General features: G+C 46.0%; 3 protein-coding genes across 3 annotated transcripts in view; 2 read left to right on the top strand and 1 right to left on the bottom strand.

The window, feature by feature from the left end:
- The window catches only part of LOC123402602, a 1,073-nt gene extending 581 nt beyond the window's left edge, over positions 1 to 492 (top strand). Inside the window, exon 1 of the mRNA XM_045096534.1 lies at positions 1 to 492. This exon is cut by the window's left edge and continues 581 nt beyond it. Within this exon, the coding sequence (XP_044952469.1) occupies positions 1 to 179 (179 nt within the window). The 3' untranslated portion in view covers positions 180 to 492.
- Positions 493 to 24,284: 23,792 nt separating this feature from the next.
- LOC123401043 (probable cyclic nucleotide-gated ion channel 20, chloroplastic) lies at positions 24,285 to 35,993 on the bottom strand. The gene is made up of 13 exons (XM_045094758.1): positions 35,674 to 35,993; positions 34,654 to 35,106; positions 34,169 to 34,354; positions 33,194 to 33,292; positions 29,547 to 29,684; positions 28,759 to 29,013; positions 28,113 to 28,379; positions 27,731 to 27,876; positions 27,420 to 27,497; positions 26,216 to 26,345; positions 25,390 to 25,636; positions 25,144 to 25,306; positions 24,285 to 24,849 (listed from the first exon to the last, which is right to left on the bottom strand). The coding sequence occupies exons 2-13, from the start codon at positions 35,095 to 35,097 to the stop codon at positions 24,681 to 24,683; spliced, it is 2,322 nt and encodes a 773-aa protein (XP_044950693.1). The 5' UTR covers positions 35,098 to 35,106; positions 35,674 to 35,993; the 3' UTR covers positions 24,285 to 24,680.
- Positions 35,994 to 69,310: 33,317 nt separating this feature from the next.
- Positions 69,311 to 72,089, top strand: part of LOC123401831 (putative D-cysteine desulfhydrase 1, mitochondrial) — a 3,681-nt gene continuing 902 nt past the window's right edge. Inside the window, exons 1-8 of the mRNA XM_045095685.1 lie at positions 69,311 to 69,628; positions 69,813 to 69,878; positions 69,990 to 70,184; positions 70,272 to 70,382; positions 70,772 to 70,863; positions 71,558 to 71,647; positions 71,785 to 71,842; positions 71,913 to 72,026. Coding sequence (XP_044951620.1) covers positions 69,389 to 69,628; positions 69,813 to 69,878; positions 69,990 to 70,184; positions 70,272 to 70,382; positions 70,772 to 70,863; positions 71,558 to 71,647; positions 71,785 to 71,842; positions 71,913 to 72,026 — 966 coding nt within the window. The 5' untranslated portion in view covers positions 69,311 to 69,388. The remainder of the gene's footprint in view (positions 69,629 to 69,812; positions 69,879 to 69,989; positions 70,185 to 70,271; positions 70,383 to 70,771; positions 70,864 to 71,557; positions 71,648 to 71,784; positions 71,843 to 71,912; positions 72,027 to 72,089) is intronic.

Raw genomic sequence — 72,089 nt, forward strand, 5'->3', positions numbered from 1 at the left:
TCTTCTCCTCGAGGTGGGACGCGGCGGAGACGGGGTCCATGATGGGGTGGGAGCTCGCCGTCCGGCACTGGAACGCGCTGTCCATGGCCAGGGGTTCGTCCATGGAAGAAGAAGATGAGGAGGACGACGAGGAGTGGGAGTGGGTGTACGAGGATGACGACGAAGAAACTGAAGATTAATTATGTGTAGAAGAATACAGTCAGTCATAGCAGGTAATTGGTTTGGTTAAACCTTGTGAAATGCATGCAACAGTGCTCGGTTTTGTTAGACCATGCAGTAAATACTGAAGAATGGTTACAGGTAGGCTTAGAAGTAGCACTTCTTTTTCCTGTCATTTCTGTATCGGCTCCTGTGAATAGTCACTATACTTTTCAATTGGTGCCTACAATAGAGTGAAATTCAACGGACTCGAGTATGTTCAATTTGACACTCTGTAAAAGGAACCGATTCTAACACTCTCCTTAAAAGTTTAAACTGCAGACATTTCTAACATCTTGCAGTCTCCGCTCTGCTGAAACACACCAACACTGACGATCTTTTCTTCTTAATGCATCGACTCGCATATAGTGAATCTAAAGGTATCTTCAATGATAATTTATAAAATTTTCTCCGCATTCATTCACGGACAGAGGACCAATTCACAAACACGAATGCGGGAGGACACCAATCCGATCCAATCTTTACAGTGTGTCGGATTGCATGCCCGTTCACAATAAAAAGAGGCAATCATGCTTTGTTTTTACGTACCCGATTTCAAAAGAAAACCAGTCCAACAGTTCCGGTATTTTTGTCATGTCGGACCGGTAATCTTAGTCAGTTGTTCTCCGATCAAGGAGGTGCCATCGTAGCCGTATAGGTAGCCTCCTAGTCCGCCTCCGTCACGTTCTCATGCATAGTCCGCCGCCGCCTTCGTGCTGGTGTTTGATGCTACAAAAGCGCGGGCTTCGTCTTCTTTTTTGATGGGCCCGGGGATAGATAGTGATATTTATCGTGTTTGGACTTCCGCAAACATTTTCATGTTTGTCTTCGGTTTGTGAAAGAAATTGTGTTAAGAACGTACCGCAGGCCGATACAGGACCGTGTTGGATGGCTTCCGCGATCCGAACAGCACGACTACCCCCTTGGATATGCCCTAATAGAAAAAATCTGAACCGAACTGTGTTGCCTACGTGTAATCCCGACAGGCGACACGGGTGGCTTTCCATTCGTCCTTCCAGCGCCCCCTCATCCGATTTCTTGAGCAAGCATGGCAAGCATGAGAGGCATCCACTTCGGTCCACAGAGTCCACAACTAGCTTACTGTCCGCCGCCTAAGACGAACCCTAGCCGTTGCTGGCATTATGGGCTTCTTCAGCAAGCGTGCCAAGCATGATCACGAGGCCAGCTCGTCGCACCAGCCGACCAATTTCATGTTAGCGTTGCAGGCTGCTCGAAGGAGGCAGGCACACAAGCGCGACCGGATGTACATCCCTGTCCACGAATGCTCTACCATTGGGAGCATCGCGTGCCTCTACCGTGGCCGGATGTGAACCTCCCGCACGACTCTTTGACATTTGGAATCATAACAATAATCATATCATTGACAGTTTCTGGTATAATCCCAGTAGCAAAAAACTTCTTTACCGCTACATTTACCTCAAGTTTCAAAATGGCCCAATCTCTTTGGTAGAAACACGTCAGGAACCCATCCAGTCTCGGAGCTTTCGAAGGCCTGATTTGAAAAAGGGCATTGAAAATCTCCTTGTTGAGTAAATAGGCAATTTTCCGAGTGTATTAATCCACGAGATAATAACTAGCATGGCATTGACTAGACTATTGATGTACTGATCTTAAACTAACCTAGCACATACTACGCATATAGTTGATACATCTATGCATGCAAGTAGTACTGCTAGGATAAATACAAACATGAGGATAAACGAGTCATACCCTCCAACAGGCCAGTTGGTCGTAGCAGCAGCGTTGGCGTTGGACGCGGCCGTAGCAGCAGCAGCATCCTCTCCCCTCTTCTTCTCAGCTTCAAGGGCGAGACGATCGGGTTCGGATGGTGAAGGCATGGCGATGACGAGGACGACGCGGATGTAGACGAAGCAGATGGACGGAGGCGAGCAGTCGCGTGATCGCTCCCCAAAAACCTAATCGCCCCTCTCCCGTACAGGAACCAGAGAGGCGGGGTTTCGGAGGCCTGCTCTCCCGTCGACCATGTACGCGGTAAACGGGATGGAGTCGCCGACGGCAGCAGCAGCAAAAGGAACGAACGCGTGAGGCAGATGTGATCTGATTCTCGTGACGGCTAGGGTAGGCGTTAGCCTGCTTATAAAGGCGGTTGGGCGGAGAGACGTGGGCCGAACCCACGTCCGAGTCGGTAACAGCCCACAATCTGTTACGTATTCTCCGTTCCTGACCGACAAAAATAAGCGCGTAGGTATGAGCTCGGCTCGGCTCATTCCCGCAACCCGCAGCGCGTCGTGACGAGGCAGGCGGCGGAGGAGGAGTGCGCGAGGGCACCTTCTCTTCTCACTCTCCAATAGCATGTGGAAGAGAGACCCTTATAAAGGGGTCCAATTTCTTCTTCACTAGCGGGGTGGGACTAAACTTCCCACCACCACCTTGTCATGCCACCACCTACATGCATGGGCCCTTGGAGATTTTCTGAAATTCTCTTATGGGCCTAAGGCCCATTACTAATTTCAACAATCCCCTACCAGATCTCAAGGGCACATCGTGTTCCCTCGTTCCAATCACTGTTTTAATATACCAGCATTTCAGTGAAGACCTGTTAAGGTTGAGCTTCACCTAGAGCAAGTAGCTACACCCCTTTACAACTGAACAATGGACTATGCCTTGAATTGTCAGTTTGGCGTAAAGAAGCTTCACCACAAGTCTTACTAGTACTAGGCTACCGAAGGCTGACCCCTCGGGTGGAGCATATTAGTCACACTCCTGGCCTATTCATGAGTTTACTAGAGATCACCCAAATCTCATAGACTGTGACCAGCAGTCAAGCTCATATAGGTGTGTTCCTCCAAAGATCGCTCTGTAGGACAACATCTTGCTTACACATAAGCTTTAGAACACATTAAGACAGTAGTCATCCTACCATACAGTATCCGAGAGCATTGCATCTCCAACGGAGTGAGTTAGTAAAGTTACTCTCCTCGGTTCACCACTGGCTTGTTTTCCCAGGTCCTACTTCACGGGATCTCCGATCATATAGGTTGGGTTACTGCCATGGCAACTCATGTGGGTCTCATACCCATCTCCCTCGATGCACTATCTATCACAACACGTGATAGCCCTTTAGTAAAGGGATCTGCCAGATTCTTAGCCGTTTGGATGTAATCCAACGCTATCACTCCGGAGTTTCTCAAACGTCTCACAGACTTCAATCTCATTCTTATATGTTTGTTGGACTTCATATTGTCCTTTGAACTCTTCACTTTGACAATAACCGTCTGATTATCGCAGTTCATAAGGATAGCCGGAACCGGCTTCTCAACCACAGGTAAGTCCATCAAGAGATCTTGAAGAAATTCTGCTTCGACACCAGATGTGTCTAATGTTGTTAATTCTACTTCCATTGTCGATCTCGTTAAGATCGTTTGCTTGCAAGACTTCCAGGAAACAGCACCACCCCCAAGAGTAAACATATACCCAGTAGTGGCCTTCATCTCATCAGCATCAGAGATCCAATTCGCATCACTATACCCTTCAAGTACCGATGGGTATCCCGTATAGTGAAGTCCGTGGTTGACAGTACCTTTCAAGTAGCGCATAATTCTTTCAACAGCACGCCAATGAACATCGCCCGGGTTTGCAACAAACCGGCTAATTTGCTCACACCAAACGCGATGTCAGGCCTCGTTGCGCTAGGTAGGTACATAAGCGAACCGCTAATTTGAGAGAATCTCAATTACTCTATAGTTGTGCCTTTAAACTTTCGAATAAGCACACTAGGATCATATGGTGTTTGAGAAATTTTGCAGTCTGAATATCCAAAGCGACTCAAAATCTTATCAACATAGTGGGATTGCAGAAGTGTAATCCCACCCTCATCATCTCTCAAAAGCTTGATGTTCAAGATAACATCAGCCACCCCAAGGTCCTTCATCTCAAAGTTTTGAGACAGAAAAGACTTAACCTCCTCAATTACTTTGAGGTTGGTTCCAAATATCAGTATGTCATCAACATACAAGCACAATATAACTCCTTCGCCCCCACCATGGCGATAGTATACGCATTTGTCAGCTTCATTAACAACGAAGCCAACAGATGTCAAAGTTGTATTAAACTTCTCATGCCATTGCTTAGGTGCTTGTCTCAGACCATATAAAGATTTTAGCAACTTACACACCTTTCCTTCCTGACCTTCTATCACAAAGCCATCTGGCTGTTGCATATAGATTTCCTCATTTAGCTCTCCATTCAGGAAAGCCGTCTTAACGTCCATTTGATGAACGAGAAGACCATGAGAGGCCGCCAATGAGAGTAGTACTCGAATGGTGGTCAGTCTAGCCACAGGTGAGTAAGTATCAAAGAAATCTTCTTCTTCTTCTTTCTGGGCATAGCCCTTGGCCACAAGCCTAGCCTTGTACTTTTCAATCGTACCATCGAGCCTAAGCTTCTTTTTGAACACCCACTTGCATCCCAATGGTTTGCAACCATAGGGACGATCAGTGATTTCCCATGTCCCGTTAGCCATGATGGAATCCATCTCGCTACAGACCGCGGCTTTCCAGTAATCAGCATGTGGAGAAGCATACGCTTCTGAAATAGAAGTGAGATTATCATCCACGAGGTATACGAAGAAGTCATCACCAAAGGTCTTTGCAGTCCTTTGTCTCTTGCCCCTACCAAGGATTTCCTCGTCATCCTCCTTGGGATTATCATCATGTGTTTGTTCATAATATTCCATAGGAATGGCAGGCTCGGGAGTTATCTCAGATTCTTGTCTAGAAGTGCTTTGCATATCTCTCATGGGAAATATATCCTCAAAGAATGTAGCATCCCTCGACTCCATTATTGTACCGACCTTCACGTCAGGTACCTCAGATTTCACTACTAGAAATCTATAGCCTACGCTATTCTTAGCGCATCCCAAATTAACGCAGTCCACGGTCTTTGGTCCAAGCTTACGCTTCTTGGGGATCGGTACATTGACTTTCGCCAAGCAGCCCCAAGTACGTAAGTACGAGAGCGTCGTCCTTCTCTTCGACCACTCCTCATAAGGAGTGACTTCATTATCTTTTATAGGAACCTTATTCAGGACATGACACGCAGTCAATATAGCCTCCCCCCACCATGCCTTGGATAAACCCGATGTATCTAACATGGCGTTAACCAAATGAGTTAGAATACGGTTTTTCCGCTCGGCAACCCCATTTGACTCGGATGAATAGGGAGGCATCCTCTCATGAATAATGTCGTATTCCGCACAAAAGGAATCAAACTCATTTGAGAAGTACTCTCCACCACGGTCAGACCGGACTCGTTTAATTTTCTTTTCAAGTTGATTCTGAACTTCTGCCTTATAGATTTTAAAGTAGTGTAGAGCCTCATCTTTAGTATTTAACAGATACACATAGCAATATCTAGTGGAATCATCTATCAATGTCATGAAGTATTTCTTTCCACCTTTAGTCAACACACCATTCATCTCACAAAGATCAGAATGTATGAGTTCTAATGGTGCCAAGTGTCTCTCCTCTGCAGCCTTGTGAGGCTTGCGAGGTTGCTTTGCTTGCACACACCAATGGCACTTAGAACCTTTGGCTAAAGTGAACGTCGGGATTAAATTCAGTTTTGCTAGCCGCGACATAACACCGAAACTTATGTGACAAAGACGTGAATGCCAAACTTCAGATTCATTAACACTCGAATGAATATTGTTCACGACTTTATTACAAAAATCTGCAAGGGAAAGGCGGAACAGACCTCCGTATTCATAAACTTTTCCAACGAAAAGTCCATATTTCGTAACAACTACTTTATTAGACTCGAAGACCAACTTAAACCCTTCTCTACACAAAAGGGAGCCACTAACGAGATTCTTCTTGATGGCGGGGACATGCTGCACGTTCTTCAGCTGCACGATCCTTCCCGAAGTAAACTTCAGATCGACCGTGCCAACACCAAGAACAGAAGCACTCGCGCCATTCCCCGTCAATACGGACCCGCGACCGGTGGCCTGATAAGAAGAAAACAATGATATGTCAACACACACATGAATATTTGCACCCGTGTCCACCCACCAATCGGTGGACTGACAAATTGAAAATACAGTAAGTATATTACCGTATCCAGATGCACCACTTTCATTGTTGCCCACAATCATATTGGCAGACTAGGAGTCCTGCGCCGGCTTCTTGTACTTGTTTGGGCATTTGTTCGCCCAATGTTCCTCTGAACCACAAGTATAGCAGCCATCTCCCTTCTTATTATTCTTGAAGGTCTTCTTTCCCTTCTTCTTGAAGTCGGTATTCTGTTGGACAAAATTCTTTCCCTTGGGCTTGTGGGAATTGAAGTTCCTCTGATGTACCATATTGGCAGCAGAAGAGCTTTCCATCGCTTTTCCATTGGAGTCCTTTGCTCTCGAGTTCTGCTCAACACTCAGATGGCCGATGATGTCCTCTACTGAGAACTCACGCCTCTGATGTTTCAGAGTAGTAGCAAAGTTCCTCCAGGAATTAGGGAGCTTAGCAATTATACAGCCCGCGACAAACATGCCCGACAAATTGCACTTAAGAACCTCAAGTTCTTTAGCTATGCATATTATCTCATGAGCCTGTTCCAATACAGAACGGTTGTCAACCATCTTGTAATCGTGGAACTGCTCCACAACATATATCTCACTCCCAGCATCGGTGGCCCCGAATTTAGATTCGAGCGCCTCCCACGGGTCTTTGGCAACATGCATATGTAAGTATGCATCAACCAGCTTATCTCCGATCACACTTATGACTGCTCCAAGGAATAGGACGGTGGCCTCCGCGAACATCTTCTCCTGTTCAGGAGATATCGTTTCCGTTGGAGTGACACCGGCTACACGGGACACGTTCATAGCCGTGAGCCATAAGGTGGTTCTCGTTTGCCAACGCTTGAAATAAGTACCGATAAACTTGTCCGGTTTCAGTGCAGCAGCAAAACCATTACTCGAAAAATTCCTACACACATTAGGTTTTTGGATTGTTGAGCAAATAGGCAATTTTCCGAGTGTATTAATCCACGAGATAATAACTAGCATGGCATTGACTAGACTAATGATGTACTGATCTTGAACTAACCTAGCACATACTACGCATATAGTTGATACATCTATGCATGCAAGTAGTACTGCTAGGATAAATACGAACATGAGGATAAACGATTCATACCCTCCAATAGTCCAGTTGGTCGTAGCAGCAGCGTTGGCGTTGGACGCGGCCGTAGCAGCAGCAGCAGCATCCTCTGCCCTCTTCTTCTCAGCTTCAAGGGCGAGATGATCGGGCTCGGATGGTGAAGACATGACGATGAGGAGGACGACGCGGATGTAGACGAAGCAGACGGACGGAGGCGAGCAGTCGCGTGATCGCTCCCCAAAAACCTAATCGCCCCTCTCCCGTACAGGAACCGGAGAGGCGGGGTTTCGGAGGCCTGCTCTCCCGTCGACCGTGTACGCGGTAAACAGGGCGGAGTCGCCGACGGCAGCAGCAGCAAAAGGAACGAACGCGTGAGGCAGACGTGATCTAATTCTCGTGACGGCTAGGGTAGGCGTAAGCCAGCTCGGCTCATTCCCGCAACCCGTGGCGGGCGGAGGAGGAGGAGTGCGCGAGGACACTTTCTCTTCTCACTCTCCAATAGCATGTGGAAGAGAGACCCTTATAAAGGGGTCCAATTTCTTCTCCACTAACGGGGTGGGACTAAACTTCCCACCACCACCTTGTCATGCCACCACCTACATGGGCCCTTGAAGATTTTCTGAAATTCTCTTATGGGCCTAAGGCCCATTACTAATTTCAACACTCCTCATAAGTGAAATCAACACATCACAATTGGTTTGTGTGGTCGCCAACCCGAGCAAGAAAAATGATTAAGGACGGGTTCCCCACAGCGAAAATTGTCAGTCTGGAACAAATTCTCAAAATAGGACGTGGTTGCAGCACCCATATCCTTCGGTCAGTATGTTCATTGCCATCTAGATCGATTAATTTCTTTTATTTTTATTTTTCCATGCTCTCCGCACACCTTCAGCCATGCAATTCTTGATCTATGCTTCCGTATCATTTCATCTCCTATATAGCAGCTCGTTCAGTAGTTTACCCTCTTCCTCTCACAATTCCATCCTATATGCAATGATAATTTTCCAGTTATCCTTAATAACCTTTTTAAGGGCTTCGTGTATATCACCCAATGATAATTTCTGGCCAGCACGTTCCCAAGAACTTACAATTACCTCGGGGAGAGAATACCCAGCTCCCACGTTAGCTCGTGACTTCAGGACTTCATCACCAGTCTTTCTGCTTCAGGTTCACCATCGGTCAACAGAGGACAGTGATCAGAGCATGACGTAGTGAAGTGTTTAACCATGGCTGCACCAAAAGTGCTTCTCCAATCAGTTGTTGTAGTATCCCTATCCAAATGTTCTTTTACATTAGCATTTGCTCCTCCTTTATTTCATACGTTTATGGGTAGCCACAAAAGCAAGATCGGCATGTTCATAAATTTCCAGCGTTTCATCAAAATCAAGCATTTGTTGGAGAGGTCATGTGGTATTGGAAAGATACTCAATCACACAAAAGTGTTCCCATCGCAGCAAGATAAATATTGGATTGATCAGGCCTCAAAGCAATGACCTAAAATAATAGAGTGCATTGATCTTATTCAAACCTAATGAAATGTACTCCATCCGTCCCAAAATAAATGTTTCGAGCTTAATACAACTTTGTACAAAGTTGAGACACTTATTTTAGAAATGAGAGAGTACTATATAATGTCATGAAAGTAATTTTCAAGACAACATATGGAAACCTCATCCAAAACAGTTCTTCATATTCGATTCACCAAAAGCCATGTGCATGATTATAGACATAATTGAAGTGAACGGGTCAATTTTCATACCACAATGCATACAACTTTTGGCTAAAACCACTCACCATTATTTGTTTCTTGCGAAGGGTCAATAACTTCTACCCTTTAGCGTGCGGATGGTCAAATAATGTTAATAGTATCCATAGAAAATAATTTTTGATAAAAGACGCTTTATTACTTAAAAAGTTTAAGTATTACACTCGGTCTCTACATAACTAAGTTGCACACTGTCATAATTGAGTCCAGGTTCCAAAAGGGAAAAAAAGAAAAGAAAGCAAAATACAAGTAATCGTGTGGGCATTGTATAACGCCTAAGCCGTATGAGGGCCGATCCGAAGATCATGTTGTCATCCATGACAGAAGTATCCATCGCCGTGGCACGTCTGTAAACAGTTTTTGAATCTCCACACGTTGTAGAGATGACCCTAAATGAAGCATAGCGGTACATCGGTGTATAACCTGCATAAGAGAAATACTTTTATCGTTAAAACCCTTATCATTTTTACATAGTCAAAGTGACCAAATAACGGCAAGCGAACCCATCCCAAGAAGAAATTTGAACATGTATTCTATCTTATGTAACCAGTTGTCGAATATATTAACAACACTACATGGAGGATATAGGTCAGAAACTACTTAGATGACTGACCATATAGAACAAGCCAATTTGCATGGGAAGAACAAGTGTTTTATTGTTTCTTCCTGATGAAAAAACATACATTGTGTACTTCCATATCAATTCCTCTTAATAAGGTTGTCCTTGGTAAGAATGACTCCCCGATGAAGATATCACACAAAGATTTTATTCTTAAGTAGTATCTTCATTCTCAAAATCTTCTTATTATTATCATCTGGCGCATCTGACTGGATGAGTGCACTATACATAGAGTCCATCGTGATTTTACCACTCACTTGTATGCTTTAATGAAATTCAGCGGCTCCTTGTGACAGTTGTAACATGGATAGTCTCAGTAATAGAGTGTACCATGATACAAGTGTCATACCAATTAAATCTCTCATGAACATCACATTCGGCGGAAAGGATTCCAGAACCGTGGCGATAATATGACCCTTGTGACGAACAATATTGTATAGAGCCAGATGTTGTTTTCGGAGTGTAGCATTGCCTAGCCGCGTAACCTTCCATAATTTAATTTTTTATTTGTCTTTAATAGTGAAGGATCCATAACGCAAGAAATATTTTTTTCATAACCATTAGACCACCCCAAATATGTGAATCCCCAGGTTTCAAATATACTTGGGATACTACTTTTGAGACCACCATTTTTTGTTAGTAGCTTAAACAACCATTTATCGAGGAGGCCGGTATGTTTAACCTTTAGGTCATGAATATCGAGCCCTACTTGGTCTTTGGGACGGCAAACCACGGTCAATTTAGCCAAATGATATTTCTTTTTCTCACTATATCGTTGCCAAAAGAATCTTGATCGGAAAAAAAATTCAGTCTATGCAAGAGTCCTTTATGCAGTTGGAAAAAGGAAATCAAATATAATACCTTATTATTTAGCATCGAATTTATGAGTATCAATCTTCCATCCGAAGATAGCAGTTTACCTTTCCAACCGTTGAACCTTTTTTATAGTCTCTAATCGACGTGTTTTCATTCACCATATGTGAGTCTCTGATAATATACCGTTATCCCCAAATAACTGATGAAAATTGGCCTAAACCGCAGCCAAACAGTTCAACGTATAGGTGAGCTTCGTCTTGGGCCTAGCCAAAACAAAATATTTCACTTTTATGGAAATTTATCTTAAGACCTGAGAGGTGCTCGAATGCTGATAAAATTAATTCCGGATTCCTTGCTTTCTCTAGATCATGATCCATAAAGAGAATCATATCGTCACCATATTGAAGGATAGAAAGTCCACCATCAACAAGATAATTAACTACCCCATCAATTTGATCATCAACCTTTGCACGCTCAATCATCATAGCTAACATATCAATCAGTATATTAAATAGTATGGGTGATAATAAATCACCTTGTCTCTATCCTTTGTTTGTTTGGAAGTAGTCGCCAATGTCATTATTGAATTTAATGGCCATGCTACCTCCGAAAATGAAGATATGGATAAGAGCACGCCACTCCTGAGAGAAGTCTCTCATTCCGATGATGTGTTGAAGAAAAGACCACTTGACTTTATCATAAGCTTTTTTAAATCAGTTTTGATATTACCCCTTTCAACTTCTTCTGATGTAGTTCGTGAACCATTTCATGAAGGATTACCACCCCATCTAGGATGTTTCTTCCATGCATGAAAGTAGTCTCGAAAGAGCGAACCACATGATGAGTCATTGAGTTCAGCCTAACCATCGCAACTTTCGTGAAATTGTAAAACTAACACTAAGGAGGCAGATAGGACTATACTTTTGTATCCTTATCACCTCATTAACATTGAGAAGACATGAAATAATTAATAACACCAAGCTCCTTTTCATTTCTTGGACCTAGGGTTTTGCTACACTTACGTAAGTTACCTACGTAAACTTACTTGTTAGCTGATTTGACCTAATTTGATTGGACAAAAAATTAGACCCAGGCCCACACCGCCCTGAAAATCAGGGGGGCTGATTAGTTTAGAAAGAACCTCAAGTAGGATTACGTAGATAGATTAAGTAGGTCTAACATTATTGCTTGTGTTATAGTAAACGAGAGAGAGAAGCAATTGGAATGAACTAGATCTCTTTATTGATGACACACAAGGCTATATATACAAGGTGAGGGGACGCGTTGAACAGACGCGACCCTTACAAAGGACGCCACAAAGGCGGTTGTTAAGCATGGATTATTAGGATTATAATTAATCCTTAACACTCCCCCTAATCTATGCTTATCTTCGGTTATATGCACCATCTTGATAAAGACTCCTTTAGTATGTTTGCCTTGAGATTGTTCATCATCTTTATATTGAGAAATACTCCTCCAAAAACCTTGTGGGAAAAATATGAGGAAAATAATGTAGATACGTTGCTGAAACTCCTTTAAACCCAATGGGAAAAATAAGGAGAAAATGATGCAACATATAATGATTATTGTCTCTTGATAACTAATATGAGAAAAACCTTGGAAGAAGGAGAAAACTCATTGATAAGTTTAGAGAACAATTAATATTTCTTGAGTACTTCCTTTAAAAAACCCGATAGGGAAAATATAAAGTATGACATATGATCTTTGAGAAGATATTGCCTCACTAAAAACCATTATGAGAAACTTGAGAGAAAACTCATAAGGGAAAAGAGTGCAATCGTACATGCCATTGAAAACTCCTTTAAAACCCAGTGGGAAAAATATAAGGAGAAAATGATATGGCATATATAGATACTTGCGTTTATATTATCTCATTAAAAACCTTTTATGAGAAACCGTTAGGAAAAACTCATCAAGGGAAAAAGAGTACAATATATGCAATTTGATGATTGTTAATAGGTTATAGTCTGGGAGATTACTCCCCGTGAACTTTGCAAATATGGAGTATGTCTCATACCAATGCCATTGACATGAACATGAGATTGTGTATAATCTGTTGGATTATCACAATATTTTGTTTGCAAATTATTTCCTCAACTTTCTATAATCCAGAGGATAAGTAATTTATGAGCAATGTGATTTATGATATTGTTCTTCATATAACCTGCAGGTATTGAGTAACACAAGTGGAAGTATCTTGATAAATCAAGTAATGTGATTCTGATGAATCTCAACCACACGATTTTGAGTGTGGTTAATCATTCTGCCAAGCCATACATATTTTTGCAATGCTTTAGGATAAAGCAATTATGTCAGAATGATAAGTGGAAATAACCATTAAAATCCATTTATATGACTTCATGTCAAGGCTATTCTAGCAAATTCAGTCATTTATATGGCGTCGTTGGGATCAAATAAAGAGCCAATATCATTACATCATATCATGGTCATATTTTCTATTTCCTGATGGAAATATTCAAGATTTACTCTAATCTTCAGATATGAGATGATAGTACTTATATCAACCATATACCTTTTGTTTGGGGTTGCACTCCGAATAAGATAGCAAATATAGTGTGAGGCCTCACATATTTTGCAATTATATGAGTGCTTTGACATTAGTGAGATATAGAACTTTAGGTCCTGATATCACTTCATTATCACCCCTAGGTATGGATGAATTTGTATCCTATTAGGGTTGTATGACCATACATATCATTTATTGATATGATATATCCAAATAGAACTTCTCGTATATGTTTTGGATATATGTAGACTGATATGTATTTCTTGAGAGGATGCTCAGGTTGTAAACTTTAGCTAATTTTGGTTGAAACCAAATTTTCCGTCTTGAGATGATTTTGTGTATGTTTAGGTCTTGTAGAGATATTGACGATGAAATCATTGATATACACTGAGGTGATATAAGGAATTCAAATTTGGTATTCCTTTGTTAACACATAAACAATCATCATTGAGTAATCCTTCGGAAGAAGAAAATCATTTAGTCGGTAGTACCATATGATTTCCGACTATTTTGAGCCATAAAGTGACTTCTGAAATTTTACACAAATATGTTGCGATTTATTTTGGATTTGGAATTGTAAGCCCATCAGGGACTTCGTTATAAATTTCCAAAACGAGTAACTCATATGAGTATGTAGTTACTGCATCCATTAACTGCATGGATAATATTATTTGTACTGCCAATGATATTTATTATCGAAACTTAATTCCACTCATACCAGGAGTGTATGTTACATCATAATTTGATGTCGGGTCTCTGCGTGAACCCTTTTGCTACAAGCCTCGCTTTTTCACCACCTCATTGACTTTGTCTATAAATGAGAAGTTTTTAGTATTCCATATGGAAGATACTTATGAGGAGTAGGTATTAGTGTGGTAAATACCACTCTTTGATGAGCGAGTGCTATTCTTCATTACTTGCTTCCTTTTATGTGAACCAATATGAGTACAAGAGGCACTCTACCATGGATTTTGGTTCAGGGCCCAAAAGGTTTTAGCAATTTTCAGAAGAAATATATGTCGACAAATGTAGACTTATGTTATATGATTCTGGAGGAATCAATGAAATTTGTGAAAATGTATTTATTCCTTTTAACTCCTTGTGATTTCCTACAACAATGGAGTCAAGGTGTTTCGATGTCCCGACACAAAAACATTTGTGCACATTTATGTCGGGCTTTGGATGATGAGCATCCAGTGAGGTGTTCTTTCAACTTGATGTTGAATTACATTTACTGGTTGAGGATTTAATTTCCTCTATTTCCGCGGAAGCATATGCAAGATTATATCTCGTGTGGTCAGATTTCTCCCCCTCTTGCTCTCATTTCGGGAGAAGAGTGGTTTATGAGGTACCTCCACTCTTTCTGACACTTTACTGCAAGAATATAAAATTGAGTGACGCCTTTGTGATCAGTAAATGTATGTGACAGATTTGCAATGTGTTGCAAATATGTGATTCTAAACTTCTTGTTCAGATTCTTTGAGTACGTGGAAATAAGGACTGAATGTGAATAACATTTCAAATTTATTTCTTGGCATTCTTTGTGGTACTTATCTCCCCTAATGCCAGAAATGTCCTTATTGCGGAAGCAATCAGCATACGGGCTATGAATAATTTTGATTAACGAATAAATTGTTTTTCCTCACATAGATCCCTATTTTTTTATGGGAGCCCATTGATGTATGCTGGAGTGGTGATATCGGTATGCAACCGAATTATCGCAGATAGGAAATACTTTGTTGATTTCCACGTAATTACTACAAGGGGAAAGTAGTATGCTATGTAGTTGGTATGATTTATATCATACTTACGTGTGTAATGCCGTATTTGTCTAGCATGAGGCTAGTAAATTATGATTCTATAAGTTTGGTCATATTATTAATTTCATTATCTTTGATAAGATATTGAACTAAACCATTATGTGTATTACTTAATATATTATGTATAATCAGACATTGCTTATGAAATGAGTTCAACGAAGTTGTCCATTCGAATGGATTTATCCCTTGTTTAGGATAACTTGCTCTTACTTTGAGAATTTGAGCAATTAATTCACTTATATCATTCATAGTTTGTGTGACAAGATACACGCTGGAAATCATTTTATAAATGTTTCCATGAGTACCATGAAGTATCTATATAATACCACATAATGGTTGAGTAATCCACATATCTTCTGAATGTGTTCAAGGAAGAATGAGTTGCTCATTCAGAATTGTAAGGTGAGAGTGCCTTAAATCAATTTCCCCTATCACACATGTGGTGCACATAAAATGTGATGATTTAGGAAATTTTGCAACTTGTTAAGTTGTGACCAATAGAATTGTCCATAATTTTCTAATCAACCCCAAACCAGGATTGTAAGGCTTATAACCAAATATTTTGTAAGATTTAGAAAATTATTTTGTACGCAACAAAACTAAGTATGAATTGATTCATACATTCAAAATTTATCAAACATGATGTCCAAGAAATAGGATATTGGACATTATACTACATGTAATAGTACAACTATAGGCAAACAATATTTTGGGAATAATCGGGATATTACATGAGGTCTCCCATATTACTGAAAAATGAATTATGCAAACAAATCATAGGCGCAAACGAATTGATCATTCTTTTATTGCACTATATTTTTGGTTCTCCTTCTGATGAAGACCTGAGAACATCATTTACCAGAATAGTTTCTGGTTGTATGTTTGCAAATTTTCAAATACCCCAATGAACTTATTTGCCTTTTAATAAACTCATGGTGTGGTTTGACCATATGTTTGAGGGTTTGGTAATCATATGTACGATATTTATGTAACCACACATTTGACAAACTTAAGAGTTGTCTTTGTGATCATTTGGAAATGATCAATTCCCAACTAAAAGATAATTTTGTCATTGGTTGTATTTAGCCTCCACTTTACTTTGAATTCCTCATGGTTCTATTTGTGACCATTGACTTGCTTCTCAAATACTAGCAAATATTTTTGAAATAATGGTATAGCACCCGTTGGGTGAATATGATGCTTTTAATGTTTTTTTAATGTTTCTTTACCATGCAAAATGGTAGTACCATCATAAGGAGATGTAAAGTGTATCAAGGGCTTTTCAACCGGATCTGCATACAAAATGTTTGATTATGATATCTCAACTTGAAGTTGATTAAGGTGACAAAATTGTTAGCCGCGATAGGACTTGATGTCTTTGAAAAATGAATGGGAGATCATTCGCGATGTGCTCATGGAAGCATATTTCTCTTAAGGGAAATATTCAAGGTTAATAAATATTCAACCAATATGTACTTAGTTTGATAACCAAGTGAAGTTGGTGACATATAAAATGCATATGTGCATCAATAGAATAGCCATGTGTTACATGAAATGATCATGCATTGTTTAATTTACTTCTTAGAGTAAAATAAAATATATGGATGAAATGATCTTGTTGAGCACAATCCGTCAAGGTGATGCTTGGTGAATATGGGGTGTAAACCTCCAATATAGTGCATGCTATGAAATCGTTGCTAATGTTTTGGGCTTCATTCGTGATAAAAAAGTATGACTTTAGAGTCACGGCCAAAAACATAGACTTTGCAATTTTAACATTGCTTTGTCACTATGAAAATAACAACCACAATGTCACGTGGATCTTGCAATAGTGTTTGAGACACTTGCTATAAATTATGGCATCCATCTTGATGGATGGACGACACTTTTAATTAGAAATAGTGATGTAGGCTCCATTGCCATGTATTTTAGCAATGTAATAAAAGGTAATCATTGGAGTATGCAAATATTTGCATAATTCTCTATGACGTACTCGAAAAAAATGAGGCTTGAATAATTGATATTGGTAGATAATACCATTCAACAAGCAAATGATAGTAAATCATTTTAGTGAACAACAACAATTGCTTCAGAGGAGCAAATTTTAGTACGGCTGATGCCATATAGCCATATGTGTAGACCTCAATTTATATAGGATAACACTTTAAAGATAATCACTAATATGGTGTAGATCTCGCAGTAATAGAAAACATAGTCTGACTATTGTCAGTAGATGTTTATAATTCTATTACCTTATGTTATGCTAAATGTATGAAATCACTTTGAAGGTAATCATTTGTCAAAGTGACATGATGTAGACCTTGCAGTAATAATGGATAGTCTACAAAATTTTGCAGTAGATGCCAATATTATCTTATGATTTCTTGAGGTAGTCACATCTAATATTAATATTTGAAAAAGCACTTCGAAGGTAGTCATCTTGCTAAAATGACAAGACGTAGACTTTACAGTAGTGATGGATAATCTGCGAATTATGCAGTAGATGCCACCAATACATGTGATTCATAAATAAATTTTGACGTAGTCATATTAAGTATGACATTGCGTAATCCATATTTTGAATTTACGTCAAGATTTGCAAGAGCAAGAAAATCAATTGCAAAACATGGTTGTCGCACTTATTGTAAGTAATGTTAGTATCTTGGATCCATTCTAGATGGAATGATTGACGCATCCAATAATATAGGCTTAATGCCTTGGGACTCAACCAATATACAAGGTATTCACCAAAATCTGAAATAGTAATAAGCCTGATGGCTTGTGTTGAAGTAGTACTAATTGCGTAAAAACATAGAACCCGTGGGCCTATATGCTAGTTATAGAACTTATATGCCATTAAGGGTAACGAGAAGTGCTAAAATGTGAAGTATACAAAGAGATAAGATGCTCTCGTCATTCTCTGTACAGCCACGAACGGGATTCGGTTCGCTTTGGCTGCGTGCAGAAGAAATCCCCATCTTGGAGAATTTATAAGGAACACCGCGTCGCCAATTGGAGGCTGTCGTGCTTCCCCATGGGTTGTCTTCACGCTGGGCGCCGGCCATTAGCCGTTGTCGTCCGCTGGACGCTGCTTGGGGCACTGCGCTGCCTCCCAATGAAGGTCCGCGACCTCGGGGTGCTGCGCCGCCTTGCCGGCCGTCCTGTCAGCCGGGAGGGCAAGGCCCCGCCGTCGCGCTACGTGCTGTAGGGTGCCACGCGCTCGATGGAGTCGTCGTGCTGTGTGTTGGATGTTGTGGGGTGGACGCGGCTGCTGGGCAGAACCAGGCCGACAGCCCTTATTGGTAGCGGGCGTCGTTGCACTGTGAAAGCGTTGTCGCCGTAGACGGTTGTGCCGAGGAAGGCCGCAGATGCGGGCACGGCCGTTCGTGTCCACCCCGCCATGCCATGCATCCAAGATCGCATTGCGTCGCGGTGTGCTCGACGCGGCCGATGGCCGGGCTAGCACATCTGATGCGAGCCGACGGGCCGCACTAGGATGCGCGCTGCAGATGAAGCGCCATGTTCGCGGGGAATTATACACTGCTTGATGGTTGGGGCTGCTTCTGGGGCGCTGTTGCGCGGGGGATCCGATGGTCGGCGCGGATGGGTGCACAGGCGTGGCGCCGTTGGGCGTCGGCCGGGAGAGGTTGAGAGGTCACGGGCGTGGCGCTGCCGCGGCCAGGCGCGGGCGGGTGGCCAGGCGCGGGCGGGCTCTGGCGAGCAACGAAGCAGCGGCGCCGGCCCTTGCGCGAAGAAGGCGAAGAAACAGAGTCGCGTGTCATTTTCTGTTTCTCACATTTTGCCTTCTTCTCGTCGGAATCGCTCTTGGCGGAGAGCAGTGTTGATAGCGTGTTATAGTAAACGAGAGAGAGAAGCGATTGGAATGAACTAGATCTCTTTATTGATGACATACAAAGTTATATATACAAAGTGAGGGACGCGTTGAACAGACGCGACCCTTACAAAGGACGCCCGCCTTAGCATGGATTATTATGATTATAATTAATCCTTAACAGCTTGGACCTGAGCAAAGGAATAAGCCACAAAATCCCCAAATTTGACAGCTCCCCTAAATAATCCCACCGGGGGCCCCGGCCGTGGGATAAGAACAGGAGAAGCAAAACAATGGAGTCCCTCCTCCTCTCCCGATTCACCCCCACCCGGACCTCCTCCCCCCTCTACTCCCGGCCGCCCCTTCGCCTCCGCTCACCTCTCCAGCTCCCCGCTCGTCTTCGCCACCGCCACCTCCGCCTTTGCTCGAGCCCCGGCGGCAGCCGCGGCACGGACGCCACCGAAGACGAGGCCAGCAACAGCAAGACCCCCGAGGACGATCTCGGGACGCTGGTGAGGAAGTTCTTCGACGCCTACCGGAACAGCAACAACGACCTCCGTACCTTCCTCCAGAACCTCGTCGACGCCGGGCTCGCCGACGAGTCGGAGGTGTTCGGCGGCGAGGACGACGAGCTCCTCCGCTCCCTCCTCGACGCCGACCTCCCGGGCCGGAGCCCCGACCTCGGCGTGCTCTGGAAGCTCCCGGCCGTCGCCGCGTGCTCCTTCGCGGGGGTGCCCGCGCTGCTCGGCTACCTCGGGGACGCCGCGGGCGTCGACCGCATCCCCGCGTGGATGCCGCTCGTCTACTCCCTCGCCTCGTTCGTCGTCGGGTCGCTGCTGGTGGCCGACGCGTCGGTCAGCGACGAGGAGTGGGACGAGTGGGTCGGGCGGCGGGAGCGCGGCGGCGACCTCTCGTTCCTCGAGTCGGAGGAGGTCCTGTGGCGCACGGCGCGGCGGGTGCCCGCGGCGGCGCTCGCGGCCACCGCGGCAGGAGAGGCGGCCCTGCGCGCGGCGGCCGCGGCCACCGGGCTCGACGACCTGCAGCCGCCCGTCTGGGTGGCGTTCCTGCTGTTCGGCCTCCTCCTGGGCGTGCCGTACGGGGTGTTCTCGGCGAGCTTCGACCCCGCCGTGCGGGGCTCGTGGCTCGGCTGGGACGAGTTCGTCACGAACATCCGCGACGTTGTCCTCCGCGCCGGCGACGTCGACGTCGACGGCCGCGGGCGCAAGTAGATGCGATGGCCGGCGGACCGAGCGTGTCCTGCGTGGAGCGTGCGATGCCTGTAGAAAATTGTATAGACATGACTGTTTTGATTTCGACATTGTAGCGAACATACAGTGAATTTTTGGAGCCGGGCGCATTTGAGGACCTTATTTTAAATAGTTTAAAAGTCACATGTAAAGTTTCAAAAAAATCCGAAGAGAATTTTACGTGATACTGGAACAGTAGTTTTGAAAAGATGAACCGCGCATGTATTATGGGAAAGTATTCATTTCATCCGGCTGATTGAACATTGGACGTCCGTCACCTTCATCACGCGACGCGTGTCCCTCACACCGCTACATCCTTCTTATCTCCTTCTCAATCAGCTCCTGCAGCAATGTCATGGCCATCACCAGCTCAAGCTCCCGCAACGCCACTGCTCATACGAGCCAGCAGGTCGCCGCCATATGCCCACGCGCTCCCGTGCTCGTCACAGGCCGGGCCTCCCCTCCGTCGCCGGCCTGCTGCGTCCCCTCCGGCGCGTGAGGAAGGGGAGGCCATGGATTTCCTGCAGGGGCAGAGCGTCGGGAGGCTGCGGCCGCCGAGGAGGAGAACACCTTGGGCGAGTTGGGCATGGCTGCGGCCGCGCTGCCCTGCTGCGAGTGTGGTGGGCGGGCGGGCGAGGGTCGCGGCGCGTGTTGCGGCCGGTTGGTGGGGCAGCGGCGGCGTCAGATCGGAGAAGGAAGAGACGAAAAAATTTCCGCAACTTGACCTTTGTTGCAAAAATTCCTGAAACATGACCTTTGTTGCAAAAAAATTCTCCCGTAAAAGTACCTATGTTGTAGAAAGACGAAGAAAAAAATAATTCTGCAACAAGCAAATTGTTTCTGAAACCGGACCGTTGTTTCAGGAATTAACGGGTCCAAAGTTTATTTCTTGCAACAAAGCGAAAGTTTCTGCAACTCAACCATTGTTTCAGGAATTATGCGTAGCAGCGTGCTTGTTTCTGCAACTGGAGCGTTGTTTCAGAATTTTATGTGGTGGACGGGAGGCGACCGAGCTGGTGATCGGACGGTGCACGCGTATGCATCGGACGGCTAAAAGGATGGTGAATGGTTACTACAAATTCATTGATGGATGCCTAACAATCCCATGTATTATTCACTATTAGAAATCATCATTTTGTCATTTTTTGTATAGCTCACATGTTTACTTATTTCATCGCCAAACTTTCCTATTGTGTAATGTCCATCCACATGAATATGCTGAATTTTTCTGATTTTTTGAAACCGCAAAATTACCGTTTTAATTAACAATATTTTAAAATATAAGACTCGTCCTTCAACTTTTTAAGATGGTGCGTGCTGCATGTTGCCGACGGATCTTTTTAAAAGATCCCCAAGTTCTAAGCCCTCAAATCTAATATCATTTTGTGACCAAGCATCACTATTCCGTCTGCAACGTGTTGCAAGAATCTTTTTATAACATAGCTTTTATTGTATAAATATTTATAATAAAGATTGTATTGCATTTATTTTTTTAAACATAGGTCATGTTATAGAATTAGTTTGAGATATATTTTTTGTAACACAGGTCTTGTTACTGATTTTCTTTTTGCGACAGAGGTATTGCTGCAAATTTATTTTTGTAACATGGTGCAACATTAGCATAGTTGCGGGAACTGTTTGTGCAGCGCCATCGACGGTTGTGACTTGAGGTCGGGGAGGCTACATCCATGTCTGTCCACGACGGTCGGCGCGGCTCCCCGCAGTGGAAGCAGATGCGGTGCTCCCCCAAGGCGGCAAGACACGACTTGAGGTCTTGTTCCAGAGGCGCCTTCAGTAGGTGACAAATGAAGCATGTGTCTTGTCAGAGGATGAGAACGTCTTATGAGGAAAGAGAAGGAGAGAAAATAGTTGGGGAAAGATAGTGAAGGTTTTGGGAGATAAAGTAAAGGGCCACCTGGTTGGTTGGGGCTAGCAAAAACAGATGTGAACATGTACGGTTCGATCGCAATGCTGCGTCCTGCGTGAGTGGCGGAACGCTGCGTGTGATCGGTCAACCGAACAATAATTTCTCTTTTAGGATATAGTAGTTCATGTTTCCACTATGGTTTCTACCTATACAGCACAATAATAAAGTCTTCGTGGGATTTACAAATAATACGGTTCGTTAACATGAACGTTGAAAGCTTAAAGTAAAGAGCAAATAAACACAAAATAATACTGAAAAGACTTTTGTCTGGCTTCACTCGGTTCAGTGAATTATTCATGTCGTTTTGCCAAATAAATCTGCCGCGTGTATCTCACATAGTTATGGCGTCTCTCAAGATAACCTCGCATTTATACAAAACTTAAATTTGACAAATCCAGTTATTTAACTCAGATAAGATTTCGCAATTTCACAACGGTTCTTTAATTCAAATTGAACATCAGAATTTAAAGTGAACTTGGTTGTATCTTTAATACAAGGGTGTGTCTAAAAACATCGAGATGCGACATAGTTATCGCACATCTAAATAATTAAATCAAGCATAAAAAGAAGAAAAAGACCACATGAATCTTCACGTAAGATCAATGATATAAGGCTTACATGTATAGTACTTATCTCACATTTAGATGTGTTTTAACAAAACCATTAAAACAACTACTTTGTGATAAACCAAACAATTTTTCTAGTTTAACGAACTAGCCGTCTTCTCCGGCCGCGATACTTACTGCCGACAGATTATATACAAAAAAAGAAGGTGATAGAAGCATAACAGCGCATAAATCAACTTGAGTTCTCTACACGAAATCTTAATTTCCAACGCAGGTTAATGCATCCCCAAAAGAAAAGAAAAAAGCAGTGTGCTGGAAATGACACCATGAAGCGAGGGTACAAGCTTTTTTTTTTAACACAAAGAGGCGCATAAGGTGCCAAATTTCATTCAAATATGGCTCAAGTACATGGTAAAGCGGGATTTACAATCTGGAGGCCTCTTAGCTGAAGAAAGAAGCTAAGAAGCCAGAGAGCCTTCTGTCTGTCATGTTCTCTTTCTTAAGGAAAAAAATAATCCATTTTGCTCTCACTCGTAACTGTTATTTTTATTGTTTGAATTGCTTACCACGTGTGTCATGTGGCCCCACCCGCAACCGTTCATTTGGCTATTTTCCTTATTTCATCTGGTTTACTTTGTCTCTTTCTTTTGAAACTTGTCTCACGTTTACTCAACCACCCCAACATAGAATCTAAGGGTGTGTATGGTAGAGTGCATGAAGAACCCATCAGCTTAAAAGTTCCCTTCTCGACTCATTTTTAGATGTTTGATAGCATGTACGGGGCCTTTTCGACATGCACGGCCTCAATCTAAATACCCTTTTAGCATGCACGAAGAGAGAACACCAAAAGAGCCATTCGCTGGTCAGCATGCATGAGTGAAACGAGAGACAATGTGTTTCAAAAAATGTTCGGAATTTCTAAAAAATAATTAAATTTTCAGAAAATGTTCAGAATACCAAAAACGGTTCAGATTTTCAAAATTTGTTCATTTTTCAAAAAAATGTCCAGATTTTCAAAATTAGCTGAAATTTTCAAAAAACATACTGTGTTTAAATTTCCAAAAATGTTTAGAATTTAAAAAAATGATTTCCAAAAAATATATTTAGATTTTAAAATTTTGTTAAGATTTTAAAAATATCAAACTTTACTTTTTTGTTAAAAAAATTAAAAAATTCTGAATTCTAAAAATATTAAACTTTTTCAAAAATGTTGTTTTCCATGTTTCAAAAATTGTTCACACTTTTGAAATGGTTTGTTCACTTATTTAAAAATACCATTTGCTACAGTAGTGACAGCGTGTTAGACAGATGCAAGTTGTCAAACAGAGTTTTAACTTAACATGTCTTAGCACATTACATCTGTACCAAACAGCAACAATTGCATGTACTCAACATGTATCAGAAGAGAACGATCATGTTAGGTTGGAAATGCTACCAAACACACCCTAACATTCGCGTTGTATACAAGCTGATGTTTTTCTGCCAAAAAAGAAAACAATCCAAACTTCTCTATTCTCCAAACCTCTATTCTTTCTGAACCTGTCCAAAAGTTTAAAATAAAATCCCAAAATCTGAAACCGCCTAGAACACAAGCATCAAATCAAGGTTTAAAAGTTTGTTTGTCAGAAGATTTCGACCCGGGAGGAAGTTACGAAATTTCAGTCATTTAGGCCAACATCTTTAAAGGAGAGAAGGAGGCCGCTGGAGAGGTAAGAGGACGAGACTTATAGGTGGGTAGCTCATTGTGCCACATATGCGACACGTCTGGAAACCATCAATCTGGTTTTGGTCAAAGGAGAGGGTTGTATTTTAGACGGTTTTCAACTTCAGGGCTGCAGCTTAAACTTATGATGAGGTCCCAACTCTTCAGCCATGGTGCACAAGCGGAAGCCGTTATAAGTTACAATGACACTACGGGAGCGAAACGTACATGTGCCAGGATTTTGGCAATGTGGTGAGCCTATGCGATGGTGTGACCTTCCGTCGAACATCTGCCAGCTGACTCAGGACGGTCGTCGCTCGCACTTAATCGATCCATAAGTTGTGCTTTGCACATGAAGATCCATAGCATGACTCGCGAACCATACATAAGCCATATTCTCTATACAGGAGATCAGAGAACCGAAACCGATTTCAGGATTTCTGGCAGTTGGAGATGTAGAACTGTTAACCAATAGTTAGTACTACCTACTTGGGCAGACTGTCACCCCCTCTGTCCAGGCTGAAAGGCATAATGAGACCGTGTATCCGGTAAACATTCGTGTTCTTCACTCGGCCTTGATCTTTCAGCTCGCTTTAGTCGTCTCTTACGATACCTCCATGCGACTTGGATGCGCGCTGCAGCAATGGTCCTCCAGTAGGGTGATTCATACCTGTCCAACACATTTGCAGCATTTAGTCTCAAGCATCAGCCAATGTAGTGATACAGAGATCAGAAAACAGATACTTGAGTACCATAGACAATAGTTCTTATTTTGCAAGAAATTTCAGCTGGTAATCTTAATCACCATGATACATGGCATTAGTAAAGTTACTCATATTTTCTCACTCTTGAAATTGATCGAAACAACAGCCTCAGCATCCTACAATTCTGATCGAACATAGCTTTTATTCTGATAAACGGGAATATGATGATCATATGATAAACCAGATAAGCAAGTGGCTACCTGATTGCCCCCTGCACTCTTGGATTGCGCAAGAACCGTGCAAATTGTGCAGTAACTTGTTCAAGATCACTTGCTCTAAGTACAAAAGCTTCAACATTCGTTAAGCATCGCACAGTACGTATAGCAACCAAACGCATACCATGAAATCTACTTTTCCCGCCATCTGAAACAGTAGCAGTCCATGTGATGCTACAATTATGAACTATGGAGCATAATAGGTAGGCAGGCAGGCAAGATATTGCATACCTTTATTCGTTGAAGAGTGTTCCAAGTACCATGTGAGGAGTTCCTCTCCACATACATCTCCATCTTGTAATGGAGCCCTGCTTCCATCTGCACTGATGCTTTCTAGCTTGCCTCTAACTATGAAGATCATTTTGTCGACAGGGCCACCTTGATAAAGAATGTCACTTCCACTGATATATAAATTTTGTCTTAATTTGTCACAGATAGCATCCAAGATAGGCCAATCCATCAAGGTGAACAATCGAACCTGCAGAAGAATCACAATCACACAGGGGGTCAGACTTTAGATGTTGGGCTTTGGTGTGAGGTCTGGGTATGCGGCTCAGACAATCTGCACCCCTTCATCATGTTGATAGGAATAGCGACAAATTTTGCCGAGATGGTGGCTTCAGACTTATTGATGTATTACTTTGTAAGGTCTTGATGAATAATTAATAAAACGACTGCATGCATCGCCCTAATGCAGAGGCCGGGGGTCATCCTCCTTTTCGAAAAAGAAAAAAAAAAGAACAATCACACTCAAGGGTTCCATAAGAAATGAGAGGAGAGGTCATTACTAGATAGGCATAGATACTAAGGTGAACCTACAAACTGAACAGATCAAATACATACCACTTTTTCGATGGAAAAAGGTTGCTGAGATCTCTAGGTGTTTATATTGTGATCGCCCATTTGGTGGACGCATCAATTTTCAATCTCCTTTTCTTATATTTTTATGTTTATTACTTCATTCTCTATCCTCACGTGCTGACTGAAATATACAATATTAAGAGTACTGCAGCCTCCCCGAAAAAAAAAAGAGTACTGCAGCCAACTTATTACAAACCTTGTTAAGGAATCTAAAGAAATGTCGGCGTATGTCCCTTTGAATATCTTCTGGTAAATTACTTAAGAGCTCCTCTTCATTTACTCCTTGAGTGGCCGCCCAGGTGAACCTTTCTGCATGTCTAACCCTCCTGTACATTTAGAAACCTCCAATCGTTACTATCTTTGAAGCATAAAACTAAACTCAAAAAATTAACATGAATAAATTTTTCAAAACCACAGTTCAGGTCTTTATTGACATTACCATGAGATGGCACATGTTACAGGTATGGAGGTTAACTACTTATGTGAGAACCTAGTGCATTAAATCATTGTTTTATACTCCCTCCGTCCCAAAATAAGTGTCCCAAAATAAGAGTGAATTCCAGCTTTTACCTCCTTTTTTACTTTTTTATGCTAAATACCTAATTTAACTGTTTTCCATCCGGATTAACCCATTTAACGTAGTTTTGCCTGTTTTACCCATTTACTGAAAGTTCTGCCAATTTTTACCCCATCTAAATTTTGAGAGTGATCTGCTAGGTGTGTTCGGTCGTCAGGTACACACACGAGCCATGTCGTGGTTTTCCTCCTTGCATCTGAACCAGTTTGTATCCCTGAGCCGGATCTGTCCCACGCACCCGCATGCAACTGTTTAGCTAAACCAACCAAATGCAAGATGGGCAGGTATGTACACCTAACGACAGTGAGAGAAAAGCTGTGGAAAGCCATTGAAACTGTTAGTGTGCAGGAAAATAATCAGAAGGAAAACCACAACATGGCATGTTACGTGTACCCGACGGCTGGGACACACCTGTTGGATCGCTCTTGAATTAAAAGGGGTAAGAACCGACAAAACTTCTGCTAAATTTAAAAGCTGTGTCGAAGTAGAGGGTAAATACTGGAATTCACTCTTCTCTTAAAGCTTGTTCTCGAAATACAATACAGATTTGTTGTCCCAATGAAACAAATTAAGATAGCTTTTCATGAAGTTTTAAATAATTCTTCTTGAAACTTGAGAGATTGGTTACACCAGTATTTGGCAAACTGTTATTTCTATTTGAACTGTAGAAACAGCACAAATAACGGAGAACAAGTTCATGGAGCGTCACGAGCAAAGTAGATTAGCAACATGTCAAAACTGTAGAACTTCTTTCCGGTACAATTGTACAAGACCATGAAATATGTAAAATAATAATATTTGTTTAGAAGTCAGAAGGTAAAACCTTCTCAGATCTTCAGGCAGTCGTCTATGGCTCATCCACTGCTCAACATCACGCCGTCTAAGTTGCATCTCTAGTTTCCTACAAAAAGACAAGGAGAACTTCATACACCACATCAAGATTCATATTGCTAAAAAAAAAAAAATTGACTGAATTGTTCTAATTGAGGTACATAAGCATGCATAATAAGGGTTCATCTCATGGCACCAATGAAATAATTAGCATGAGGTTCCCATGGAAAGCTAGTGTGAGCTCATTGATAGTAAGATAGGTCATACATCATGGTAAATAAGCTAGCAGTAATAAACCCATACCGGCTTCCAAGAGCTTGGAGAAAATTTTGCATGTTCCCGATTAGTAGTGCAAAAAGCAACAGTCCCAAACCAACAATAGCCATAGTGAAGAGGACTTCCCCTTCGAAGTAACTTGGGACAAGATTTCCAGCCAAAGTGCTGATTTGCTGAAATGAATCCATTTACATACAAAAATAAATGTCAGCAAGAATAAACTAAAATTCTCTAAATTAAAACATGTACAAATAGATGGGAACACCACTGATAAGTAGATTCAGTACAGAGATAAGGAAAGGTAAAAATAAGGAAGAGTGTTGTGGAGAAGTCTATTCACCACATGTCAAGTACAACAAAAGGGATACCTAAATGAAACAGGAGAACATAGGCAATAGATGTAACATACCTGAAATCCCCAAAATAATGAATATATGTAACGTGTAACAGCACTGCGTTTCGTAGCCAGCAGGACAGCTTGCTGATAAATCCCATACTGGAAATTAGTATCATTCCCGGGGTCGAAACAAGCTGTTGAGGCTGGCTCATCAGACCATTGCTGTCTAATTTGCTCATTCTGCCCTCCAACATTAAAGTCGAGTCCACAGTCTCGGAAAACCTTACACGATGAAATGTTTGACGCAGAACAAGCATTTTGTAGGCATTGGTTAACCCTCTGTAACAAAATATGGAAAAGAACATACTATTAACATATCTCTACCTGTATTTTATAGGCATCAAGTGTTAAGTATTGACTATGCAAACTGAATAACTTATGTTCAAGGATAACTGCTGAAGCATACATAACTCAAGCATAGTACAAATTATGTTAAGCAGCAGTATCTGCGGTTTGTAACTTTCTATCACATTTTTCATTTGAATACAATAAAGTCGGAGCACATATTTTTCTCAAAGAAAGTTAGAACTGAATGCGACTGAAGTGTCTTCAGGACAATTCACTGTAACAATGACAGCAGACAATTCCCGTACTACTAAAATACAATATACGAAGTCAATTGTATGGATCTGTAAATTACAATAAAAAATGAGCTGACCTGTAATCCAAAAAGATACCAGCATGAACCGACGACATGTCCCGCCAAAACAAACATTAGAAGATTAATAACAAAATTAGCCCATGCTGACTCAAATATGAATCCAGTGGCAGACTGGCGACCACCAAGCAATGGTACAAATCTGATGATGCGGGGGACATATTGAAGAAGAATAATGACACGCAAATAATTCTTGGCATCATCTGCTGTTGTTGATAAGCCAAAAGATCTAGGGATAATCGCCAATATAATCACCTTGATCAAGCAACAAAGAAAAAACTTAGCAGTTAGGACATGACACAAACATAGTAAGGAAGTCAAATTCTTTCAATTATATGTCTATTTTTGTCATGGACTTGAAAAAGAGAGCAATCCTTCCTGGTTTATATGAGTAACTGGAACACTAAGCGATGAGAGCCATTCATGCATCTAAAAAAATGATAAGAGCGGATGCTGCATGCAAATTTATTAGGAACAAGATCTTTGCAGTTATATATGATCTTTGCATATATAATCACTGTTATGCCAAATTATAATCACTGTTATGCCAAATTATATATGATCTTTGCAGTTGCTGGTTCGCCTAAATATGTTTGAAACTATTCCTGTTGACTAACATGCGCAAGCAAAGCAAGTCAAAATATGCAATACATTATACATGTATTTTCAGTGTGGCTTAGAACAAAATATTTTGGCACAAATAACAAGTAGTCCTTGTTAGGAATGAGATGAGGAAGCTTAATGTCTAAAACCACTGTATCAATGTAGAAAGTCAAGGCATAAGTCACCTGAGGGAGTGGAAGCACAACGAAGAAATCAAGTAAAAAATAACCACGAAGATAATGAACAGCTATTTTCTTTGGCTCGTCAACTAAATCTCCAGCTCCCACTACTCTTGACTCTGGAGCTACATAAGCCAGTCTGAACTGAAAGAGAAGTATCATTATGTTCATCAATATCATGACAGAAGTTTGAAGCTACATAACAATTGTTGGCAGCACAACTGAGATCGAAGTCGAGAGCACATACGTATAAAGTAGAACCTTCAAAATCATAACAAAAAATGCAGCCCCATTTCTCCCATGAGTTAGGTTCAACGAAAGACTAGCACTAGACAAACACAAATTGGTATGTGTGAAACAGATCTAATTCAAAGCCAAGCCCAGTAGCAGTGGAACAGATCTAATTCAACTTCCAAGTCTTTGTACAAAACCCACGTAACAAATAAAGTGGGATGACAACAGTGCATGGAACAAGATTGGCCACGGTCTGGCCGAACCACCGTGTCGTCTCCCTCAGGCGGCTCGGGCTAAACACCCACTTGCCCGTCACCGCCATCCCATCCTCCGCCACACTCCTCGCCGCCACCAGCACACTCCTTCCTCGAGCGAGCATAGCCCCTCACTCTCTCTCTCAGATCCAATCCCTCACAGTCGCATCATGCATCCCCCCTCCATCCCATCCTCCGCCACACTCCTCGCCGCCGCCAGCACACTCCTTCCTCGAGCGAGCAGAGCCCCCCACTCTCTCTCTCAGATCCAATCCCTCACAGTCGCATCATGCATCCCCCCCACCCCCCACGCGCGGACCCGTCTTACAGTGCACCTGCTCCTGTTGGTAACCGGCAAGCCCTCTGACCTCGGCCAGCGCAGCTACAACACCCTGACCTGGCAGTGCCCCTGCTCGTCCACCTCCTCGCTAATGGAGATCTTCTCGAGGCATAACCTGCTGACGCTTGTTGCCTGCCATCGGTGCCCGGTGAGCTCTCCAACCACCAGATCCCGCGGTGCGGCTGCAGGATTGGCTTCCGCGTGCCCTTGACTCTGCTCATCAGCTCTGCACCACAGAACCTCTTCGCTGCCTCTCCATGTCGATGACAACCCTCACAACCCCATGTGGTGTGCCGCCCCCCCATCTCTGCTCGAGCTCCCTCACACTTCCTCCCTTCGAATCCATGACGACGACGCCTTGCGCTCTAACATCGACCTCCCATACCCCCATGTACTCCTATGCAACCTTCTCCTGGTGCCTTGGACTTGCTCATCGAAGCTGCTTTGCCCTTGGAGCATGCAGCCTCACCGCAGTTACTGTGCTCCCAACTCCCCTACATCCAAAGGTATATGCCCTCTGCTCCACCTGCACTGAATCTGCCAGATGCGCGCCGGCCAACATACTGGCTCCATCCTCACGGCATTGTGGTTGATCAAAGTTGCCTCTCGCCCTTAGTTGACCTATGTCTTGTCCGTGTGTCTGACATATGAGTATTGACGCGTTTGAAGGGTGGGAGGAGGCCAAGAGAAATCTGCTACGGCGACCGCCGCTTGACACGGTGACGTCCATTGGCGCCACACCCCATGTTGGTGTTATGTCAGTCCTCCCCCTCCTCTATGAGAGCATCTCTAGTAGAACCCTCAAACCCTTAAATCTAAAACCAGTTTTAAGGGTTGAGAATTGCCCATTTTTGACACTTTTAAGGGTTGAAAAACAGGGGCAAAGACTAGAACCCTCAAACCCAACCCTTATAACGGAATATTCCCGGGAGGCGGGGCGGCGGCCGGGGCGCGGTGGGCGGCGACCGAGATGCGGAGGGCGGCGGGGCGCGGAGGGGCGGCGGGGCGGCGGCCGGGGCGCGGGGGCGGCGGGGCGGCGGCCGGAGCACGGTGGGCGGCGGCCGAGATGCGGAGGGCGGCGGGGCAAGGAGGGCGGCGGCCGGGGTGCGGAGGGGCGGCGGGGCGACGGCCGGGGCACGGAGGGAGCGCGGGGCGGCGGCCGAAGCGCGGGGGGAGGCGGGGCGGCGGCGGCCTAGGCGACTTCCTCGCGCGCGCGGGGAACCAACTGCCTCCCGCGCGAGGTGGGAAGTGGAGTACGGGTTGGGGGCAGTTTTCCCTCCCAACCCTTACTTCTACAGGCTGGGAAGGGGTTTGAGGGTTGGACCTCTAAATTTTTTTACGGGTTTAAGGGTTTAAGGGTTCTAGTCTACGCCGTTTTTCCGATGAAAACTGTAAAAAAGCGGTTATTTTTAAGGGTTTGAGGGCTCTAGTAGAGATGCTCTGATGGGTGTGGCAATGGGGGGAACCCTTGCCGGCTCATCTGGCAACAAGAGTGATGGCGTATTCATGTCATTCCACCATGTTGGTGGCGTTGTCTTCATCATATTCCCATGCAGCAAACCTCTTTTCATTCTAGTGATCTCCCTCCAATTTCTACATCATGCCGCCCTTGGGGGACCATTGTTGTCATCTCTCTCATGTTCTGTGTGCCCTTCATTTACACTTCATCTTGGGCTATGACCTCCCTCCGATGGAGATATTTTCACTAGCGAAACTCTCTACGATCATGTTATTTATTCTTCCTTGCCCTTTCTTGCCACTTCTCCCTTCCGGTGACGGAAGGGCACCTCTCCCTCGTGCCTGTTCATCAAGCCAGAGCCTCCGGAAGGCCCGTAAACCGCCCCCAAAATCCACTATATATGTCGGCTCCAGGTCGTTTTAGGGTTTCCGTCCTCCTTTTCCCTTACCTCCTCCGCCACTTTTCTTCTTCTCCGGCAAGAAAATGAGTCTTCTTCGGCATCGTTTTGCGGCGAGTAGATCCACCAGAAGCGAGCGGCAATGTCGTGCGCGGGTGGCCGAGGAGGGCTCGACAGCGAGCCGCCTCGCAAGCGTTGCAACGACGCTGAGGCCGGGAGCTCCTCCCTCCGCCCGCCGGTGAAAGAGTGGCGAGGCGAGCAAGCGCGCACCCGCTCCCGCAGCGCCGGAGCACAGTGTGGACACACTTCGATCGGCTCGACCGCCTCTTCTCCTGCGCGCTCATGCATCTCCAGGCGGCGGAGGTCGCGTGGTTTGAGGCGAGGAGGCGGCAGTTGCCAGCGACGAAGTTGCAGCTGCGGGTGCACGCGTTGAAGGGTGAGTACCAGCTCGAGTACGTGCTCTCCAACTCCCTCAAGGAGGACAACCTCCGCTTCGGCAAGTCCTGTGATGACAAGTCCAGTAATGGCGAGTCTGGTGATGACGAGTAGACCTAGTTTAATTTCCATTTTATGCTAGTATGAACTATGTTTAACAGTTTAAGTATGAACTCCATTGTTGTTCAAGTCCGAACTATGTTTTAAGTATGAACTCCGGTTATGTTTAAGTATGAATTATGTTTTAGTATGACGAACTCCGGTGATGTTTTAAGTGGCGCGAACTGCTAGCTTGAATATGCGATATATGTTTGAGGGATCTGTTCTGTCTCAGCATTTGTAGTCCTGCAAATTTCGTTTCTGGGATACCGTAAACGGTTTTTACAGGATGGGCATTTACCGGATCTTCTAGAGATGCTCTAAGTTAACAATGTGTCATTCACATCATTACATCTTGTACCTACTTCATTCCATGCTAGTAAAATGTGAAGCATTGTTTAAGTTATAAAATATGACAACTGATTAACCACTTGCCTGAAGAAGCATGTGCAGAAAATAAATAGCATCAGAAACACTTCTCACAACGGCAAGCCCTGTCGCCAACTTCCAGTTGAATACTATGCATTTGTTATCCTGCATTCAACCCAAACAGGAAATCACAAGTGCCGTCTGTTTTGATCAGAATTACTACTGCAAGAAGAGCTAATATTAACTAGTCCTAACATATCTTCATACTGCAAATTCTTAAAACGACTGATGTAATGTGTCTATAGTAATGAGGGTGAGTGCTCCCTGAAAAACATTATGAAACGTTCTTGCTCCTACCACTATCACCACAATAGATATCAACTCTCTGAGGTGAAAGTATGGAGTAATACCGTGCAACAAGACAACATGTCTAGAAACGTCACAAGATCACCCGAAGTCAGCAAAATAATTGCAAGTTCACAAAGTAACAAGGCACCACAACTGAACATTACAAAATAGCACCGGCAGACAGATGTATGCATCCAACAGAACCTATCTAGTGTTTAGTCATTTTATTGGTACTCCATTCTTGTTTAGGTGATATTTTATGATGCGAAGAATCAGCCTTTTAAAACTTTGGCTGCTCTATGATTTGCCATGTGAGTTTGGCATGTCATACTTTTCTTGCTTGATACTCTTAGTTTTCTGTAATAAACATAGGACGCGTGCATCTATGATGCGAGGCCACAGGTAAAATATGTTTGATATTCTTAAAAAGTGGTGCAGATATTATTACTGAACTTATATTTCGATAGTGTTTACTAACAGGTAAGTAGAAAATGTACTGATCAAAGATGTATATTGGTGCGTCTAACTCTTTGTAGAGGCATACAGTGCTTTAAAGAACTAGCATTCACATATTGCAAAGGCAGGGCTCCTGCCATTTTCTCCGAAAAAGGTGTACACTGGAGAATGTGTCATTCTCCTAGACAATGTGTAGAAAGAATGGAGTTGGTAGCTAGCAAATTTGTAAAATGTTACCTTCTCTACTGACAATAGGAAGAAAAACAGGGGATCGATGAAGATAGCAACCAGACATGATATCACAAAGAATTGATTCCATTGTTGAACAACCTTCGCATGTGGGTTCATAATCGGAATGTACGAAAGGAAACGCTCAATGCTCTTCTTCCACCCATGATGGTGTCCATAGAGAATATTATGAAGCTTCAAAAGAGCAAAAACCCGCATTAATACCAGTCAATAGCTGTACGAGTTTTAAGAACTGTTTCAACCATTGTTGCAAGAAGATCTAGCTAGACAAACAAGCTAATAACTACTGTATACCTTAATTGGTAATACATCAGATGTATTAAACTTCTATGATCTCAATTACTTATAAGAAATGAGATGTTGGTGATTCCAGTACTAGGTTGTTTGTTTTACTACAAAAATTGGTGTACCGATCTAAGCATAATCATCAAGTATAAAGTGAATCACGTAAGTAGCACAGAATGTAAAACCACCTTATTGTCAAAAGGATTCGGAGCTCGCTGGAAAAGCCTCTTGTTTTTGCACGCAGGAGGGCAATGGACACAGTCTGGATTATCACATTGTCCCAAAGGTCCAGACATCATCAAATGTTCATTCTTTGGAATATCTCCAGCATGAGACCACCTGTTTCCCCCGACTTCTACTGGCGCGATGGCCTGTGGTTTGCTGACTTGTTTCGGCTGTGGGTGTCGCGGCAGCTTATTATCCGGTGTGTGCCTGCTAACAACAAACGGATTGCCCGCTGCTGCAACCTGGCTCGGTGGCTGACTGGACAGAGGACCGGTATGGGGCACATAAGTGTCTTCTTCATAATCCTCGTCCCTGACCGGCATACACATGGACGTACTTCTGGGAAATCTTGGTAGCTCAACATTTCTTAACAGCATTGGGATATCATCCCTCTCCTGATCAGACATCTTTTAACCCTGCACGCAGCATCCACTGCATTAGCAAATCACGTTCGATTCGAATGAACAGCTAATACGTAGATAGATAATATAATTGTTACTACAACCAAGCGGACGAACGCTGTATGAAAAAACAGAAACAAACGATTAAACAATTCGTCGCCATCTAGACATGCCTTGGAGCAGAGCTTCGCACATACCGAGATTTGGTGGCGGCGGCGGCTGAAGCGGCTACCAGAGCATCCCCGTAAACCCCAGGAGAGAAGAACACGGGAAATTTACCAAGTAAATAAAACAGCGCCCGCGGAATCGGCTCTCCGGGCACCGAATCTTCAGTTTTTAGGCAAGCCGCCCCGAATCTCAATCCCCCGTGCTGATGCTTGGAAGGGAAACGCTCGCGAATGGGCAGGGAATCCGCCCGGCAATCCACCTCCTCCCGCGACGGGAATGCTACCGATTGTACTACCAAAAAATAGCCGCCCGGCCGTCGCTGATTCCGAGCCCCGCAGCGCGCATTGCGAACCCCAGAAATCACGCGAAATTAACCCCTAAAAGTTAAAAAAAAAAAAAAAAACGCCTCCTCACCTGCTCCGCACTGGAAGCGTCAGCCGTCAACTTGCACGAAACGCGGAGAAAACGGGGGGAAACAGACGAACCCGGCGGCGGCGAGCTGCGGCCGCCCGTCAGCAGCAGCAGTCCGCAGTCAGCTCGGCAGATTCCGCAGCGCCCGCGAGAGGGGGGGGGGGGTGAGCTTTTGCCCCTCTTCACTTTCCTCCTGCCGTTTTGCGAGCAAGCAATTATTTTATGTGGCTTCGCCGCGAAGGCGCAGAGAGCAGAGCAGCGGAGGGATGGGGGAGAGAACAGCGGAGCAGAGGAGTCAACAAGACGTCTCCTGTTCCCACGGGAAGGAAGGACGAGAGGAGTGAGGGTTTAGGAGGCGTGGTCCGTGTCTCTGACAGGGCGGGCGCGCGGGCGCGTGGAAAGGTGGGCCCGCAGGTTCAGCCTGAGGGGATAGGGTTGCGGCCGTGCGGGACAGTGAGAGTGGGTCAGGCGCCGCCCACGGGCTGCCACGGCCGTGGCGCCACCTGGGGACGGAGGGGGACGACCGCCGTGCGCCGTGCGCTGTGCGCTGTGGTCTCTTCTCGGGGTGGGGGAGACGCTGACGGATGGGAATTTCGTAGCGCGTCGCCTTCACGTGCCGACCTTTGTCTTGGTTCAAAACCGATTTTGGGTGCCGCCGCGCGAGGGACGATTCTTCACGGCTTGAGCTGATTACTAGGGTGTGTTTTGGTTCGACCAAAAGGCGTCACGTTTTTCTTTCTATTTTCGGATGGGTCGGTTACAAACGTCTCCGACAGCGTCGTTAAAAACCACGGGCGAACAGTCGCGAAATGGTAGGGTGCTAAAAAGAATACCATATGCGGAAAACGGCAGCTCGCGCGTTAATTTTGACGCGCGTCGGCCAGCGCGCTGTAAATTCCGTGTCGCATCCACGCTCCCAAACGCCATGTTCCCTCCTGCGCTTTCTCTCCTCGCGCTCTATCAACGACGTGCTTCCGTCTTGCGCTTCGTCACCACTGCGCCTTCTCCCCGCCTCTTTCAGCGCCTCGTCACCACCGCGTCCCTGGAGCAGCTCGGGCTATCGCGGCGTCTGCGCATGTCCCTTCAACTTGTTTTACGCGGAGACCCGTTCTGATAATACGTGCCTCGGGCTCGGCACGTTTGAGACCACCCACAAGGCCGTCCAGACGTACGACGTGGCGGCATGACGCCTCAGATGACCTCGGACGCAGATGAACTCCCACGACATCTTCACGCGCGAGCGGGCATAGTATGTCGCGCCTTCCCCGCGTCTCATCACCGAGGAGGACCGCCGCTTCGACCAAAATCGGGAGCATCGCCTCGTGATCGTCGAGAGGGACGAGGCTGCCATGGCGGAGTGGCGCGCATCTTCCCGGAGGACGTCATCGCCAGGAAGGAGTTTTGGGCGCAGAGGAGGGCAAAGCGAGTTGCATGTTGATACGTCTCCAACGTATCTACTTTTCCAAACACTTTTGTTCTGATTTAGACTCTAATTTGCATTATTTGAATGGAACTAACCCGTACTGACGATGTTTTCAGGAGAACTACATTGATGTTATTTTTGTGCAGAAATAAAAGTTTCCAAAATTGAACACAACTTTTTATGAATTATTTTTGGAATATATAATGAATTATGGAGAGAAGATCCATCGAAGGGGGGCTACCTGTGGGCCACAAGCGAACCCCCCCCCCCCACACACACACACCCTTGACACGCCTGATGGCTTGTGGGACTCACGTGGTTCCTCTGACCCTAATTTCAGTCCTATAAATTCACATCTTCGAAGAAAAACAGAGAGAAGATTTCATCGCGTTTTACGAGACGGAGCCGCCGCCACCTCCTTTTCTTCCTCGGGAGGGTTGATCTCGGGTCCGTTTGGGGCTCTAGAGAGGGTGATTTGTCGTTGTCGTCATCATCAATCCTTCTCCATCAACAATTCCATGATGCTCATCGCCGGAAGTGAGTAATTTCTTAGTAGGTTCGCTGGCTGGTGATGAGGTTTGGATGATGTCGTGGGTATAAGCCTGACAGTAGATGTGTAGGGTACGAATGAGATGGGCAGAGTCCTAGCTACAGCGAGGTTGTATGAGTTCACGCCCCTCTACGGTGGAGGTAATAGCCCTACGTCTCAGTGCTCTTGGAGCTGGTTACCGAGTGTAATATGGAGTACAATGTTTTTCTAACCCTTTCACCAGTGGGGGAGGGCGGCTTATATAGAGTGCGCGGCCCTCCACAATGGTTCTGATTCAAGGGTGGAGTAGTGGCGATTGAATGCATGCGTTACAGGTAACGTATGCTATAAATGCTAGTTAATGCACCCGGAAACGTACGGCAGTTTCCCTCGAGCGAGGTTACGACGAACCGAGTGTATCCAGTCGGTAGGTCCGGTGTCCTCCGAGTCTTAGTCTCTGACTGGATAATTCTGGGCCTGTTGCCGACTGGATGATGGGGGCACCTTAATACAGTCGGGCATACTTAAGGTCCCGTCCCTTGCGTGGGGTAGTCCTTGGGTAGGACCTGTAGGACAGGCCTATGACCCTACCCTAGGACTATGACCCCATCATTAGTCCCCGAATGGATTGGAGTTGAAACGTCAAAACAGCACTCGATGCTCAGATCCGACTGGATTAGGTTCGGCTTAGGCGTTGCTTGCCTCTATCCATTCTATCTCTCTTGGCCGATGATCCGAGTGAATGTGCTCTGCAGAACGGACTGTCGGGAACCGAGTGCCTTAGCGGCATCTTTTGACACGACCGGTCAACTGACAGCGGCGGATTTTCCGGGATCTCAAATTTCGGGTTCCGCACGCTTAGCGGGGGCGACGTCAGCGCGCTCGAGTTGCGCCTGACTCCTCGATCCTCGCGCCTTCAACTCTTCCGCCGATATCGCCGCGGCTGGTTGTGTTGGGGAACGTCGCATGGGAAACAAAAATTTTCCTACGCGCACGAAGACCTATCATGGTGATGTCCATCTACGAGAGGGGATGAGTGATCTACGTACCCTTGTAGATCGTACAGCAGAAGCGTTAGAGAACGCGGTTGATGTAGTGGAACGTCCTCACGTCCCTCGATCCGCCCCGCGAACAATCCCGCGATCAGTCCCACGATCTAGTACCGAACAGACGGCACCTCCGCGTTCAGCACACGTGCAGCTCGACGATGATCTCGGCCTTCTTGATCCAGCAAGAGAGACGGAGAGGTAGAAGAGTTCTCCGGCAGCGTGACGGCGCTCCGGAGGTTGGTGATGATCTCGCCTCAGCAGGGCTTCGCCCGAGCTCCGCAGAAACGCGATCTAGAGGAAAAACTATGGAGGTATGTGGTCGGGCAGCCGTGAGAAAGTCGTCTCAAATTTTCCCTAAAAGCCCCATATATATAGGAGGAGGGAGGGGGACCTTGCCTTGGGGTCCAAGGGACCCTCAAGGGGTCGGCCGAGCCAAGGGGGGAGGACTCCCCCCCCAAACCGAGTTGGACTTGGTTTGGTGGGAGGAGTCCCCCTCCCTTCCCACTTCCTCCCTCTTTTTTTTTCTTTTCCTTTGATTTCCTTCTCTTGGCGCATAGGCCCCCTTGGGGCTGTCCCACCAGCCCACTAAGGGCTGGTGTGTCTCCCCAAAGCCTATGGGCTTCCCCGGGGTGGGTTGCCCCCCCCCCCGGTGAACTCCCGGAACCCATTCGTCATTCCCGGTACATTCCCGGTAACTCCGAAAACCTTCCGGTAATCAAATGAGGTCATCCTATATATCAATCTTCGTTTCCGGACCATTCCGGAAACCCTCGTGACATCCGTGATCTCATCCGGGACTCCGAACAACATTCGGTAACCAACCATATAACTCAAATACGCATAAAACAACGTCGAACCTTAAGTGTGCAGACCCTGCGGGTTCGAGAACTATGTAGACATGACCCGAGAGACTCCTCGGTCAATATCCAATAGCGGGACCTGGATGCCCATATTGGATCCTACATATTCTATGAAGATCTTATCGTTTGAACCTCAGTGCCAAGGATTCGTATAATCCCGTATGTCATTCCCTTTGTCCTTCGGTATGTTACTTGCCCGAGATTCGATCGTCAGTATCCGCATACCTATTTCAATCTCGTTTACCGACAAGTCTCTTTACTCATTCCGCAATACAAGATCCCGCAACTTACACTAAGTTACATTGCTTGCAAGGCTTGTGTGTGATGTTGTATTACCGAGTGGGCCCCGAGATACCTCTCCGTCACACGGAGTGACAAATCCCAGTCTTGATCCATACTAAGTCAACTAACACCTTCGGAGATACCTGTAGAGCATCTTTATAGTCACCCAGTTACGTTGCGACGTTTGATACACACAAAGCATTCCTCCGGTGTCAGTGAGTTATATGATCTCATGGTCATAGGAATAAATACTTGACACGCAGAAAACAGTAGCAACAAAATGACACGATCAACATGCTACGTCTATTAGTTTGGGTCTAGTCCATCACGTGATTCTCCCAATGACGTGATCCAGTTATCAAGCAACAACACCTTGTTCATAATCAGAAGACACTGACTATCATCGATCAACTGGCTAGCCAACTAGAGGCATGCTAGGGACGGTGTTTTGTCTATGTATCCACACATGTAAATGAGTCTTCATTCAATACAATTATAGCATGGATAATAAACTATTATCTTGATACAGGAATTATAATAATAACTATACATTTATTATTGCCTCTAGGGCATAATTCCAACAGTCTCCCACTTGCACTAGAGTCAATAATCTAGCCCTTACATCACCATGTGAATTACATTGTAATAAATCTAACACCCATACAGTTCTGGTGTCGATCATGTTTTGGTCGTGGAAGAGGTTTAGTCAGCGGGTCTGCTACATTCAGATCCGTGTGCACTTTGCATATATTTACGTCCTCCTCCTCGACATAGTCGCGGATGAGGTTGAAGCGTCGTTTGATGTGTCTGGTCTTCTTGTGAAACCTTGGTTCCTTTGCTAAGGCAATGGCACCAGTGTTGTCACAGAACAAGGTTATTGGATCAAGTGCACTTGACACCACTCCAAGATCCGTCATGAACTGCTTCATCCAGACACCCTCCTTAGCCGCCTCCGAGGCAGCCATGTACTCCGCTTCACATGTAGAATCTGCTACGACGCTTTGCTTGGAACTGCACCAGCTTACTGCACCCCCATTAAGAATAAATACATATCCGGTTTGCGACTTAGAGTCGTCCGGATCTGTGTCAAAGCTTGCATCGACGTAACCTTTTACGGCGAGCTCTTCGTCACCTCCATACACGAGAAACATCTCCTTAGTCCTTTTCAGGTACTTCAGGATATTCTTGACCGCCGTCCAGTGATCCACTCCTGGATTACTCTGGAACCTACCTGCCATACTTATGGCCAGGCTAACATCCGGTCTAGTGCACAGCATTGCATACATGATAGAGCCTATGGCTGAAGCATAGGGGACGGAGCGCATATGCTCTCTATCTTCATCAGTTGCTGGGCACTGAGTCTTACTCAATCTTGTACCTTGTAACACTGGCAAAAACCCTTTCTTGGACTGTTCCATTTTGAACCTCTTCAAAACATTATCAAGGTATGTGCTTTGTGAAAGTCCTATCAGGCGCTTTGATCTATCCCTATAGATCTTAATGCCTAGAATGTAAGCAGCTTCTCCTAGGTCCTTCATAGAGAAACTTTTATTCAAGTAACCTTTTATGCTTTCCAAAAGCTCTATGTTGTTTCCAATCAGTAATATGTCATCCACATATAATATCAGAAACGCCACAGAGCTCCCACTCACTTTCTTGTAAATACAAGATTCTCCAACCACTTGTATAAACCCAAATGCTTTGATCACCTCATCAAAGCGTTTGTTCCAACTCCGAGATGCTTGCACCAGTCCATAAATGGATCGCTGGAGCTTGCACACCTTGTCAGCATTTTTAGGATCGACAAAACCTTCGGGTTGCATCATATACAACTCTTCCTTAAGGAAACCGTTAAGGAACGCCGTTTTTACATCCATCTGCCAGATTTCATAATCGAAAAATGCAGCTATTGCTAACATGATTCTGACGGACTTAAGCATCGCTACGGGTGAGAAGGTCTCATCGTAGTCAACTCCTGGAACTTGTGAAAAACCCTTTGCCACAAGTCGAGCTTTATAAACGGTCACATTACCGTCAGCGTCCGTCTTCTTCTTAAAGATCCATTTGTTCTGAATAGCCTTGCGGCCCTCAGGTAGTATCTCCAAAGTCCACACTTTGTTCTCATACATGGATCCTATCTCGGATTTCATGGCTTCTAGCCATTTGTTGGAATCTGGGCCCACCATTGCTTCTTCATAATTTGCAGGTTCATTGTTGTCCAACAACATGATTGATAAGACGGGATTACCGTACCACTCTGGAGCAGCGCGTGATCTCGTCGACCTGCGTGGTTCAACAGAAACTTGAACTGGAGTTTCATGATCATCATCATTAACTTCCTCCTCAACCGGCGTCGCAACGACAGAGGTTTCCCCTTGCCCTGCGCCACCATCCAGAGGGATGAGAGGTTCGACAACCTCGTCAAGTTCTATCTTCCTCCCACTCAATTCTCTCGAGAGAAACTCCTTCTCGAGAAAAGTTCCGTTCTTAGCAACAAACACTTTGCCCTCGGATTTGAGATAGAAGGTGTACCCAACTGTCTCTTTTGGGTAACCTATGAAGACGCACTTTTCCGCTTTGGGTTCCAGCTTTTCAGGCTGAAGCTTTTTGACATAAGCATCACATCCCCAAACTTTAAGAAACGACAACTTTGGCCTTTTGCCATACCACAGTTCGTATGGCGTCGTCTCAACGGATTTCGATGGTGCCCTATTTAAAGTGAATGCAGCTGTTTCTAATGCATAACCCCAAAATGATAACGGCAAATCAGTAAGAGACATCATAGATCGCACCATCTCTAACAAAGTACGATTACGACGTTCGGACACACCATTACGCTGTGGTGTTCTAGGCGGTGTTAACTGCGAAACAATTCCACATTGTCTTAAGTGAGTACCAAACTCGAAACTCAGATATTCACCCCCACGATCAGACCGTAGGAACTTGATCTTCTTGTTACGATGATTTTCCACTTCACTCTGAAATTGCTTGAACTTTTCAAATGTTTCAGACTTGTGCTTCATCAAGTAGACATAACCATATCTACTTAAATCGTCAGTGAAGGTGAGAAAATAACGATATCCGCCGCGTGCCTCCACGCTCATTGGACCACACACATCGGTATGTATGATTTCCAACAAGTCACTTGCACGCTCCATTGTTCCGGAGAACGGAGTCTTAGTCATCTTGCCCATGAGGCATGGTTCGCACGTGTCAAGTGAATCAAAGTCAAGTGACTCCAAAAGTCCATCAGCATGGAGTTTCTTCATGCGCTTTACACCAATATGACCCAAGCGGCAGTGCCACAAAAATATGGCGCTATCATTGTTTACTCTAACTCTTTTGGTCTCAATGTTATGTATATGCGTATCGCTATCAAGATTCAATATGAACAATCCTCTCACATTCGGTGCATGACCATAAAAGATGTTACTCATAGAAATAGAACAACCATTATTCTCAGACTTAAAAGAGTAACCGTCTCGCAATAAACAAGATCCAGATATAATGTTCATGCTCAACGCAGGCACTAAATAACAATGATTTAAGTTCATCACTAATCCCGATGGTAGTTGAAGTGACACTGTGCCGACGGCGATTGCATCAACCTTGGAACCGTTTCCTACGCGCATCGTCACTTCGTCTTTCGCCAGCCTTCGTCTATTCCGCAGTTCCTGCTTCGAGTTGCAAATGTGAGCAACAGAACCGGTATCGAATACCCAGGCACTACTACGAGAGCCGGTTAAGTACACATCAATAACATGTATATCAAATATACCTGATTTTTCTTTGCCCGCCTTCTTATCTACCAGATACTTGGGGCAATTGCGCTTCCAGTGACCCATACCCTTGGAGTAGAAGCACTCTGTTTCAGGCTTAGGTCCAGCCTTGGGTTTCTTCGGCGGATTGGCAACAGGCTTGCCGCTCTTCTTCGAATTGCCCTTCTTGCCTTTGCCGTTTCTCTTGAAACTAGTGGTCTTGCTCACCATCAACACTTGATGCTCTTTACGGAGTTCAGACTCTGCGACTTTCAGCATCGCAAACAACTCGCCGGGAGACTTGTTCATCCCTTGCATGTTGTAGTTCAACACAAAGCCTTTATAGCTTGGCGGCAGTGATTGAAGGATTCTGTCAGTGATAGCTTCTTGTGGGAGTTCAATCCCCAGTTCAGCTAGACGGTTTGAGTACCCAGACATTTTGAGCACATGTTCAGTGACAGACGAGTTTTCCTCCATCTTGCAAGCATAGAATTTATCGGAGGTCTCATACCTCTCGATCCGGGCGTTCTTCTGAAAGATAAACTTCAACTCCTGGAACATCTCAAATGCTCCATGACGCTCAAAGCAACGTTGAAGTCCCTGTTCTAAGCCATACAAGACTGCACATTGAACTATTGAGTAGTCTTCCTTACGTGCTAACCAAGCGTTCTTAACATCCTGATCAGCCGTAGCGGGTGGTTCATCTCCTAGCGCAGCATTAAGGACATAATCCTTCTTTACAGCTTGTAAGATTAGCTTAAGATTACGAGCCCAGTCTACAAAGTTGCTTCCATCATCTTTCAACTTAGCTTTCTCTAGGAACGTATTAAAATTCAGGATGACACTTGCGTGAGCCATGATCTACAACACAAATATATTCAAAGTGGACTTAGACTATGTTCAAGATAATTAGAGTTCAACTTAATCAAATTATATGCTAAACTCCCACTCAAAAAGTACATCTCTCTAGTCATTTGAGTGGTTCATGATCCACTTACACTATCCCAAGTCCGATCATCACGTGAGTTGAGTATAGTTTCAGTGGTAAGCATCCCTATGCTAATCATATCAACTATATGATTCATGATCGACCTTTCGGTCTCATGTGTTCCGAGGCCATGTCTGCACATGCTAGGCTCGTCAAGCTTAACCCGAGTGTTCCGCGTGCGCAACTGTTTTGCACCCGTTGTATGTGAACGTTGAGTCTATCACACCCGATCATCACGTGGTGTCTCGAAACGACGAACTGTAGCAACGGTGCACAGTCGGGGAGAACATAATTTCGTCTTGAAATTTTAGTGAGAGATCACCTCATAATGCTACCGTCGTTCTAAGCAAAATAAGGTGCAAAAAAAGGATTAACATCACATGCAATTCATAAGTGACATGATATGGCCATCATCACGTGCTTCTTGATCTCCATCACCAAAGCACCGGCACGATCTTCTTGTCACCGGCGCCACACCATGATCATCCATCAACGTGTTGCCATCGGGGTTGTCGTGCTACTTATGCTATTACTACTAAAGCTACATCCTAGCAAAATAGTAAACGCATCTGCAAGCACAACGTTAGTATAAAGACAACCCTATGGCTCCTGCCGGTTGTCGTACCATCGACATGCAAGTCGATATTTCTATTACAACATGATCATCTCATACATCCAATATATCACATCACATCGTTGGCCATATCACATCACAATCATACCCTGCAAAAACAAGTTAGACGTCCTCTAATTTTGTTGTTGCATGTTTTACGTGGTGACCAAGGGTATCTAGTAGGATCGCATCTTACTTACGCAAACACCACAACGGAGATATATGAGTTGCTATTTAACCTCATCCAAGGACCTCCTCGGTCAAATCCGATTCAACTAAAGTTGGAGAAACCGTCACTTGCCAGTCATCTTTGAGCAAAGGGGGTTACTTGTAACGATGAAACCAGTCTCTCGTAAGCGTACGAGTAATGTCGGTCCAAGCCGCTTCGATCCAACAATACCGCGGAATCAAGAAAAGACTAAGGAGGGCAGCAAAACGCACATCACCGCCCACAAAACCTTTTGTGTTCTACTCGAGAAGACATCTACGCATGAACCTAGCTCATGATGCCACTGTTGGGGAACGTCGCATGGGAAACAAAAATTTTCCTACGCGCACGAAGACCTATCATGGTGATGTCCATCTACGAGAGGGGATGAGTGATCTATGTACCCTTGTAGATCGTACAGCAGAAGCGTTAGAGAACGCGGTTGATGTAGTGGAACGTCCTCACGTCCCTCGATCCGCCCCGCGAACAATCCCGCGATCAGTCCCACGATCTAGTACCGAACAGACGGCACCTCCGCGTTCAGCACACGTGCAGCTCGACGATGATCTCGGCCTTCTTGATCCAGCAAGAGAGACGGAGAGGTAGAAGAGTTCTCCGGCAGCGTGACGGCGCTCCGGAGGTTGGTGATGATCTCGTCTCAGCAGGGCTCCGCCCGAGCTCCGCAGAAACGCGATCTAGAGGAAAAACTATGGAGGTATGTGGTCGGGCAGCCGTGAGAAAGTCGTCTCAAATCTGCCCTAAAAGCCCCATATATATAGGAGGAGGGAGGGGGACCTTGCCTTGGGGTCCAAGGGACCCTCAAGGGGTCGGCCGAGCCAAGGGGGGGAGGACTCCCCCCCCAAACCGAGTTGGACTTGGTTTGGTGGGAGGAGTCCCCCTCCCTTCCCACTTCCTCCCTCTCTTTTTTTTTCTTTTCCTTTGATTTCCTTCTCTTGGCGCATAGGCCCCCTTGGGGCTGTCCCACCATCCCACTAAGGGCTGGTGTGTCTCCCCAAAGACTATGGGCTTCCCCGGGGTGGGTTGCCCCCCCCGGTGAACTCCCGGAACCCATATGTCATTCCCGGTACATTCCCGGTAACTTCGAAAACCTTCCGGTAATCAAATGAGGTCATCCTATATATCAATCTTCGTTTCCGGACCATTCCGGAAACCCTCGTGACGTCCGTGATCTCATCCGGGACTCCGAACAACATTCGGTAACCAACCATATAACTCAAATACGCATAAAACAACGTCGAACCTTAAGTGTGCAGACCCTGCGGGTTCGAGAACTATGTAGACATGACCCGAGAGACTCCTCGGTCAATATCCAATAGCGGGACCTGGATGCCCATATTGGATCCTACATATTCTACGAAGATCTTATCGTTTGAACCTCAGTGCCAAGGATTCGTATAATCCCGTATGTCATTCCCTTTGTCCTTCGGTATGTTACTTGCCCGAGATTCGATCGTCAGTATCCGCATACCTATTTCAATCTCGTTTACCGACAAGTCTCTTTACTCGTTCCGCAATACAAGATCCCACAACTTACACTAAGTTACATTGCTTGCAAGGCTTGTGTGTGATGTTGTATTACCGAATGGGCCCCGAGATACCTCTCCGTCACACGGAGTGACAAATCCCAGTATTGATCCATACTAAATCAACTAACACCTTCGGAGATACCTGTAGAGCATCTTTATAGTCACCCAGTTACGTTGCGACGTTTGATACACACAAAGCATTCCTCCGGTGTCAGTGAGTTATATGATCTCATGATCATAGGAATAAATACTTGACACGCAGAAAACAGTAGCAACAAAATGACACGATCAACATGCTACGTCTATTAGTTTGGGTCTAGTCCATCACGTGATTCTCCCAATGACGTGATCCAGTTATCAAGCAACAACACCTTGTTCATAATCAGAAGACACTGACTATCATCGATCAACTGGCTAGCCAACTAGAGGCATGCTAGGGACGGTGTTTTGTCTATTTATCCACACATGTAAATGAGTCTTCATTCAGTACAATTATAGCATGGATAATAAACTATTATCTTGATACAGGAATTATAATAATAACTATACATTTATTATTGCCTCTAGGGCATAATTCCAACAGGTTGGGCGGATAAGATTTCGGGCCCGCTCGCCAGCGACCCAGTCGGTGTTCTATTTAACTCCGGCCGACGAGACCCTTCGGTTACGCTCGCCGAATCCTCTGCTCTCGCTTGTTCCGCCTTCCTTGCCACCTCTTGCGCTCATACACCTTTCTCTTCCCATCCTTCTTGGAAGCTCGCCATCGCCGCCATGACCAAGAGCCAGACCAGCAAGATGGAGGCAAGGAAGAAGAAGGGCAAGGCGGCGGCTGCTCAGCGGCGGTAGCGGCCATTGCCAGCGGGATGGATCCAGGGGGACTTTCTCCCCTCCACAGTGACGGAGGGGGACCTGTTGGAGCTGGTTGAGCACGGCCAGCTCGTGCATAAATCTTGGAGGTTGCCGGCGGACGACGAGATTGAGCCGGCGCCGCGGGAGGGGGAGCGCGTCTTGCTCCTCAGCCACATTCACCGAGGTTTCTCTCTGCCCCCGCACCCTTTCTTCAAGGGCATCATGAATCATTTTGGTGCTCAACTCCATCACTTCCCTCCAAATGCTATCGCCCACCTTTCTGCTTTCATTGTTCTGTGTGAATGCTTTATCGGTTGCCCCCTCATTGGGGTTTGTTCAAACATATCTTCTCCGCCCGCTCTCAAACCATTAAACGTCTCAGTCAGTCGGATGACAAGACGCACCTCCTCCAGCTCTGCGGGGGTATAGGGTTTCAGAAAAAGAGTCGGAGTAGCTACCGTGCTCTCCAGCTGAACGAGTCGGTTAGGAACTGGCAGTCGACGTGGTTCTACTGCCAGGACATAGCCTGTCCGAACGCGTCGACTGGGCTACCTCCATTTAGTCTAGATCGCCCTGCTCCACCCAAACAACTCGCCCTCTCGAAAGCCGAGAGGAATGACATCCGGCCTTTGGTTGAGGCACTCGCGGATGTTGTCCGGAGGGGGGTCACCGGTATTGACCTGTTGGAAGTCTTCATCGGTTGACGGATCCAGCCTCTTCAAGCTCGCCACCATGCTATGTGGCTCTACACGGGGCCCGAGGACTCCACTCGGACCGTCGCGATGGGCATACTCGAGGAGAAGGTGATCTCGATAATGCTCCAAATCACGGGACCTTGCGAGAACCCTAAAGGAGCTCGCCGAGTGGTGCCTTACAGCGCGGACAACCCACCACCGAATCAGGTGAGTAGCATTAACCGAATATATCGAACTGTTTTGATTTCAGTCGTTCACTTATATCCTCGTGTGGTGCTTAATGTTTCCGACTGAATCTCATGTAGGAATGGACCAACTGGTCCTCCCCTGTCTCGAACGGGGATCCGGAGGAGGAGGAGGAAGAAGGTAGCCAGGAGGGGAGCGTGGATAGCGTTGAATATGTCTCCGACAGCAGGGAGTCGGAGGAGGAGGACAGCGAGGAGGAGGAAGAAGACGAAGAGCGTGACTCTCCACCTCCACCGCCGGAACAGCAGAGTAAGCGTCGACACGAGCCCGTCGTCCCTTCGGCTCCCCCCGCGTTGTCGAGTGCTCTACCTACCGCTCCGGCGGCCCCGAGTGCTCGAGGCACGAAGAGGTCCAGGGACGTCTCCGCCGAGCCTGCAGGCCAATCTCCCAGGGCACTCAAACCGAGTGGGCCTAAACCTCGGAGGGCTCTGTCGCGCATGAGGGTTGCCATCCCCGCCACATCCACGTAAGCGAATCTAACTCTCGGCTTTTTATGTTATCCGAGTGAACTCCCGCTTTAAAAGTCGAATGGGCTTCACTTGACAGGGTCGCCACTTCTACAACCTCTCCGGTCCGCCCAGGGGATGACCCCATGGACACAGACAACGTCGTCTCGTCCCAGCCGGGTATGTTGTAGGAGAGTCAAGTGTTTCATTCCTGTTGACTGTACTATCTTTTTATTTTTCTGAATCATCATGCTATTCGGCTTGTCAGGGGCGATTCACCCGGACGAAGACGGGCAGGGGAAAGCTGACCCGGCCGTGGAGCCTGTCGTGGAGCCTATCCTTGAGGTTGCTCCTTCTGCTGCTGCCCCTACCGCCGACGCTCCGCCGACTGAAATGCCTCCACCGACCGAACCAGTGCCGGTGGGTGACGAACTGATTGGGGCGAACCTTGGGATGCCCCAGGATCTTCCCACGGTTACCGGTTCGTCGAATGTTGAGTTCAGCATTCGGTGTGTCCCAGAGGAGCAGGTGGGAGCGGCCAAGGGAGCCATGATCCAAGCGGAGCTGATGACCGGGGAGGCCAAGAAGGCTTATGACTCCGTTGCGGCTTTGTACCAGCGGAGCTTGGAGCTGCGCGACGACATCCGAGTAAGTAGTCTAGTAAGTACTTACTTTTCTTTTGTAACCCACTGGGTGTTGTCGTAGTCTGTTGTTTGAAATGGGTTCACTCTGAGTGAACCCAATGGGTGTAGTTCCCGAGACTTCTGTCGAGTGCTTGCACCAACAGTTGTCTTTATAAATTTGGTCTTTATTTTTGTCATGTCCGTAGACAAGATTTCTGAGTGCAAGTACTTACTGCAGTCGGAGTACTCTTGCTGTAAGAGTTCCCTAGAGTAAACTGTCCACAGGTGGAGTAGCTTTAGCCTCGGAGGCGTAGGTGAAAATGTGCACCTCAATAGGGCAGACCTGCTTGAGGTGCATGCCAGTGGGGTCACTCTTAGTGAACCCACTGGGTGTAGTCCCCGAGACCGCTGTCGCCTGCTTGCGTCGGCAGGGGTCTGAAGAACATAGTTTGTATTGAGAAAGTTGCTGATACCCCTTTGTTTCGTTTTGTAGAAAACATGTGAGATGGGGAGCGCTTATGAAGCCTTGAGGGCTGAGAAGAACCACTATGTTGGTGAACTAGAAGCCGCAACGCTCGCCATGACTAGCATGAAGAACGCGTTGGAAGTTCGAGAGAAATCTTTGGAGGAAGCGCTGGAGGCAAACAGGGCGTTGGTGGCGGAGGTGGAGAGGCTGAAAAAACAGAGGACCGAAGCGTACGATCAAATGACTGATTGGAACAAACGATGGACAGCTCAGGAGAAGTATGTGAACGACTGGGCTGTCCAGATGATGAGTCGTCTGGCTGGTAAGTCTGATGATTTGTCGAGTGGTTGTATCTTGTGACGAACACTCGGTTTGTAATTTCCATTTGCTCGTTTGTTGCAGATTTTTGTGGTGACGCCGAAGCTGAAGCAGCGGCCGTGGAACGATCCATGAAGGACAATGTACCACTCAACGAGGGCGCCAACCGGAATCTACTCCGTGCTTATATCCGCGTAGGCAAAGTGGGTCTGTTCATCAACCGACTGAGAGAAATCTTCGGTCGCATTGAGAAGGAGCTTTGGCCGGAGGAGGAGTCGCGGGAGAAGATGGAGACTCTGTTGGGGCGACTGGGGGAGATTCCGGCCCGAGTGCAATCTTGGAAGAAATCTGAAAGGATCGATATGGTTGGCTAGAGGGGGGGTGAATAGACAACGACCACTTTTTAATTAATCTTAACAAGTTAAGGTAAACACTATACGGGTTCACAAATAATATGACAAAGAGGTGACCCCTATAGAAGCTATCAACAAGACCTATTAAGACAAGTAAGATATAGTCACAAGTAAAAGCAAATACAAAGTAAAGGTTAGAGATAACCACAAGTGGAACCGATGGAGACGAGGATGTGTTACCGAAGTTCCTTCCCTTTGACAGGAAGTACGTCTCCGTTGGAGCGGTGTGGAGGCACAATGCTCCCCAAAAAGCCACTAAGGCCACCGTATTCTCCTCACGCCCTCGCACGATGCAAGGTACCGTGATTCCACTATAGGTGCCCTTGAAGGCGGCGACCGAACCTTTACAAACAAGGTTGGGGCAACTCCACACAAAGCTTGGAGGCTCCCAACAAGACCACGAAGCTTCACCACAATGGAATATGGCTTCGAGGTGACCTCAACCGTCTAGGATGCTCAAACACCCAAGAGTAACAAGATCCGCAAGGGATAGGTGGGGGAATCAACTTTTCTCTTGGTGGAAGTGTGGATCTAGGCCTTCTCAACCAATCCCTAAAGAATCAACAAGTTTGATTGGCTAGGGAGAGAGATCGGGCACTTTTAAGCTTGTGGAGCAACAATGGAGCTTAGAGAGGTAAGAGATAAGGTTCCTCAGCTAGAAGAACACTTTATATAGCGGGGGGGAAATTCAGACCGTTTTCCCACTCTCTGCCCGAGATCCAGCGGTACTACCGCTGGGAAGGAGCGGTACTACCGCTGCCTGGCGGTACTACCGCTGGGAGCAGCAGTACTACCGCTGGGGCTTCCAGCGGTACTACCGCTGGCCCTTGGTAGTGCAAAAGCACTACTACCGCCGAGAAAGTCTTCGCAAAAGGGTCCGTCCACGAACTACCGCTAGGTAGGTGGAACAGGGCACCTGGAGCGGTACTACCGCTAACCTGGGGCGGTACCACCGCTGACCAGGGGCGGTACTACCGCCAGCCAGCGGTACTACCGCTGACCAAGGGCGGTACTACCGCCAGCCAGCGGTACTACCGCTGGTAGTCCAGCGGTACTACCGCTGGGACGAGCGGTACTACCGCTGGGGACCATTTTGCAGAGAAGCTAAGAACAAACCGGCGAGGGCCGCTCCAAAGATAAAGGAAAGGGAGAAAGAGAGGTGTGCGTGTGCAAAGATAGATTCGACCCAAACCTTTCCACTACGGATCCCCTCTTAATAGTACGGCTTTCCTATGACTCAAATAAAGAGAATCTAGGAGGGCGTCGTGCTTCCATTCCAGAAGAGAGGAGTCGTGTCGTCTTGTGCCGTTGACGAGTGTTGCCTGAAACCTTGACACACACGATTAGTCCTGTACGGTACTGTCATCAATCACCAAAATTACTTAGGCATAAACTATGCCTCAACAATCTCCCCCTTTTTGGTGGATTGATGACAATACCGGATTTGCATGGATAATAATATGAGAGTACAAAGATAGAGATATATGACATATGACTCACATCATATGGTGGAAATAAATCTAATCTCACATAAGAAAGATCATGTCTCACACAAGATAGCAAACGAAGCACACCAAGTTCAAAGCAAATCAAACAAGATAAAGCAAAGCAATGCAAAGTTCGAATGAAATCAAATCCCTAGACTCTCTCCCCCTTTGGCACAAGACACCAAAAAGGGGGCACACCTAATGCCACAGGTAGCTACTCCTCGTCTTCAGGATCACCAGACTCGTCGGTCCCCTCCTGGTCAGTCTCCTCCTCCTCTTGCGCCTCATCACCCGACCACTGGTACCCCTGAGCCTGCATCCAAGTGGCCTCAGGTGTGATGTCGTCCTCTGAGCCACTGGAGATGTCCACATCCAAGGTCCTGAGAACACGCTTATGCCTCTGGCGGCTCTGCTTCTGAGCCACGTGTGTCTGATACTGACCCTTGGCCTGCATACAGAAGAGAGTCTTCATCTTGTCCTGCAACTTGATAGCCCAAGATGGCATGGCAGACGAGCGGGACTAAGAGGCAGGTCCTCTACCAGCAGCTGTCTATGTATCAGTGTCCATGTGCTGAGAAGATGAGGATGGGTTGGCCCACCTGTCCTTGACGCGTAGCTTGATTTGGTCATGCACAATGTAGTCAGACTGTGCGTAGAGCACCTCATCTGGAAACGCCTGTTGCCACTTATGGCAGATGTATGCAAACAGGTAAGGCCCGTAGATAGGGACCTTACGGTTGATGATGCAGTTCCATAGTTCTGTGAACATCACATCTGCAATATCCAGTTGAGCAGACTCCGCAGACATAGCCTCCTCACACAGTGACAACATCTCAGCCAAGGAGCCATGGACCTCATCGAAGTTACCACTCCGAGGGAAGAGGGTGTTCCGAAAGATGCGGTGCATGATGTCCAGGTGCTTGGGAAGCACCCCCTTCCTCAGATATAGTGTCTGCAGTCTGTCCTTTGCGAGGCCCTTATCAGAGGGGACTGGAGCGTGAGGACGCAGCCCAAGAGGGGTGTCAGCACCCTGAAAATCAACGTGCAGGAACTGCATGAACTCTGTCCAGGAACCAGTCATCTTCTTTGACCCAGTCATCCATATCATGGAGCGCTGTTCATCATGGGAGAAGTGAACAGTGACATAGAACTGAGCAACTGCCGTAGGATCAAAATCCGTCCTGAAGGTGATGATGTTTTTGAGGCCCATCTTGTCAATCAAAGCAAGAGCATCACCAAAGTACTCTGTGTGCCGCTGAAGGTGTGCCAGATCAATCCACTGGACAGAGACATAGTTCTTCTTGAAGTTTGCAATGACATCTCGATATATCCGGCAATGGTCCTTAACCTAGACATTTTCAACACCATCGATCTTCTCCCTCTCCTGGAGATAGTGGTTCTTGGTGCGAAATTGCACAAAGTCCTTGGGAGACATTGTGCGGATATTCACCCTCTTGTCCTTATGAGCGACCTTCTTGAAGGACTTCTTCTTAGGGGGGAGACCAGACGTGGCAGACCCCTCGGGCGCCTCTGTGTTGCGAAACTGTTTGGATGCCGTGTCCCGTGGGGGGTTCGAACGGCGAGCAGAGCCACCTGTGACACATACCACAAAGCGAAAAAGAGGCGACAAGAAAAGTCAAGGCAATGGATCTTGAAAGAGCAGAAAACGAAAACATGCATTGCTAAGCAAAAGAGAAATACAACGTGAATGCTTCTGGCGGTAGTACCGCCACCCTGGCGGTAGTACCGCTGGGGCCTAGCGGTACTACCGCCAGCCCTGGCGGTAGTACCGCTGGGACCTAGCGGTAGTACCGCTACCCCCTGGCGGTAGTACCGCTGGGGGTTTGACTTTCAGATCTACACATATAAAACTCGTTTTCGAGGGCATGGACTGAATATGAACATTAAGGCGTACACCCGAGCCCTAATGACAAGAGGAACACATAGTAATACGAGGTACAAACATGCCTAGGCAAGAGAGAGCACGTTTCAGATCTAATCCAAAAGTTCAAATATTCGATCTAAGACGGTGAAATCCTAAACCATGGCAGCAATCATACCAACAACCATTGGACCTATACTCCCCTCAAAAATTTCCTTCATGCCATCCAATAACTAACCATAGGATCAACAAGATGAATCCAATCCCCAATGCTCCTAACCCTAGAACACGAAGAACAACCAAATATAAGAAGGGAGGAGCTTTTGTTACCGGGATTCATGGCTTTGGAGGAGGAAGAAGAAGTGAAGCAGCCTTTCCACACCAACGGGGAGAAAGAGCTCCACGAAGTGAGATCCAATCGTGGGGTTTTTCGGGGTAGGGGAGGGAGGAGCCGCGAGGAAGAAGAAACAGATTGAAAATCGGGCTCCCCCTCCCTTTATATATCCCAAGGGGTACGAACAGCGGTAGTACCGCTGGGGTGCAGCGGTAGTACCCCTGACCTGGCGGTAGTACCGCTGGAGTGCAGCGGTAGTACCGCTGGGGTCCTGGCGGTAGTACCGCTCCCCCTCGAAACCCTAGAAATATTCCAGCCGGCCGAATTAGATTTTGAGCTCTGGCGGTAGTACCGCTACCACTGGCGGTAGTACCGCTGGGGTCCTGGCGGTAGTACCGCTACCACTGGCGATAGTACCGCTGGGGTCCTGTCGGTAGTACCGCTACCCCTGGCGGTAGTACCGCTGGGGTCCTGGCGGTAGTACCGCTACCATGGCGGTAGTACAGCTGTAAATGTCGCAGCGCGGCTTTAAGAAAAGAGAGGGACTTGGGCATAAGACAAGTGAGTAAGAAGGGATGACTTCCAAGAAAATGTACTGACTTGTCATTGTATATCCTCTCCTTTATACGCACGAGAGGATGGAGGGGCGGTGGCTGTGGCCACCTATGTTTGAGACAATGGTATGACACCGCGAAGAATTATCCTTGGGTTCATGGCCAATGCTCGTCTTTGAAGCACAAGTACCATTTGACAATGGCTAAAGTGAAAGACTAGATTGATTTACGCATAATAGGGGGAGGGAGAGTTTATTGAGAGAACAACACTCCCCCTATGTCCATGCCTACATCTAGACCAAGATGGAATGTGAAGTGAGGTGCAATATGCCTAGTTTCAATCCACATTACTTGAATCAATGATATTTAGCTCATGCCTTAACTCCCGGAACCTTGCTTCATCAAGTGGCTTGGTGAAAATATCTGCAAGTTTCTCTTCAGTGTGGATGAAGTGAACCTCAATATCACCTAGCTTGATATGTTCACGGATGAAGTGATGACGAATGTCAATATGTTTGGTTTTGCTATGTTGCACTGGGTTGAGGGAAATCTTGATGGCGCTTTGATTGTCACATAGAAGAGGCACTTTGTCACAAGTGACACCATAATCCTTTAAAGTTTGCCTCATCCATAGCAATTGTGCACAACAACTTGCAGCTGCCACATACTCAGCTTCGGTGGATGATAAGGAGACACAGTTCTGCTTCTTTGAAGACCAACTTACCAAAGAGCGACCAAGGAATTGGCACCCTCCAGATGTTGACTTCCTCTCCACACAATCTCCAGCCCAATCTGAGTCAGAATAGCCAACTAGATTGAAGTTTGCTCCTTTGGGATACCAGAGGCCAAAGTTTGGGGTATGAGCCAAATATCGAAAGATTCGTTTGACAGCCATGTAATGACTTTCTTTTGGTGCGGATTGAAACCATGCACATATCCCTACACTCAACATAATATCCGGTCTAGATGCACAAAGGTAAAGGAGGGATCCAATCATGGAGCGGTATACCTTTTGATCCACTGCTTTACCATTGGGATCACTGTCAAGTTTGCATCTGGTTGGCATGGGAAACTTGGTCCGAGTCCATTGCAAAGAAGTGCGGGAAGATAAGCTGAAAGCCTTGAAAGTTGCCAACACGAAGAAGCTTCAATTCGAAGACTTCATGGAGACATTCTTGGAGACTGCGACCCGCATTGCTAATGGAATCGACCTGGATACTTTTGTGGAACCCTCCAGTCCTGACGCGGGCCCAGCTGAGTCATGATCGAACTTTATCCTCGGTATGCCGAGTGTTTACCTGTACGATATTCTGGCCACTTCTGTTGGCAGTCATACTTTTGGATCGGTGCGGGTAAGCTTGATCCGCACCGAGTCTGTTATCGTGTCTAGACTCTTGGAGTGACAACGAAAACACTTATTCTTTTGCTTGAATGCTGTTTGGAGTTGAACACTAAATGTGTACTCGTAAAATATTAGGACTTAGGTGATACGTGATCGCAGCTAAGTCCCCGAGTGTGACGCAAAGTGCACACTCGGAGGAAGTTAATATTTAGGCAACGCAGGGTCGCAGCTAAGTCCCCGAGTGTGACGCAAAGTGCACACTCGGAGGAAGTTAATACTTAGGCGATGCTTGATCGCAGCTAAGTCTCCGAGTGTGTCGCAAAGTGCACACTCGGAGAAAGTTAATACTTAGGCGATGCGGGATCGCAGCTAAGTCCCCGAGTGTGACGCAAAGTGCATACTCGGAGGAAGTTAGTACTTAGGCGATGCGGGATCGCAGCTAAGTCCCCGAGTGTGACGCAAAGTGCACACTCGGAGGAAGTTAATACTTAGGCGATGCGGGATCGCAGTTAAGTCCTCGAGTGTGACGCAAAGTGCACACTCGGAGGAAGTTAATACTTAGGCGATGCGGGATCGCAGCTAAGTCCCCGAGTGTGACGCAAAGTGCACACTCGGAGGAAGTTAATACTTAGGCGATGCGGGATCGCAGCTAAGTCCCCGAGTGTGATGCAAAGTGCACACTCGGAGGAAGTTAATACTTAGGCGATGCGGGATCGCAGCTAAGTCCCCGAGTGTGACGCAAAGTGCACACTCGGAGGAAGTTAATACTTAGGCGATGCGGGATCGCAGCTAAGTCCCCGAGTGTGACACAAAGTGCACACTCGGAGGAAGTTAATACTTAGGCGATGCGGGATCGCAGCTAAGTCCCCGAGTGTGACGCAAAGTGCACACTCGGAGGAAGTTAGTACTTAGGCGATGCGGGATCGCAGCTAAGTCCCCGAGTGTGACGCAAAGTGCACACTCGGAGGAAGTTAATACTTAGGCGATGCGGGATCGCAGCTAAGTCTCCGAGTGTGACGCAAAGTGCACACTCGGAGGAAGTTAATACTTAGGCGATGCGGGATCGCAGCTAAGTCCCCGAGTGTGACACAAAGTGCACACTCGGAGGAAGTTAATACTTAGGCGATGCGGGATCGCAGCTAAGTCCCCGAGTGTGACGCAAAGTGCACACTCGGAGGAAGTTACTACTTAGGCGATGCAGGATCAAAGCTAAGTTTTTTTTTTGTGACCATAGTCTGCAACCACGGAAGAACTCTGAATCTGCAAAAGAAACTGAATCTGCTGTATATTATTTCTCCAAAACTTGTTCGTTACACTGCTTCAGTCGGCGATCATGTATAAAAACGCTTGAGGAGGTCTCCGTTCCACGCGCGGGATTCGTCGGTCTCCTTCTGAATGTTGTAGAGTCTGTATGCTCCGTTGTTTAGCACCTTTGAAATGATGAAAGGACCTTCCCAGGCCGGAGCCAACTTGTGTGGTCTCTGCTGATCCACTCGGAGCACCAAATCGCCAGCCTGGAACGTGCGGCTTCTGACATGTCGTGCATGAAAACGTCGCAGATCTTGCTGATAAATTGTTGAGCGAGTAAGTGCCATTTCGCGCTCCTCCTCTAGAAGATCGACTCCATCTTGCCTTGCTTGTTCTGCTTCGGCTTCGGAGAAGAGTTCGACTCGCGGGGCATTGTGAAGCAGGTCACTCAGAAGGACCGCTTCTGCTCCATAGACGAGGAAGAACGGTGATCGCCCCGTTGATCTGTTCGGAGTGGTGCGGAGACCCCAAAGTACTAAAGGTAACTCGGTTACCCACGCACTAGCAGCATGTCCTATCTCCCGCAAGAGTCGAGGCTTCAAACCTTGAAGGATAAGACCATTTGCACGCTCAGCTTGTCCGTTGGATTGCGGATGTGCTACGGAAGCAAAGTCCACTCGGATACCTTGACTCGCGCAGAAACCTTTGAATCTGTCTGAGTCGAAGTTTGTCCCATTGTCCGTGATTATGCTGTGAGGCACTCCGAATCTGGAGATGATGTCTCTGACAAACTTCACGGCTGTGGAGGCGTCGAGTTTCTTGATGGCTTGGCTTCTATCCACTTTGTAAACTTGTCGACTACCACCAATAGATGTGTGTAGCCTCCTTGGCCTGTCTTGAATGGTCCGACTGTGTCTAATCCCCAAACTGCAAACGGCCACACAAGTGGGATTGTCTTTAGTGCAGATGTTGGCTTGTGGGACTTGTTGGAGTAGAACTGACAGCCTTCGCATCGATCGACCATAGCTTTGGCCATTTCGTTAGCCTGTAGCCAGGAGAATCCAGCCATGAACGCTTTGGCGACGATTGCTCTTGAAGAAGCATGATGGCCGCAGGTTCCCGAGTGGATATCCTCTAAGATCAACTGCCCTTCCTCTGGGGAAATGCAACGTTGGAGAACGCCTGAAACACTCTCCTTATACAATTGACCGTCAATGACGGTAAACGCCTTCGACCTGCGGACTATTTGTCGGGCTTGGACTTCATCTTCTGGAAGCTCTTGCCTTAGGATATATGCCATAATCGGCGCAGTCCACTCGGGGATAATTACCAGAATCTCTGTGACCAGATCAACCATAGCAGGCACATCGACTTCAGTCGGGTCTGTTGCGCTCTTGGGTTGCACTGGCGGATTCTGCTATAAAGTCAGCCAGGGCTTGAGACTTAATAGCTTTCTTGGCCTCGAACTTGATGTCACAGTACAACATCTCCATCGCCCACTTCGCCACTCGGCCTGACGCGTCTCGATTGTGGAGAATTTCCGACAAAGGAGAATCAGAAACGACAGATACCGAGTGGTCTTGGAAATAATGGGCAACCTTCTTCGCAGTCAAATAGATCCCATAGATAAGCTTTTGATAATGGGGATACCTCTGCTTGGAAGGGGTCAGGACCTCGGAGACATAGTACACTAGCCGCTGAACTTTGTATGCTTTGCCTTCTTCTTCTCGCTCGACTGTAAGAATAGTACCGACGACTTGATTTGTAGCCGCGATATACAAAAGAAGGGGCTCTTTACTGAGCGGAGCAGTAAGAACCGGCTTGGTGGAAAGTAGGACTTTGAGGTCGTCGAACGCGACTTGGGCTTCGTCTGTCCACTCGAAGGTATCTGATTTCTTCATGAGTCGGTACAGAGGAAGTGCTTTTTCGTCGAGTCGACTGATGAACCTGCTCAAAGCTACTAAGCAACCTGTGAGTCGTTGAACATCGTGTATTCTGACCGGCCTCTCCATTCGGACGATGGTCCCGATCTTTTCGGGGTTAACATCGATCCCTCGTTCGGAAACGAAGAAACCGAGTAACTTCCCGCTGGGAACACCGAATGAACACTTGGCAGGATTTAGCTTGATATCGTACCTACAAAGGTTGGCGAATGTTTCTGCCAAGTCAGTCAGCAGGTCGGAACCTTTGCGGGACTTGACTACGATATCATCCATGTATGCCTCCACATTGCAACCGATCTGGTCGAGGAGGCATTTTTGGATCATGCGCATAAAGGTAGCTCCTGCATTCTTCAAACCGAAAGGCATGGTGATGTAGCAGAAGCACCCAAACGGGGTGATGAAAGCTGTTTTCAACTCATCGGGACCATACAGACGGATCTGATGATAACCCGAGTAGGCATCAAGAAATGATAAACGCTCGCACCCCGCAGTCGAATCGACAATTTGATCTATGCGGGGGAGCGGAAAATGGTCTTTCGGGCAGACCTTATTGAGGTGCTTGAAGTCAATGCACATTCGGAGTGACTTGTCCTTCTTGGGCACCATGACTACATTGGCGAGCCACTCGGAGTGGTGAACCTCGCGAATGAATCTGGCAGCTAGTAGCTTAGCCACCTCTTCTCCGATTGCCTTCCTTTTGTGCGCGGCGGACCGGCGCAGGCGCTCTCGGACGGGCCAAGCAGCGGGATCCACATGCAGTCGGTGCTCAGCCAACTCCCTAGGTACACCCGGCATGTCAGATGGCTTCCATGCGAAGATGTCCCAGTTCTCACGGAGGAATTGGGTGAGCTCGGCTTCCTATTTGGGATCCAGGGTGGTGGAGATGTTCGTCGGGGCGGCAGACTCGTCCGTCGGGTGGATGCTAACCTTCTTAGTCTCCCCTGCCGACTGGAACGCGGACTCAGAAGCTGGCTTCTTCGAGCGCATTAAGTCAGCGGGGTCGACTGTCTTCTTGTACTCTTCGAGCTCGAGTACAGCCATCTGATGGTCGGCGATCCTTGACCCTTCCTGCAGACACTCCTCGGCTCGCTGGCGGTTGCCGGTGATGGTGATAACGCCTTTTGGACCGGGCATTTTCAACTTCAAATAGACATAGCACGGTCGTGCCATGAAACTCACATATGCCGGGCGGCCCAGAATTGCATGGTAAGCGCTCTGGAAGTCCACCACCTCGAATATGAGCTTCTCCTTGCGAAAGTTCTTGTCGGAGCCAAAGATGACCTCCAATGCGATCTGGCCGAGTGATTTGGCCTTCCGCCCTGGGACGACTCCGTGGAACTGCATATTGCTCTCGCTGAGTCTGGACATCGGAATGCCCATCCCCTTGAGAGTGTCAGCGTACATAATATTCAACCCGTTGCCGCCGTCCATTAGGACTTTGCGCAGTCGGACCCCTTCCACCACCGGGTCGACGACCAGAGCCTGCCTTCCTGGGGTGGGGACATGTGTTGGATGATCCGACTGATCAAAGGTAATCGCAGTCTGAGACCATTTGAGAAACTTAGGGGCAGTCGGAACGGCCATGTTGACTTCTCTGTTTACTAGCTTCAGTCGACTCTTGCTTTCGACGTCAGCGAAGATCATGAGGGTTGCATGGACTTGGGGGAACGGATCCTCCTTGTCCTCCTCATCCTGTTCAGGATTCTGCTCACTCGGCTGCCCTTCGCTGAAACCCTGGATCAGGAGACGACACTGCCGAGTGGTGTGCTTTGCGTATATGGGGTTACCTTCCTCATCCATCTTCGTATGGATTGGACAAGGCTGGTCCAGTATGGGATTGTTGAAAGGCTTTTTCTTGGGGGTGAACTGCGCTTTCCCTTTGCCCTTGAATTTGGCGCTGGTTACAGCTGCAGCTTCTGCTTGCAGCGTGGGAGGAACCTTCGGTTTCTGCTTCCGAGTGTTACCTCCATCGGTATCGCCGACTGTCTTGTGTTTACCGCTCCGGATGCGGTCCTCTTCTTCGCCATTTGCGTAGCGAGTTGCTATCTCCATCATCTTGCTCATGGAGATGTCGCCGGTTCGACCAAACTTCAAGTACAGCTCCCTGTACCGCACGCCTGCCTTGAAGGCGCAGACTGCTTGATGCTCGGTGACGTTCTCCACCGTGTGGTAAAGAGTCGTCCATCGCTGGATGAAGTCGCGCAAGGGTTCATTCGGCTTCTGGACACAGTGCTGAAGCTCCACAAGACCTGCAGGGCGTTTGCACGTTCCTTCGAAGGTTCTGATGAACACTCGGGCTAGATCTGCCCAACTGTAAATGCTTGAGGGAGCCAACTGGTTCAGCCAAGCTCGGGCCGAGCCGTCCAGCATCAGAGGGATGTGCTTCATAGCAACATGGTCGTCTCCTCCTCCGATCTGGACCGCCACTCGGTAGTCGTCTAGCCATGTTTCGGGCTTGGACTCTCCTGAGAATTTACCGATTCCCGCAGCCAATCGGAAGTTGGGCGGGATATCAGCCGAGCGGATGGCTCAACTAAAACACTCAGGGCCAGATACGATGGCCCTGCTTCCACTCGGACGGTCCATATCGCGGCCATCGCGGTGGGCTCGACCTCTGTCAACTCTTCGCTGGGCGATTCGGCCCCTCGCGTCGGGTCTTGGGTCGTAGGTGTCGCTGACTGAACGCCGATCATCATGATGCCGGGACCCGTAGGGCCCACCCCGCGGAGGGGTGCGTGAGCGACGACGATACTGATGAGATCCAGGGCTGTGAACCGATCTATGCGTGTTTGCATGGACGGAACTATTGTGGATCCGATTGTGTGACTGGGAGACTGCAGAATTCTATTGCTGCGCCGTGCGCAACAGGGCTCGGATTTGTTCGATTCCCCTTCCTGCCTCTGAATCAGTCGGCTGGAGGGAATCGGCAATCTGGGCAGCCGCGGGCAGGTTGAGGAGAGGTGTGCGGAACACCTCCACGTTGCTCCGTCGAGTGTGTCGGCTGGCAGAACGACGAGGCGGACGACGCGCACCGGGTGCTTCGCCAACTTCACCTCGGTCGGCTTGACGAGGATCTTCATGGGAGTTGGCCATATGTACTTCTGCTGCAGGCCCACGACCCACGTACTCGGTAGGAAGCTCAGTCGGAACCGAGTCCGAGCACTGGGAGTGTGGGGCGACAGCAACAGACTCCAGGACTGCCACCTGAGAGGAGGCGAACTGGCGCGCTCGGGTATGCTGCACCCAACGTTGTAGACGCGGACTGCGAGATCGCCTGCTGCGACGCGTGACGAAGGTGCAAGCCGGCAACGGAGCCGATTGTTGGAGAAGAAGAACGCCGCGAGCGCCGGCACGAAAGTGCGTGGCCCCGCGATGGGGAAGCGCCTTGACGTCAAGGGGTGCTTCCCGAAGCCACGCCGAATCGTCGACGACGAAGGAGAGAGCACCGAAGAGGATCTGGTGACCCATGCTCGAAACTCCACCGGACGACATGACGAAAGGAAGTAGTCGCAAACTCGCCGGAAGTCGCTTAGACGCCTGCCCCACGGTGGGCGCCAACTGTCGTGGGTATAAGCCTGACAGTAGATGTGTAGGGTACGAATGAGATGGGCAGAGTCCTAGCTACAGCGAGGTTGTATGAGTTCAGGCCCCTCTACGGTGGAGGTAATAGCCCTACGTCTCAGTGCTCTTGGAGCTGGTTACCGAGTGTAATATGGAGTACAATGTTTTTCTAACCCTTTCACCAGTGGGGGAGGGCGGCTTATATAGAGTGTGCTGCCCTCCACAATGGTTCTGATTCAAGGGTGGAGTAGTGGCGATTGAATGCATGCGTTACAGGTAACGTATGCTATAAATGCTAGTTAATGCACCCGAAAACGTACGGCAGTTTCCCTCCAGGGAGGTTACGACGAACCGAGTGTATCCAGTCGGTAGGTCCGGTGTCCTCTGAGTCTTAGTCTCTGACTGGATAATTCTAGGCCTGTTACCGACTGGATGATGGGGGCACCTTAATACAGTCGGGCATACTTAAGGTCCCGTCCCTTGCGTGGGGTAGTCCTTGGGTAGGACCTGTAGGACAGGCCTATGACCCTACCCTAGGACTATGACCCCATCAGATGAGATTGATCATGTAATTGAGTTAAGTTGATAGGATTTGATCCCTACTATCCACTATTTTCTGAGATTGATGTTGCTATGACTTTGATATGCTTAATGCTTGTCACTAGGGCCTGAGTGCCATGATTTCAGACCTAAACTTATTATGTTATCTTTGAATATGAAAATTGTTTAGATCCTATCTTGCAAGTTGTATGCACCTATTACGTGTCTTGAATCGTATACCACGAGGTGATAATAATTGACATTATTTTCGGTGATTGTCGTAGTATGAGGAGTTCATGTATTCACTATGTGTTAATGATTTATTTTGGTTCTCTATTAAAAGGAGGCCTTAATATTCCTAAGTTTCCAATACGACCCCGTTGCCACGGAAGGGTAGGACAAATGATGAGATGCAAGTTCTTACCGCAAGCACATATGACTATATACGGAATACATGCCTACATTATATTGATGAATTAAAGTTAGTTCTGTGTCGCTCTAATGTGTAACTATTACATGATTGATGGCATCCATATCTTTTCATCGTTGATCCATGTGTCTACGCTTTACATATATTGAATCTTGCCAGGTTACTATTGTCATTGTTACTGTCACACATGTTACTCAATCGTTACTCTTAGTGTTGTTACCAAGATTGTTGCTATCACTATTACTGCTACTACTATCATTTGTCATGCTACTAAACCTTTTTGCAAAGAGATACCCCAGGTGCGGTTGAATTGACAACTCAACTGTCAAGGCCTATAAATATTATTTGGCTCCCCTTGTGTCGAATCAATAAATTAGGGTGAGATACTACCTGTGAAGACTAACGCGGTCCCCTATACTTACGGGTTATCAAGACCTTTTTTGCGTTGTTGCCAGGGAGCATAGCTATATTTATTATGTTAACTTGAGGATATCCAGTTGCCACTATGAAGAATCTAAAAGATAGTCAAATTAAGGTCGCCCCCTCTCGCACGAGAGGAGGTAAGGAACTGCCATCTAGATCTGCTTTTGATTCACCTACTATTTTAAATCAGCTTATTACACCGCCGCCTATTGACCATTCCAATACGTCACATGAACTTGATGATGCCACTTTCTGAAATTAATGATGATACTATTGCTACACATGTTGAAACTGAAATTGTGCCAGTAAATGAATTACTTGATGCTCATATTGCTAAAGCTAGAGAACTTGAAAATGCTGAAACTGATGAACTCGAAAATGCTATACCGTGTTTTCATGTGTTCGTGTGCGCACTTCACAAACGCCAAATGTGTGGCCCTTGCCCGGATGTCCGGCCCGACGCTATCACTTACACTAAAACAACTAGTTTACTTGGCACACCATATATACCCCATCACCACTTCATGGAGGGGTTGACCACTCAATCCAAAATAAAAACCTAGAACACCCAAGTGGCTCCCTCTCACCTCTCGTGCACAAAATCTTAGATCCTGGAGAGATTAGCGAGAGTTCTTGAGAGATTTTCTAATCAAGTGATAGATCCACTCCCTCCCCCTCTTGTGGCGAAAGGAATTCATGATTTGAGAAAGTCTTGAGCATTTCCCCCTTGATCTTGTTCCTCTTGGAGGTTGGAAACTCATAGGCGGTAGGAGTGCTCCAGTGAGGAATCAACTTGTGATTTGTCCCCTAAAATTTTTGTGAAGGTTTGGAGGCCGCCTCAAGGTCTACTACTAATGGTTAGGAATCGCCTTCATGGTGATATCTCAAGGAGAATAGGATGAGCCTTGGTGGCGTTGGTGTGCCTTCATGGTAACATCCACCTCTCAAACGGCGACTATCTTCCCTCCCAGGAAGTGAACATCGGGATACATCCTCGTCTCCGTGTCTTTGGTTATCTCTAACCCTAGCCACTACTGGTGGTTTACTTTGATCTTTTGACCCCGCATTCACTATATATATCGTCATCCTCATTATATTGTGTTGGTTATTTCCTTGTAGAGATTATTTAGGACTACACTTTATATTCCACAATTCATATTTGCTGTATTGATATATATTGTGATTAGTGTGAATTGCTAACTTGTGCCATACACTTTCATATCTTGTGATATTGCTCAAGTAAGTTTGTGTAACTAACCTATGCTTGTTGGTATCCTTGTTGTGCTCATCTTATTTAGAACAAGTTGATGGTGCACTTAGTTGAGCCTAGTATATTTAGGTTTATGCTTGAAATGTTTTGTTCAGTTTATTTCCGCATTAGTATATAGCCAAATCCATAAAAGATTTTGAAATTCCTATTCACCCCCTCTAGGCGCCATCGTGGTCCTTTCATCTTGGCAGTTCGTGTGTCTTCCGAGGAGAGATTTTGGCTGGCTTTTGGTGTGACGACTTTGACATCTTCTTATGTGTTGTCCTGTGGCTTGGCTCAGTTTCTCCAACCGTCTAAACTAGTCTGATAGATTGCAAGCTTGTAATGCGTGCATGATGCTCCACACAATTATGCTTCAATTCCTTATAAATCTTGTCTCAAGGGGCGAGTGGCTATTTGCAATCTCAAAGCCTCGTATGGTGAGTGCGTTTGCGAGTGTCACTTATTGCTATTGGGTCAGTGCAATTTTGAATCTTCGGTAGGCGACGTACAATTGAAGGAAGAAGAAGGCTAGTATGCTTTTTAATGTTATTTTTTACTAGTCGTTCTACGTCTAGTTGTCCATCTATTCTACTGGTCTTTCTTTTCCTCGATATTAATCATATCTAAAATGCCCATGTGTGTGTTTATTAAAAAAACACAATGCCCTTGAGTTGTGTCGGTGGTCTATGAAACTTGAAGATAATGTGAAATCTACCTTTAGCTCCTCGTTAGATTTGACACTCTTATTTATCGAAAAGGCTACAAACGACTCATTATACTTGTGGGTTATCAGTGAAGCTCCATGATGGTGTTGGGAACCTCCAATTAAGTTAGGGAGAGAGCCCCGACCTTATTTGTAATGGTTTTGATTGTCGCCTTCAAGGACACCGCCAGTGGATTCGTGAATCCTTGCATTGTGCAAGGGCGTGATAAGAATAGGGTGAGTCCTTGGGACATGTGGGGAGCATTGTGCCTTCACACCCTCCAACGGAGACGTACCTCCCCCAAAGGAGGGAATTTCGAAAACACATCCTCGTCTGCGTCGTCTCCAATTGCATATATCTCACTCCTTTACTTGTTGCTAGCTTCTGCCTTGCGTTTTACTCTTGCTCGTGTGTGTTTCTCGTGGTGCTTGTTACATAGGTTGTCCACCTAGTTACATATCTAGACAACCTATTTTTAGTTGAGCCTAAAATTGAGAACAAAGTTAACAAATGTTATTCACCTATTCAATTTCCCTTTCTAGTTGACCATACCGATCCTTCTAAGACTGCTAAGCCCCGCCACGGCATGATCGGAGGTGGCGAAAATTGATCTTTGACACTCGACAACTCTCCCATCATCTCTAACCCTAGCGGAACAAGGCTCGTAGATATCGTCTCGACAACTTCATCACCCCCGATCGTCACCACAACGGTAGTAAACCAATTCGCACTACCGGCATCCACACCAATTGGATGGATCCCTCTTGGCTTCATGACCCTAGGAATCGAGTCTTTGGGATTCATGACGCATGGGGTCGGTTGCTTGCTCTCCCGTAACCCTAGAGTGTAATAGTGATGTAACGTAGCAACAAATACTTCTCTCGATTGAGAACGAAGGTTTATTAACCTAGTAGGAATTCTCTCTACAACAACTAATGATCAGTACCTCCACACAACACACTGAACATACGCTCGTCCCCAACGATCCAAGAAGGTTGTTGATGCATCTCAAATGTATCTATAATTTTTGATTGTTTCATTATAGTATACTATCACTTTTAATACTTTTAATAATGATTTATATTATGTTTCTGAATTAACATATTAATTCAATGCCTAGAGTGAGTTTTTTTACATATTTTTTAACATTTCATAAAATCCATATCTACGAAGGTAAAAACCTAAGGATTTAATGTGATTTTTTCACAACACAAGGAGTCCAGAAAGTGTCGGTACATGCCGTGGGGCTAGCCAGGGGCCTTACACGGCCAGGGGGCATCCGCATGGCTAGGCCAAGTGCCCCCGGTCCCGTGCACCACCTTACGCCAATTATTTAGCCCAAAAATCATATTTTTCGTGAAATCCTCCGTACAAATTTTCTCTGATTTTTTCGCCTCCGCAAGTTCGTCTTCTGAGGAGATCCAACGTGGAGGCTTGTGGAACACTCTGCCGGAGGGGGGATCCAACATCAAAGGCTTCTTCATCAACCTTGCTGCCTCCATGGCAACGTGTGAGTAGTTTCTTTAGGACCTTAGGTTCCATAGAAGTAGCTAAAGGACATCCTTTCTCCATTGCGGTTCAGTACAAAGTTCCCGTGAGCCGGCTCACATGAACACGGTGCATTAAACTTGTAACAAAACTTGTACTCTTTATGTAACAATTTACTTCATTTGAATAATTCATTTCATGGCATAACATGATGCGTTGTGGAATCTTGTTGTATAATTTATTTACCTTGGTCTGAGATTGATATATTATGAACAGTTATGTCAAATAAATAATATTTATTGTAATTAAAAAATAAGATTGCTTTATCTCAACTTCACATGTATCTACTTGCTAATATCAAATTTGATTTTTGTGTTACTGTATTTCAATGAAGAAACATGACCTTCCCCATTGAACTTCATGTCTTACAACAAGACGAAGACTTTGTTCCCTATTCATATGGACCATTACATAGAAAAGAAATTGAAGCATTGTAATATCAAATAATTATTCACTCATTGGTCAGCAAAACTGCTCAAGTATATGATAGATATGGTATATGAAGCTTTTGTTTGAATCTTATTGTTTGCGAGAAATGTCACTACCGTTGAGTTTCCAACCATCGTGTATAATTTTAAAGACAATCAAATATCAATTTTAGATTCATGACTGGCCTTTTTTGGGTGGATGCGTTTGGTCTCTTTTACCATTTATTACGATCACAACTTTTGTGATTATATATTTATATCATATTTTCACTGTATTTGATTATTATTATTAAAAAAATTAATCCAGTTCTTTTCAACAACAATTATTTAGATACTCCCTCTGTCCACAAATAAGTGTACATATAGATTAGTATTTAGTTATTTTTTTTAAAAATTTGACCAACTTTATAAAAAATAGTAGCAACATATATGGCATGAAAATGATATATTTGAAAACCTCATGCAAAAACAAATCTATTGATACTAATTTGATGTCATAAATGCTAGCACTTTTTTCAATAAAATTAGTTAAAGTTTAATTAGTTTGACTGGAAAAAAATAAATACATTTATTACCGGACGGAGGGAGTACAGAGAAAGTATATTTAAAAAAAAAAATCGCAGCACAGATTATCAGTGGCGAAGTGACACTGACACGTGGGCGGCGGGGCTGGTGCGGCCGCCTTCCGCCGGCCCTGCACACTCGAGTGTGCGAATCTGTCAATCCTCCATGCTCCTCAGGCCGCCGCTCCCCCTCCCCGTCGCCGTCAGTTCCACTCCCCCACTCTTCTCCCGTCTCGCCGCCGTCCGCCGTCGGAGCTCGATCGCCGCCACCGGCATGGCAGGGGTCTCCGCGGCCTCTCCCGCCGCAGCGCAAATCGGCAGCTTCCTCTCCAAGAAGCCCTACGCGCCGCCGTCCTGGGCCTCGCACCTCGCCCTCGCCCCTCCCCACACCTTCTCCCTCGGCCATGTAAGCCTTCACCGTCTCCACCACCGGACCCCTACTCGCTCCGATGGCTATCTGGTGGCTTCAAAGTCAAAGCAGCTTTAGATTGATTACTCGGTGGCTTCGAAGTCGTTTTAATCTGCTAGAGATTGTATGTAAAAGTATCATTCATGTGTAATTCGTAGCTTTGTTTCTGTGTTCCAAACAGTTCCCAACCCCGATTCACAAGTGGAACCTGCCAAATCTGCCGGAGGGCACTGAAGTATGGATCAAGGTGATGCGCGAACGACACTATTCTGTTCATTTCCTAGTGCTGTATAAGGGTAGAAGATAGGGTGCTTATTGTCATTTATGTCCTGATACGGGAGCTCTGCGGAAATTGCAGCGGGATGATCTGTCCGGTATGCAGCTGAGCGGGAACAAGGTCCGGAAGCTCGAGTTTCTGCTGTCAGATGCCGTCGCGCAGGGTGCAGACTGCGTTATCACTGTCGGTGGTATCCAGAGCAACCATTGCCGTGCGACGACAGTGGCTGCCAAGTATCTCAATCTTGACTGCTATTTGATACTGCGTACTTCCAAGGTAATCCGTGTGCTTGTGAGGTGGAATCGATAGATTACTGTGTGGTAATACAGTTGGGTTGACCTTGTTTTGGTTGGACATTTTCAGCTTCTTGTGGATGAGGACCCTGGTTTGGTCGGCAATCTCCTTGTTGAGAGACTGCTGGGAGCACACATTGATCTTGTCTCAAAAGAAGAGTATGGGAAAATTGGCAGTGTGGTATGCTCTTCTCCATGATGCATCCTGTTACTGATTTTTGTCTTTTCATAGTTCTGTCAGCCCATGTGTAGTCAAAGCATTGTTCATACACAAGTATTACTCATCATCCATGCTTGATCAATTATCTTGGTTGTCAAAAGATCATCCATCAAGTATTTCATGCAGCAATGTTTGTTCATATTTACTAGGGTCATCCTTTCCCTCCATTGAAACTATTTAGGTAACTTCCTGTTCATTGGTTGCAACCTGCAAGTAGATAAAATGCTTTGTGCAACTGCTTGTTAATAGCTCCTCATTGACTTGTTTTTTTCTCTAATTATTTTAATTATGTTTGGAGCTTCCATATTGGCTAACAGGTTTCTAACCACATGTTGATTTGTTTTTTATAGGCTTTAGCCGACTTGCTTAAAAAGAGGCTTTTGGAAGAAGGACGGAAGCCATATGTGATTCCTGTTGGTGGATCCAATTCACTTGGAACTTGGTACTATCACATATTTGATGCAAAGTGTTGAACTGTGATACCAGTTTTTATTATTTTCTGTGTTTATAGCATAGTTTGATTTCTTCAAGGAATAGTATCCATGGCTTGGTATCTCTCAGTCCAGTGGTGGATCTAGGATTTGACAATGTGGGGCCAATCATTGACAACATTTCAATGGCCAGAAAAAGTAGTATATTATACCAAAATTATTATATGATGAACAAACATTACATTACAGTATAGTAAAAGAAACATTGCAAATTGGTTGTGGGGGCAATGGCCCCCATGACTCCCACACTAGATCCGCCCATGTCTCAGTCCATCGTGAGCGTAGCTATCACTATGTTGAATTGGCATCAGTGTTGCAGTTCTATGTTTGAGAATTGTCTAGACACTGAAACTGGCAGATCTCATTTAAGCAAGAAGGTCTGGGTAACATAGAGATACATCGTATTGTAGCTAACCACTGGAGCGTAGGATACTATGAATAGTGTTCAATCTGCAAACATAGGCTAAAGAAAATGTAGTGTACTGTATCCAGAGTGTGTAAAACGTAATGGTTAAGATTATAAGATTATGTGCTTCTAAAGAGATGGTTTGGAGTTCAAATAGGTCTCATAAATTTATGCAAATGATATTCACTTCAGAATGTCGATCCTATGTTTGTAATGTACGTCACGTCTTCCTTCTATAGGGGATATATTGAAGCAGTAAGAGAGCTTGAACAACAAATTCAATTATCTGGTGATGTCCAGTTTGATGACATTGTTGTTGCCTGTGGCAGGTAATTCATCAACACCTGTTATTCTGTCCTTTTCTATGGAGATAGTTATGTGTGTGCACTCACTGTTGTGTCATTCCTAGATCTCGAAAGTTGTGGCACTGACACTTCACGGCTTGATCATATTGAACTTTTTGCAGTGGTGGAACTATTGCTGGTCTTGCTTTAGGATCAAAATTGAGTAGCTTAAAGGCAAAAGTATGAACTTTCTTTGGCTATTTCCATACCCTGCTGAAGTTTAAATACTAATTATCCACTTGTAGGATAGGTCCATGCATTCTCTGTTTGCGATGACCCTGAATACTTCTATGATTATGTTCAAGGCCTGATTGATGGACTACAATCTGGCTTGGACTCACATGATATAGTCAGCATTCAAAATGTGAGTGTATTTTATCTTTCAGCATTACTCCAAAAATTACATACAGTGTGTTGTTCCATGCAC

Source organism: Hordeum vulgare, chromosome 6H (assembly GCF_904849725.1).
Source record: "Hordeum vulgare subsp. vulgare chromosome 6H, MorexV3_pseudomolecules_assembly, whole genome shotgun sequence".
Lineage (NCBI taxonomy): Eukaryota > Viridiplantae > Streptophyta > Magnoliopsida > Poales > Poaceae > Hordeum > Hordeum vulgare.

Coding starts and splice junctions, on each gene's coding strand:
- LOC123401043 (XM_045094758.1), bottom strand. CDS start 35,097: ATGTCTGATCAGGAGAGGGATGATATCCCAATGCTGTTAAGAAATGTT. Junction 29,014..29,546: donor TTGTGCTTCCACTCCCTCAG/GTGACTTATGCC, acceptor TGCTTGATCAAG/GTGATTATATTGGCGATTAT. Junction 28,380..28,758: donor GGTATCTTTTTGGATTACAG/GTCAGCTCATTT, acceptor ATTTTGTTACAG/AGGGTTAACCAATGCCTACA.